Source organism: Natrix helvetica, assembly GCF_964273705.1.
Source record: "Natrix helvetica genome assembly, chromosome: Z".
In the NCBI taxonomy this organism is placed as follows: Eukaryota; Metazoa; Chordata; class Lepidosauria; order Squamata; family Natricidae; genus Natrix; species Natrix helvetica.
Window position 1 is genome coordinate 61,477,114 of NC_138554.1, and position 72,089 is coordinate 61,549,202.

Genomic DNA, 72,089 nt, shown 5'->3' on the forward strand with positions numbered 1-72,089 from the left:
AGCTAGCAAGAATAGCCAACACTCCAGAAGATAGGCTTAAGATACAGAAGAATCTTGACACACTTGAACATTGGGTACTACCTAACAAAATGAAATTCAATGATGAAAAAAGTAAGGTACTACATTTCGGCAAGAAAACCTTGCTCAATAGTGGTGACTGTGAGGGATCTTGGAGTCCTAGTGGACAATCACATAAATATGAGCCAGCAGTGTGTTTCAGCTGCCAAAAAAAGCCAACACATTTTTAGGCTGCATAAACAGAGGGATAGAATCAAGATCAAGTGAAGTGTCTATACCACTTTATAATGTCCTGGTAAGGCTGCATCCAATTTTGGTCACTACAATGTAAAAAAGATGTTGACACTCTAGAAAGAGTGCAAAGGGCAACCAAGATGATTAGGGGACTTGAGAATAAAACACATAAAGAATGGTTGCTAAACTGGACATGTTTATGAAAAAAAAGGACAGGGGTGACATGATAGCAGTTTTCTGATATCTCAGGTGTTGCCACAAAGAAGAGGAAATCAAACTATTCTCCAAAGCACCTGAGGATAGAAAAAGAATCAATGGGTGGAAACTAACCAAGTAGAGAAGCAACTTAAAACTAAGAAGAAATTTCCTGTCAGAATAATTAATCAGTGGAACAATTTGCCTCCATAAGTTGTAAATGCTCCAACACTGTAAGTTTTTAAGAAGAGATTAGAGAACCATTTGTCTGAAGTGGTGTAAGGTTTCCTGCCCAAGCAGGAGAGTTGGACATTGCAAGGTACCTTCCAACATTCTATCTGCAAGAATTAGACAGAATGGCATGAACCCAGGCTATATCATCTGAGTACATCCCTCCATAGTGCTCCTTATGGTACCGTACTTGGGCCAGAAAGTGGACCAGGTTGTCTGGACACCCATAAAAATGGACCCCCGAGGTGCCACCAGCACCACCACAGGAACTCCAGTCACTGCTTGAGCCATTGGGACTGCTCAACGTATCTCCATGTGTGGGATAGTGGGTCCAGCTGCCATTGCCCCTTGTGCCTAGGTCCCATATGCACTGGTCTGGCTGGGCACCATCGGCTGCAGAAGAGGGGGAAATGGGTTAATTGATGTCGCTATTGATGTCACTCCCCCACTTTGGTTAATGCCGCCATGGTCCCAGGAAATGTGGCCACCTGGGTCTTCAAGCCAAACCTTTCTCTCAGCTGCTCCATTAATGGGCTGTGGGTGACGAGTGGGAGCTTCCACTCAACAGGCTCCTCCGACTCAACTGGTCATCTCATCTTCCACCTGCTCGCTTAAATCATATTGACTCCCAAGGAGACTAATGGGTCTTTACCTTCTGCTGCCTTGCCTGTGTTCGTTGCTCAGTAGGTCTTGGGTCCCTGGTATGGGGTGTCCATTTCCTGCTCTCTGGTACTCATCAGCTGCTGCTCAAGTTTCTCAGCCTTCTGTTTGGGGCATGCACCGATTGGCTCCGCCCCTGCACCGGCTTGCAGCATCACCGGCATCTCTTGGGCCAGGATATTTCCCATCCAGAGGTAGAATTCAGCAGGTTCTGACCAGTTCTGGAGAAACAGTAGTGGAAGTTTTGAGTAGTTTGGAGAATCGGTAAATACCACCCCTGACTGATCCCGCTCCCATCTATTCTCTGCCTCCCAAGTTCTAGCTGATAAGGAGGAAATGGGGATTTCCAGTAACCTTCCCCTGGAGTGAGAGAATGGAGATTTTATACTATCCTTCCCTGTCACACCCACCAAGCCACACCCACAGAACCAGTAGTAAAAAAATTTGAATCCCACCGCTGTTCCCAGCTTCTTATTCTCCCCTTCTTTGTCAATTGCTGACATCTTGTGGTTGTCTCCTGGTGGGATCCAGGCAGGCTACTATTGGAGAGGTAGCTTAGTGTCAAATCTCCTGTTGGCTTATGCTTCAAAAGTAACTCCTGAAACATTATTTTACCAAGAGTATAAGTTTACTGATAGATGCATACAGGCACATGTGAAGCTTGTTCCAAAGTTGTCCTGCAAAATCCAGCAATTTAATTTCTTCTTTTCCCCATTTAGGTCATCCATTGTCCATTATCCACCAATTCAGCATGTTCTTTTTGTTTGGGGAAAACAGTCTGAACTTTCAGAAGGTTCCCATCACAGGGCTTTGACATGTCAGGATTTTCTCAAGCTGCAAATGACTTAAATAAAGTCCTCATCTCCTCCCCAGCTCCCAATATATTCCAAGCATTCCCCTCCCCCCTTCCCTAATTTCTGCTGTCAAGTTGCAAGTAATGATATAAGTCAACCTTGACATTGACAAACAAAAGGAGACCTTGGAAACATTTTGTGTCAACACCCAAGGTCTAATAAAGAATGTGAACTACCATAAATACCTCAGCATTCTCAAAATACTTAGGTGGATTCTTATTGACTCAAGACGGACTGGTCATTGGGGGAGGACTAGGATGTGGGGAAACTTTCTGTATCTTTTGAGTGCAGGAAATTTAGTTCTCGCCTGACTCTACTGCAACAAACATCTTTTAGTAAAAGAACCTATCACTTCAGACAAATGGAAGGATCCTTCTTTCCTAAGAGACTGAGGATCCTTCTTTCCTAAGAGACTGAACTGGGGCAGGTCTGACCTAGGTGCTAAGTTTGGCATGGTTTTTTAAATGGAATCCCTACGTAAACTGGAGGAGGAGACTGTTAAACATTTGGCAAAAAGTGCCATGGTACAACCCAGTAGTGGGTTTCAAAAAAAATTACTACTTATTTTGTGGGTGTGGCCTATTTTTGGGCATGGCTTGGCAGTCATGTGACCAAGTGGGAGTGGCTTGGCAGTCATGTGACCAGGCGGGAGTGGCTGTCGATGTCATTGAATTCTTTGCCTCAATGAATGACCTACAAAAAGAAGATATAAAAAAGTAAATTTATTATTTTCGTATTTATTATTTAAATAAGAACAAAAAAAGCAATTGCATGCACTACATTAAGGATGTCTTCAATATCACTGAACACCTGCACAAAGAAGAGACACAGAAAGGAACTCTTCAATTGCATGCACTGCATTAGGATGGAACAAGCCCACAAAACAATAAAACAGCTACTTATAAAAGGAAGATGACTGTCCTTCCTGTCTTCAACATCACTGACCACCTTGCTCCAATGAATGACCTGCACAAAGAAGAGACACAGAAAGGAACTTTCAATCGCATGCACTACATTAAGGATGAAACAAGCACACAAAACAATAAAACAGCTACTTACAGAAGGAAGATGACTGTCCTTGCCTGTCTTCAACATCACTGCCATCTTGCTCCAATGACCTGCACAAAGAAGAGACACAAAAAGGAACTCTTCAATCACATGCACTACATTAAGGATGAAACCAGTATACAAAACAATAAAACAGCTACTTACAGGGGAAATATGAATGGCCTACACAAAGGAGACACAGAAAGGAAAACTTTAATTGCATGTATTGCATAAGGATGAAACAAGCATACAAAACAATAAAATAGCTACTTACAGAAGGAAGATGACTGTCCTTGCCTGTCTTCAACATCACTGAGCACCTTGCTCCAATTACCTGCACAAAGCAGACACACAGAAATGAACTCTTCAGTTGTATGCACTGCATTAGGATGAAACCAGCACACAAAACAATAAAACAGCTATTTACAGAGGAAAGATGATTATCCTGCCGGTCTTCAATACCACTATCTGACCACTTTGTTCCAATGACCTGCACAAAGAAGAGATACAGAAAGGAAGACTTTAATTGCATGCATTTACACCTTACACAAGAATAACACAATGAAAGAGATACACTCAAGTACTTACTTGTGTTATTAGTTTTGGGGTTGAAGACATTTCCAGATTGTTCTTAGGCTTCCAGACTTCTTAATTACCCTTTGCTTACTTTTCACTTGTGGATCATCAGCTGTGTGATGATGTGCTCTGAGCCACTTTTTGACTGTAGGAATTGGGTCCCATCTCTTAACAGACATGCCAACAACAATTATTATCATTAGATTGCTAATGTTTGGAACAGTTAGCGTGTTCTTTGTTCTGAACATATGAGGTTCATTTTTGAGAACCCCCTTTCTGCCTCTGCTGAACTATCAGCAATTGTTCTGACAATATCTCTAGCTTTTTTGATACTGTTAGGAATTTTGTAGTTCTTTGAGTACATTTTCCAAAAAATCTCTGTAGTCGTTCAAATCAATTTCATAATTAAACAATTTGCCAAATTCAATCAATCCTTCCACTGCTTCTGCCCATGGAATGACTACATCTTCAATGTTCCAGTAATCTGGCTCCAAATATGTGAGAAATTGTAATTTGTTTGCATCTGGAAATTGGCTACCTGTTTTTAGATGTTCTCAATCTATCAGCCTTTTCTTCAAATTGGTGATGATGCTTTCCAAAAAAAATTTCATGAGGAAGGGCAACAAATAATTGATTTTGAACTAATTTTATGTTTTTGAAGGCTTCTGAAGCTATCATTCCATCAACCTTTTTTTCATATGGGCTCTTTCCCTGTCTAAGCATTTCAAATACTTTAATTGATCACAATATCAATTTTTTGACCTTGATGATATCTGTGTTTCTCCCCTGCAGGGCATTTGACAGAAGAGAAATCTCATTTAGAATATCAATCATGAGGGTCAAATCATTCAAAAAATTTAAAATTTCAAAACGGGCAGCCATTCCTGGGAATTTTTCATTGCCCAGAAAAAACTGATGTAGAACACAGCTGTGGTTGACCTTAAACTACAGGCAGCCCATCTTGGTCCCAAAACTCTGCCAATCTTCATGATTTCAATGCCCAGTTGTTCAGAGATTTTGAAAAGTTTCATCTCGCTCTTGCAGGATTTGTGGAAAGTGGTGTGTATCTTGTGAAGGAATATCTTGAAGAGATTAATTTGTTTGATTAACAAGTTGGTTGACAAGTTGGAGGCGATGGTTCAAGCAGTGCCAGATTGCAATGTTTGGGAAGTCTTTAGCTATTCTGGTGCTGACTCCAGATTTTCTCCCAAGCATAACGCTGGCACCATCAGAGCCGAATGCTATTAAATTCTTCTTCAAATATTCGGTGGTAAACCCAACTTTATGTAAGCTTCCCATTGCTGGAGAACATATGATCTCCGCATCTTGTTTCTCCAATTCCACCAACTCAACAAAAATGGTTGCTGAGCATTCTGAATCCTCAACTTTAACAAAAACTATCAGAACTGCTTTCATTGATAGCATTGAGGCTTCATCGATTTCAGATTCTTTGCAATAATGCTGGCAAACACAGTGGTTTTAATTTTGTTTGCAATGAATTCAACTATTTTCCTTGCGGATCTCTGCGAATGCAAGCCTACTCCCAGATCTACTCCAATTACACTTAGCAAATCTACCTGCCCTTCAATGTCTGAGAATGGTTTGCATCTTTGTGTAAACAGTAAAAAATAGTGTGCTAGTACTGGAAAAATGTTTGCCAGTTGACTTATCTATGGATTTGGTTAAAGCATCCTGCTTCCATTGTTTACTGCTCTCTCTACAAATAACGTGTGATTTTGATTGAATATGTTCCTTCATTTTTTTTTTCTGAGAGATGACTGTTGATTCTCCTTATTTGTCCCTGCTGCCTCAACCTGGAAATATTTCCATTCTCTAGAAACATGAACACCTTTCTCTAATGAGAACCTATGTTTCACACAGTACTCATAACCTAACTTTTTGTCGGATACTGCCAGTCCATCATACTTGTTCTTGAAGTTTCTGTATTGCTGTAAACTCCAGCAGTCAGGAAAGTTTTGGAAAACTTTCAATGGAGGAAATGGACTTGCTGCTTTCTCTGACTTCAAGTAGTGGAAGTGATCATGCTGGTGGTGCTGGTGGTGCTGGTGCTGGCACTGGTGGTGCTGATGTTGGTGGTGCTAGTGTTAGTGGTGTTGGTGACTTTTGTGGATCAGCTGATTGCTCCTGTCTTTTTGTTTTTTGGAGAAGAAAGTGGTCATACTTTGTTGCCTGTTCTTCATCCTGTTTAATAATACTAACTGCAAAAAATAAAATAAAACAATATTGTGCTTTGGACTCGATTGTGGTTGTAAACTGAGGACTACAGGTAACAGAAAGGACCTCTGTTTTCACCCAACAATGTACAGTCTTTTCAGGAAGGATGTCCCCCAACAAACAGAAAAAATATAGTTTTTCATCTAATAAGTTAGATCAAGAAGAATGAATGTCATAGGTAGATTCACAGAGCAATACAGATTTCTTTTTCTGAAATTTATTCCTCAGTTCAAAAAACAGGAATATATGAATTAGGTTAAGTACTTAGGTCGGTCCAAGTAGCTATTCAAGAGTTAGTGGTGTCGAAAGGCGTGGCTGGCATCGCTACAATATGACATGCAATCTTCGGGCTCCAAGATTGCTGTCGATATCTCTGTTGCTGGATGGTCCTTTTGGACCTAAACCGTCCCGAAGAGACGGTGATAGAGAAGGGCAGATAGATCCTGCTGATCTCAGGAGCATCGCAAAGCCCCTGATTGATCCAGGAGAAGTTCTTTCCTCCGGCTACAAGAGAAGCAACCATTGAGGCTGCACAAGGTTGGGACAGACCCCTGAAATGAAAGCAGAGCAGGATAGAGAGTGCGTTGAAATTGGTGAGATAAATTTTACTATTTGAGAAGAGAACACCCAAAAAGATTTAGAGCAAAATTAAAATTGAAGACAGAAGAGAGCAAGCAGCGGATTAAACCTGTATTAAAATTAGAGTGTTCTCTTTTTTCCTTAACTTCATTTTCTTTTTTTTGGGATGGAATTCTTACAAATGCCTCTTACTTTTTAAATTGGACTGGTCTCTTTCTTCCTTCTTATTTTTTCTCACTTTTTGTATTTGTGGAGCAAGAATCTCTTTCTTTTTGGTGGATTTTACCTTTAAAAAAAATTCTCTGAAGCTTGGAACAAAAAAAGGGTTAAAAGCAGGAGAAAAAGAAGTAACACTGCCACCTAGAGGTTGGAGGCTTGGAAACACTAATTCCTATGAACATTTGATTTATATTTTATATCTTGAAATCCTTGACTTGGTTTACTGAAAGGAACAGTGGGAAGAGCACGATTTGTTTATACAGGTGCTCTTTTGGAGTATTATCAGTAGCTGGACTGGAGTAAAGAGAAAGCCTGGTCTTGAAAGATTATAGTGAATTTGTTTGAAATTTAACAATAAGCCTTGGATGGTTTAGTGGCAGAGTTTACAACCTGGAAAAATGGCACAACATGAAGAAGAAAAGGAATTAACATTGCAAATAATTATGTTAGAAATTCAAAAAGTTCTAACAAGCACAAATAATTGATAAGAAATTTGAGATTATAGAACAAAAAATAGAAAGAATGGAGGGAAGAGTTGAGAATATTTACAAAACTATGATGAAATTTGAGGACAGAGTTCAAAAAACTGCAGAGAAATATGAACAAAGTGATAAGGAAATTGTTAATATTGACAGCAAACTGAGAGTGGAGGGAAATGATAGGTGTGAATTACTGAAAGGAGAGATCGACAAACTCAAACTCTATCCCAGACTTCAAAATATAGATGAAGAAAGGGGAGAAAATTTGGCAGAAACAATAAGAGCAATTTTGGCAGATGTACCAGTGATAACCAAAGGCAAGATGATGGAAGGAACAGATGGAGGGTTTAAACTCTATAAGATATGGAATGAACAACCAGTTGCTAAGATAAGTGCACGTAAGACTTATCAAGAAAATACTTAGAATACAGATTCTACAAATGGCAAGAGATATTGGACTGCACTACTACTGGAAGGATATAGGATGATGAAATGAAATGTTACAATAAAATCAAGTTAAATTTAGTTAAACTGTGAGTATTATGTATAAGATAAAGCAATAATAGTTATAGTCAAATAAATGATTAAGAATGATAATAATGCATTTGTATATACTAGATTGATAATATGAAATTTTATGTAAAATTGCAAGTGGGACTATGGAAATGAGGTTGAAAAGCTTTTTATAAAAGATAAACAATTTTATATAGAATAGAATATAATGTAATATCATTGGATGATTTTAGGACGATGTAATGAAATGCCATAATATAAATTTACTTAAAACTTAGTTATGCTTCACATAAAAAGAATATAATAATAGCTATACTCAATGAATGTTTAATAATTATAATAATTGTATACATATATATTAGATTGATGATAATAATGGAAGAAAAACATGGAATTGGAAATTATTAGAGAATGTTACAAATACTAAAATAATAGAATGACAAAATAAGATATAAAATACTTTATTATTGTATATAGAAGAGGATATAATAACTATTATAATATAAATGAATTTATATTTAGAATACCTTATTTAAGAAACAATAGTGATAATCAAACAAATGAAGTACTATAATAATAAAGTATACAAATATATTTGATTGATGACATGTGACTTTAGATAAAGTTTAAGCTGATGACTATGGAAAGGACGCACAAAAACCTTGCAACCAATCGACACACTGTACATAATTGAAGATGTTTTTATGTTATATGTCTTGTTTGTTTATGTTTGTTTAAAAATAAAAAAAATTAAAAAGGAAAGAGTTAGTGGTGTCATGATTAGAATAAATGGTAAAGCAAGATATGGATTTAAAATCAGAAATATTTTGTTGGGTGTTTCAAAGGGAATATAATACATATTTAATTTTACACATTTTAACAGCTGCTGGAATTGTGTTAGCACAACAGTGGAAAAACTAAGATGAAAATAAAGAAAGAAAATATTAGAATGTGTTGGAATGAATAAATTGACAATTAAAATCAAGGAGAAGGCTTCAAATACTTTTTCACGTGGGATTTGTTTTATCAATGGCTAACTAACAGAAACAGAAGTTAGAAATCTAAATGTATGAAAGAAAACACCAATTATGTAAGAAAAGGTCACTAAAATGTATAAGCAAATATTATTAGTACTTGATCATTATTAATGTGTAGATTATTGCAGGATATTACACACACACACACACACACACACACGCACACACACACCATGACAGCACCAGGAAAACACCAAAACAATAACAGTTTCCCCCCAAAAGACTGCAGATGAAACCAGTTTTTTCCCTAATGTTAAGGACAGGAAAGACAAAGCCGCTGGAATAAAAACCATCAAGGCATTGTAGGAAGTATAAAGGACAGTGCCAGAAAGCTCACAGAACCAGAAACTACAGAAAACAGTGGTTTCCCCCTTTAAGAAAACACCAGACAAAAACACCAGCTGAAAGGAAGAGGTAAATTCTTAAGTACACCTATTAAGACAAAGGCTAAAAATAGCTTGCCTGGAACTCCCCTTTCCCTGTTTCCTGGCAGAACTAACCCCCAGGATAGGAAAGACAAAAGTCCTGGGACCAAGATTATCCCAGGAAACAGGAAAACAAAAGCAGGGCAATCTGAAACCATCAAAACCCATCAAGCTGCAGGAGCTCACAAAGCAGCACACAGCTCAACATATGAAAGCATCCATGGAGTCACATAAAAGGTGATTGCTGCAAGAAGCAATCACCTCACAATTACCTCAAAAATCAGGTATCACACAGAAACACACAAAATCTCACAAAGCTGCCTTGCATCAACCTGCCCATATAAAGGCAGCCACTATATGTGCCTCAAAGTGGCTGCTTCTATATGGGCAGGTTGGTGTAAGGCAGCTTTGCGAGATTTTGTGAATTCACTATAGAAACACACAAAATCTTGCAAACCATGCACCAACCTGCACACTTAAAAGCAACATATTGTATCACAAATAAACATTTCCAAAAAGCAATAATATTTCTTGTAATAAATATTTCTTGAAAACAATAAATAAAAAAACATTGCCTATAAACAATAAAAAAACATTGCCTAAAAACAATAAAAAAACATTTCTTGAAAACAAAAAATAAAAAAACATTTCCTAAAAACAACTAAAAAACATATCCTGAAAACAATCAATAAAATATATTCCCTAAAAACAATTAAAAAACATTTCCTGAAAAAAATTAACAATAAAATATTTTTAAAAAACATAAAAAGCATAAAGAAAAAAATCCCAGTCACTTACCAGCAGGCAGAATCAGCTGCTCTTTGATGTGATGGATGCAGACAGCAGGCAGGTGACTAGACAGGTAAGCTGGACTGGAGGAACACAAGGACAACCCAGTCAGCTAGGCCTGCCTGGCATGGAGCCAAGGCAGCTTAGCCAACCAGGTGAGGCTGGTGACTGGGGGTGGTGGTGGCAAGAGAGGCCTTAGCTGAGCGCCGTCCAGCTCCACAGTCTAAGTGAGCCCGGGAAGCTGCTGCAAGGAAGACCTCAGCAACTCTCTGCTTTTGCATAGACTGCGAAGCTGGACAGCATTCCCAGTAGATTCCCACCCACCCCAGCGCACCCTGTGAAATTAACATTGAGCACCATCTGGTTCCGTGGTCTATGTGAGCCCGGGGAGCAGCTGCAAGCAAGGCTTCATGACTCCCTGGCCTCGCATAGACTGGGAAACCAGATGGCACTCCCAATAGCATCCCGCCCCCCCTGCACCCCATGGAGTCACCCACCAGGCACCAGCTGTCTTCAGAGTCTACGTGAGCCCAGGGAGCAGCTGCAAGGAAGGCCTCAGCAAATCCTTGGCCTCACAGAGACTGGGGAGCCGGACAGCGCTCCCAGTAGCTCCCTCTCCCCCGTGTTGCACAAAGTCACCCATCAAGCACCCACCAGCTCCGCGGTCTACATGAGCCTAGGGAGCAGCTGCAAGGAAGGCCTCAACTACTTCCTAGCCTTGCTTAGACTGGAAAGCTAGTTGGGGTTCCCGGTAGCTTCCCTCACATGTGCACTCCACAAAGTCACAGCCATAGGCTTACTTACCTGAGAAGGCAGCAGTAACACAGCAGGGCAGGCAAGCCAGAAGAGCGAGGATCGAGTCAGTGAGGGACGACACAAGAGCCAGGCCAGGAAAAGAAGTAAGTGGGCCATCCATGGTATATATAGGGCTCTCAGAGGTGGGGCAACTGACTAGCCAGTGAGTCAGTGAGTAGTGGGGAGGTGGGGCAGGCAGGGCAAGCATGGTGCAGATGGGTGGGGTGGGAGAGAGAGAGAGCGGTGACCGGACGGGAGGAGAGAGAAAGAGAGAGGCAACCAGGCGGGCGGGGAGATTGTGCAGGGGCAGGGCAGGCAAGGGACCGTACCGGTACAGGGGCCTCCTGCTCCACTGGTACAGAAATGGACGCCTGATTTCCACTACTGGTAAAGGCATACCGGTTCGGACCAGTAGGAACCCCCCACTGGCACCACTGGGTGACAAAACAAAGAGGGAAATTGGGGTGGCAATGTAGAAATGTCCCCAAACTAACCCCTGAATACCTAAGGAGTACAGGATACAGGACGTTTTTAGGGAGAAGGACTTGGATGCACTTACCCTTCACACCCCATAGATTATTCAATAGAAATATTACCGGGGGAACCAAACTACCCAAGTCCAAGCAGTCCTCCATGATCCTGAGGGAGCTCAAGGAGCTCTGGACATTCAAAGACAAAAATCTGAAATGGGTTCATACATCAGCTAGACCCTGGGTTGCCCCAGTGCTTTTCAGGGAGGAAAAATATATTACCATAGGCTTACTGTAGTCTGCATTGAAAAATGTTTACCGATTACCTCTTATGAGAAGTGAACTACTGGATTAGAATCTAGTGGCCTTTGAGAAACTTAAGTGCCTGTTGGTGAATGAACCAGTGTTAAAGCACCCCGATTCAAACATCCATTTTATTCTTCAGGTGGATGCTAGTGATGTAGCTATGAGAGTCATATACAGTAGTTACAGGCAAATGAACAGGTGCTCTGCCCTAAAAACCTCTAAAACCTCTAAAAAACTCACTGAGACTGGGAGCAGGTGAGCAGAGTGGGAGAAAGTGGCATATGCAATGTTCTGGGTAGTCTTGACCTGGTGGCACTTACTAGAAAGGAATAAAGCCCCATTCAAAGGGTCAACAGATAGACCACAAAAATCTGGAGGCCCTAAAAACCCCAGGAAATTGTCCCGTAAACAAGTTAACTGGGCTCAGTACTTAACCAGATCTACTGCAGTATAATAGCTCCAAGCCTGAAATCATCAGGCCAGTCATCCCATCTCAGTCGCTGGCAACCCCAGTTATCACTAGGGCTCGGAGGAAACTCAAATGGCAGATTGCAGATGACTTACTCAGCATGCTAAAAGCAGCATCAGATCCACCAGATCAAGTGCATGTTATGTGACGGCTTAATGTGAGTAGGAGCCAAACTATATGTTCCAGAGAGTCAGCGAACTATGGACTTTCGAAAAAGCTTCCAAAGAAAACAGACTATTCTGGCTTTGTAAAAACTCTACATTTTGTAAAACACCAATTCTAGAGAATGTTGAATATGTTATAAGGAAGATTAAAATGTTTGGAAAAATAGAGGGTTTAAGAATAAATCAATCAAAGACAACACACTGACTAAGGACATAAATGTAGAACATCAGAAGAAATTGGAATTTAAAACTGGTTTTAAAGTTGTGCTAGGTACTATACTGAGAAACTTACTAAGGAAAATTCTAAACTTTACAAAAATAATTACAGTAAAATATGGAAGGAGATAAAATTGTATTGAAATAGATTGCAAAAAATAGATTTGTCATTAATGGGAAGAATTTCAGTAATTAAAATGAATATACTACCTAGAATGTTATTTTTATTTCAGACTATATCAATATTGATTATAGATTCCATTTTCAAACAATGGCAAAAAGATATATCTAAATATAATTGGCAAAATAAAAAAACAAGAATTAAATATAAGCTGCTATAAGATTCTAAAGATAGAGGAGGTCTGGATTTGCTGGATCTTATGCTAATTTTCTGGTATGGTTAAAAAATTAGATAACTTTTAAAAAATCAAGGCTGCTAAAGCTCAAAGTTTTTGATTTGAGATTTGGGTGACATGCCTATCTATGACATGACAAAGTTAAAGTTAATACTGGTTTTAAGATTCATGCTATTAGATCGATTATATGTGTATGATGGAAGCATAAAAGAAGATTAGCTGATAAAGTCCCACTTTGCCTAGTGTAATGTATAGCTTAACCTGTTGTGTGTTTTTTCTTATATATCTATATCTATATCTATATCTATATCTATATCTATATCTATATCTATATCTATATCTATATCTATATCATCTATATCTATATCTATATCTATATCTATATATCAGGGATAGCGAGCCACTTAGACCAGTTCCACCGGTGGAACCACTCCCGCCCCCTCACTCTCTCACCCCCACCTGGCCACACTATGCTAGCCCCACCGGCCGCTCACTGATTGGCTGGAGTCGCGCTGCCTGCCTCTAACAGCCTGTTCAAAAGTGCGGCGCAATAGCCCACTTACCTCTTTTCAAAAGGATGCCGCTCTGGAAGTATGCTCTATGGTTGTGGGCTGCACAGCATACAACCATAGAGCGTATTTCCAGAGCGGCATCCGTCCTCCGTTGCGGCTTCCAAAGCACGGAGGTAGGATACCACTCTGGGAGTACCCTCTACGTTTGTATGCTACCATAGAGCGTACTTCCAGAGTGGTATCCATCCTCTGTGCTTTGAAAGCCGCAAAAAAATCCCCAAGCGGCGGGCGGTGCCAGCAGCGGAGATGCCCTGGCTCTGCAGGTACAGTAAAGTTGCCAAAGGCATCGTGAGCCTGTGAGTCGTACGAGCAGGGAGCGGAAAAGCCGCTCATGCAACCCCCCTCTCCAGCCATGCAGAGCCCCATTCACTCACCTAGGGGCATTCCGAACGTGCCGAGCCATGGGAGGTGGCGGGCGGCAAACAGGCGCTCACGTTGCTTGGTGTCTTCCAGGTACCACTAGGTAAGTCAGCGGCACTGTGCCCGGCTGGAAAGGGGGGTTGCCGGGCGGCTGCTTGTGAGCGTGGTCACCTCATGGCTGCTGTGTTGCTGCTGCGACAGCACAATACAGCCATTCGACCCTGAGGCTGTGCCCGGCTCTTCGGGAGCCCGGTCGCAAGGGAGCAGCCGCCCAGCAACCCCAAAACAATAAGCCCTCCCTTTTAATAAGCCCAAGACCATATTTCATGGGTCAAAAAAATATAAGACCCTGTCGTATTTTGGGGGAAACACTGTAGCTCTTTTATTGTTTTGTGAACTTATTTTAATCTTATTTAAATAGTAAGTGCACAAAATAATAAATTTCCTTTTTTATATCTTTTTGTAGTTAATCCATTGGGGCAAAGAATTCAGTGACATTGTCTTGGTCACTCCCACCTGGTCACATGACTGCCAAGCCATTCCTATCTGGTCCCATGGTCACCAAGCCACTCCCATCCAGTCACATGACTGCAAAGCCACTCCCACCCAGTCACATGGCCGGCAAGCCACTCCCACAAAGCAGGCCACACGTACAGAAGAGGTTCCAAAATTTTTTGAAACCCACCTTTGATACACACACACATACAATATGAAAGGGGAACAGAATTTACTGTTTTTTTCTTTCAACACCCAACTAGGATGGATCCTACTTGTTAAATGTTAAATGTAATTGATCACTTTTCCTCTTTTTTGTACCATTTTTTTGTTTTTTGTTGTTAAAATTGAATGTATGCTTTTGTTTTGTTTCTCTGTTTTCTGTTTTGTACTTTATTTTTTACGATAAAACAATAAATAATATTAAAAAAAGAAAAATAATTAACTCAATAATAGTCCAATTGAATTGCCAAAAATTCTTGGGTGCATCCATCTGGTATTCTACTGTAGCTTGCTAAAATCAGCAAACAGCTTTCCCCTACCCCGGCGACAGAACCACCACCAATCCCATTCTGATTGAGGGAGAACAACACTTAGAAGTCAAAAGACATTTTAGAGTCACTAACATGTGAGAAAAATCAAATATCTAGTGTCGTGGAAAGTATTTCCCTGATCAGAAACAGAGTGGATAAACACCTAACATATAAGTGCATCAAGACAAAAAATTCCATGATAGATACACCCCATTGAACATAAACTTACATTAAAAGGGGTGGAACTTAGATGACTTGGTCATACCTACCAAATTGAAGTCAGTGGCAGTGACTGCATACTCCTTTGTATGTTTTTTTTAATAGAAAATACAGTGCATTCAGAAAGTATTTGGACCACCTTCACTTTTGTCAATTTTGTTATGCTGAAGCCTGATTCTACAGTTGTTGAAATTCATTTTTTTCTCATTAATCTACACTCTGTATCCCATAATGACAAAGTGAAAATAGAATTTTAGAAATGTCTGTAAATTTATTAAAAAGAAAAAAAAATGAAATATCACATTGGCATAAATTTTCAGATCCTTTGCAATAATATTTGAAATTTAACTCAGGTGCCTCCCATTTCTCTTGATCGTTGCTGACATGTTCCAGGATTTTCGCAGGTATTGATGGCAGGCTAACTGATGTGCAGTTTCCTGGATCTGGTTTTTTTTCTTTCTATTTTGAAGATGGGAACTACATCAGTTCTTTTCCAGATCTCTGGTAGTTCAGGATCTGGTTCAATAGTTCAGATATACTTCATTCTTTGGAAGAGGGGTGGGGGCTAACTTTCTACACTGGTTTGAGTTATTTGTAAAAATGAAGGCGAAATGCAAATAAAAATAATAATAAAATAATAAAAATACATTTTTAAAGCTATCATGTTACTCATGCGAAAAATTTCAGGTGATAATATTTAAATTTATTAGCTTAATTTCAAATTGCAAAATAGCCTGAAAGTTTTCGTTTTCAAGGAGAATTCCTCAAGTATGATGGTTTAAAGAAGGGGACTCCAAAATTGGCAACTTTTAAGATTTGTGGACTTCAATTCCCAGAATTCCTCAGCTGACTGAGCTGACTGAGGAATTCTGAGAGTTGAAGTCCCCAACTCTTAAAATCAACAAGTTTGGAGACCTCTGGTTTAAAAGAGACATAAAAAAAGAGGGAAAAGGGAAGAAATGTTGCTATTGCGTAAGTAGTTATAGGTGAAAACCTATCGTATTTCCGATTTTTCCACAGCTACCAAAAATAGATTTGCCTCTCCAAAAAGGACACATAAAAAAGGCAACAGAGTAACCACTACGGAAGCTCGTTTGCAAGGGAAGCATGCGCATTTGCCGCATTTATTCAAAAATGCGTCGGTTTTCCACGCCGCTGTGTCAGTGGTTTATTTTCTTTATTTTTTTGCTCGCTTTCAAGTCCACCCGGTCTTCTTGATTGGTTCTGCGGGCGACGAAGTTTTCTCAAGTCCGGGTCTTTCCTCTCTTTTTTTTGTACTTCCATTGGCTGCCTCTACTCTGCCTCCTGGCTCCTCCTTTCAGCTATCCACCTCCCGGCGCCATGTATCGCTCGCTACTTCGTCTCCGCCGTTTTTGTTGTGTGGCCCTCGCTGGCGAGTCTCAGTTCCGCAGCGTTCGTCTGCAGAGGTGTTTCTACAGTCAGCTCCAGCAACGCGGAATGGTGAGCGCGTAATTCCTTGTGTCGGGGAAGAGGGACGGAATAAATGCTGGAAGGTGACCTTGGACAGTCTCTGGGTGTCCTGGCTGCTAGCGTTAGGGGGGAAAACAGAGGAAAGACAGCGGTAGAATGTGACTTGGACTCCTGCTTGACGAGGTTGATACTGCAGAGAAGGATGAGGAAATGACGCCATCAAAAGTTGAACGCCTCCAAAGTACACGTGGAAAGCCCTCGTTGAAGTGGTTTCTAAAATACAAATGTGTGCTAGTTGATACTAATCAAGAAAATTCAGAAGGAATAACAGCATCGTTGTGCCATATACAAATAAGAATGTGCCGGTTGCACGTTACTCTGTTACGAACGAGAACGGAATGCTAAGGCACTCGATGCAAAATCAAAATCGTGTCCTTATAAAGTTCATGCCATTCTTATCAATACACTAATGATAAAAAAAATACTTGTGAGGTATGCTATTGCTCATTTAATCAAAGAAAATGTATATGATGTCTTTCAGAATCAAACTTCCGACCTTTCAAAGAGGTATGACTTATTTATACGTGCTGTTTAGATGACCTCCCATCTCAAACTAATGATTTGGAGATAAATTCTGCCAAAGTCTTCCAGGAAATTTGTTTTCTTCATAGCTTTATCTTCCAAAGAGTGAGAAACCTACTATTAACCAGTAGGGAGCTCTTTGAATAAAATGGAAGTCACAGGAACAAGGGCATTATGTTTGTGTAAAGCTGATATTTTAAAGGAAATCAAATCTTTAAGAATTCTTGGTGTTAGTTTTGCCAAGACAAAAGGAGTGAATAGGTTGAAACCAGGCTAGTCTACCACCTATGGGACAAGACAATAATGATGTTTAAAAAAAGTAACCACTCCATTGCATGGATGGGATGATTTGATTTCTGTATAGTATAATAACTTTTATTTGATATATAGAAATTATTGAAGTTCTATCATACATAATTATTTTGAGTAATTTGCAATAAATTTAGCTATCAGAGACCTGCATCCTTATTTATTTAAAATATTTATGTAGGTTCTGCTCATTGGTGTATTGGCTGTTTGTGCCAGTTCTAGTTTTTGCTGAGAGAAACTTTGACCCTTGGAGAGTTGGTAAAAGACCAAATAACTTGCAAAAGAGTAGTGTTCTTGTTCTGAAAAAAGGGAGAGAAGGGAAGCTGCAAATACTAAATTTGGAAGGATTTTAGAACAAGTCAAAAATATATTGATTTCTAAGATAAGATTATGTAGATATATTTTGACAAAACTTTTAACGGATTACCCCATAACATATTGATTAGCAAACTAGTGTAATGAATATATAACTGACTAAAAAATAATTCTGACTGTTTATTAATGGTTTCAACAAATTGAAGAGAAATATCAATTAGGAAGCTGCAGTATTTGTGGTTGTAATGTTTTCATTAATTATTTAGATGCAGTGTTTATTGTAAATGACTTAAAATTGGGTGGAATATTTATATATTTGAAAAATATATAACATTAAAAATCTTGACATATTTGTAAAATAGATTGTAAATAAGAAAATTAAATTTAAAAAGATTCATGCAAAATTCTTCAACTGCAAAACTGAAATTTTCATTGGAAAACCAGATGCAATGCAAACTGTTGATTACCATCTATAAAACTACATGATTTAGGACTTGGATATCTTTGAGACTTTCTTTCTCTTACTATTTCTGTCTAATCAGTAAGATACAGAACGATTGGACACATCACATCCCAGCTATTGTCAGTTTTTGCAATCTAGAAAAAAATTTTTTTTTGTAGCTGTGGTACTCTGTGGAAAAGTATTTTCTTAAAGTTCTAATAGCCTAAACCCCATCTGGGCTTTCATAAAGTTGTGGAATCAACCCTTTTTGCAAGGCCTTTATTTTTTCTCTGATAATCTATTCTGATGGTTTAATTCTTTTTAGTATCCTTAACATATGATTATGTAATATTATGTTTTGTTATTGGTATTTTTAATGATGTTTTAAATTATATCTATTATGAACATACATGTTCACAGTGATTAAAATAGCATTCACCTGAGGAGGGAGGGGATAATTGCCAATTGCACTGTACTTGTGTAAAAGATCTTGAAATATTAATTTATTTATATAGTAGCTTATACACAAATGCAGATTTTTGGTACTTCAGTAAAGGTATTTTACTTTTCCAAATCATGGGCAGCAGTTCTATATTTATTGCTCTGATGTGCAGATGTGAAATATGGATTTAAGTTCTACAGAGTCAGATTCTAACAGAAGTAGAATCATTAACTGAGGATAGGAGGAAGAACAGGAGTTCCCTTTCGCTTCCTGTGTTCCAGAAAAGGTTTTATTAAATAGTCAGAAAAGATCGCCATTTTTCTGAAAACGTTTTCCCTTCCAATTCTGTGATTTCAAGTCAGTCCTTTTCCTGATGCTTTTTCTGATGTTAATTATTCTCACTGTCAGGAAATTTCTTCTTAGTTCTAGGCTCTAGGTTCCTGTTTTTCCTTGATTAGGTTTCATCCATTGCTTCTTGTCTTGCTTTCAAATGCTTTGAAGAATAGGTTGACACTGTCTTCTTTGTGGCACCCCCTCAAATATTGGAAGACTGTTATCATGTCCACCTAGTCCTCCTTTTCAATACACTACATCAGTGATCCCCAACCTTTGCGGCTTGGTGGCCTAGTGGAGAAGGGAGAAAGGGAAATGTGTCTTACAAATTTATATTAACCCATATGCATTCAAGGAGGCTTTTCTTGGTTTTATGCATTCCTGTAGAGCTTGTTGTTGCAATGTGTTTGTGCTCTTCTAATAGTGTTCTTACATAGCTTCTCTTGTGGGAAGTTGGATTGTTACTTAGTGTGAGCACTTAGTGTGAACAGTTTTACAATAGATGTGTATTTCTAATTTGCCATCATCGCCTCTGCTGATGGGAATATACAGGAAGGGTAACTTGTTATTTACTTCTTCCCTTGTTAATTTTATTCCTTCAAATATGTTGTTTATCTTTTGTGTGTATTCTCTAGTTGGTCCTCTAGATAGAAATTGATTTTGTTTTGTTTTATGAAGCAATAAGAAGTGCAGTAATTAGAATCTGATAATTTCTACTTTACAGTCATAGACTCTTGTCAAATTAGCTTTTAAGAAGCCAGATGAATCTCTTTGCCCTTTTTTCATGCAGAATTGGATATTCAAAGTCTGTATGGTATAATAATCCAAACAAACATGCACTTTAATCTCCATCCATGCTAACATGCATGTCACAAAAGAGGATATAGTTTTTAATGCTGTTTATAATAACAAAGCAACAAAGAAAGGAGTGTCTTAAAACTAGGTAATATTTATTTTGGCTTAATTACTTTCTATATTCTATCACTTTTACCCCTAAAATTAATCTGCATGTTATAACTGAGCAAAATAAAATCATGCTTGGTTTTGTAATATACTTCTGTATTGCAATTTATTATCTTGACACATAAATAATATACTTGATTTATATGTGTTTAATTAATTGCATCATTATATAATTATAAAACAATGTAATAGTAAAACAATATAATTTATAATTAGTTGTTTTACAAAACAATTAAAAAAGGAATAGTGTTTATTCTTAACCTTCTGTCCTCCTTTGATAATATGGTGCAATCCTGTATGGTGGCCAGTTGATTATTTAAAAGTAAATGTATAACTGGTTGAGAAAAAATGCTTAAACGCTGACCTGTGATTTGGAAATAAATCATCAAGAAAGCGTATGCATTGGGAAAGTTTTGTACACTATTTTGTAACCTTGAATTATTTTAAAGTTTCTCTTTATCTTATCAGGATTCTGGAATTTTCTTTAGGGTTAATTTGCAATTAGAGTGGTACCTTGGTACTCATCTTTAATTAGTTGCAGGAAGCATGATGAATACTAAAAAATGATGAGTACCAACAAATCACATGACTTACCACATGGCCCTTTGTTTCAGGTAGGACTTCTGTATATCTGTTTTCCTATGTCAGCGACTTTCTAGCATTGCCAACTTCTTATCCATTCTCCGCAGCCGTCCCCCTTTTCCTATTACAGCATGTTGACTACCAAACAAATGATGAGTACCAGGACAACATTTCCTCATCAAAATATGTCAGCTACCAAATGCAACGAGTTTTGAAGCAGTTGAGTACTGAGGTACCACAATAGTCCCCACTTAAAACCATTTGTTTAGGGACTATTTACAATTACAACTGCACTGAAAAATAATGATGTACAACTAATGGTCCTTGCACTTATCATCCTGACAGCATTCCCATAAGTTACATGATCAAAATTTGGGTGCTTGGCAACAGACATGTATTTTTTACTATTGCAGCATTCTATGGTCACCATTTATGACCTTCCCATCCAGCTGCTAATAAGAAAATTCAGTGGGGGAAGCCAGATTCACAATGACTGCATGATTTATTTAATATCTGCAGAGATTCACTTAACCATGCTAAAATCCATAAAATCAGGCATGACTCACTTAACAACTGTCTTGCTTGTCAACTGGAATTCTGTTGCCCTGGCCAACATTAATTAGCAGTATCATATAATTAGTGATTGTGGTTGTCCAGAATTCTGAATTATCCATGACTTTGAAAACATATGTTTTCATTATTTCTTCTATATACCTGAGGACAATGTTCCCTCTAAGCTGCACAGCTGCGCGGCCACGCACGTGATAAGAAAACGCCACGCAGCAGTTTCCAACTGCCAAGCAGTGATTTTTTTGTTTTAAACATGCTTCCCTTAACAAAACCGCATTCAACGGGATCGAGGCTTTGATGAGGTTCGCCGAACAAGGGGGCTGCTGACAAGCTGATTTCCACAGGCAAAGCGACCTTTAAGGTGGTCTTTGTGCTGCTTGATTCCGAAGCTGATCGGGATCTATTGTGGCGGTGTCAGGCCCCTCAGCTCCCGACAAAATGAGCTCCCCTTTGGAGACCGGCGTGGAGAAATGAACCACTGTCCCCTTCAATTAGCATGCTAAAAAGCAAATTAAACTCACCCCTTCTTCCCCTACTTACACTATTTAAAGAAGGGGCTTCGGGAGAGAAGCTGAAAACGCAGCCAAGATGGGGGGAAAGGTGGTGCCTGGCAGCGAAGGGCTTCAGAAAGGGCAGCAAAGCGGGTTAATGGGGCTGATTAAAATGTTCCCATTTTTGGATTCTGCCCTATCCCCACCTCGCGTTGAAAAGCCTTTATTGGGCATGTCCAGGCTGAAGCCGAGGGGAAAGAAAAAGAGAAAGCGCTCCTTTTCCTATTCCTGCTTTTAAAACCGCCTTTACCTTTGGCTGTCAGAGGGGAAATCAGTTCCAAGCGCTCCAAAAGTAACTTCGGGACCAATATAATCTGTTACTAAATGACTCGCAGCCTGAGCAGGCCAGGTTTGATTCGGATTTTCGCCACCTCTCCTCCACCTTTAAAGGGATTTCTCCCCCCCCCCCCCATTCCTAAATTAACCTGGAGCCTCGCTGAGTTTGGCTAAGTGTTGGTAGGCCTGTCTGTTAATCGGTTTCTAAGGTCCGACAGTAAGAGTCGCTTTTCAGCGGAGAGATCAAACGAAATATGGCAGAAAGTGGAGGACAATTTTTTTTAAAAGTCTGGCTTAGTTGTTATTGTGTTTAAGCTTTGGTGATTAATAGTAAGAACTTGAACCCTGGAATTTCTAAGTACTGTCACCATCATTTTCTTGTGTAAAATGTCCTGAAATGTGCACCACAGAGACATGTGGGGTCTCAGGAATTGAGTACTGGTGTGATAACAAACATAAACACACCTGAAGGCAGACTGAATGGGTAAATATTCTTTTCTCTGCAAGAACAAAACACATTCACTCTATTATGTGTTTTACCCACAATATGTAGATGTGAAGTATTTTAATATTGCAGACCTACAGTATTATAAGTGATACTGATATTGTATAACACTTTTAATTAAGCAGGTACCTTGAATAAACATAACTTTGAGTTTCAAATAACACTGATTTCGTTGTTGGGTGACATCTGTGAAAAGTCAGGTGCTCAGGCATGAAAATGGCCGCCCAAACACTATACTTTTCCGCGCACACTGAAAAAAAATTAGAGGGAACATTGCCTGAGGAATCTCTTTTTTTGCAAGAATCTCTACTTATCCAACCCAGTCAAGAATAGCATATTGCAGATCCCGTCAGCCAAAGAATGTAAACTGGTGGGGACCAGAAGGCAAATTTTGTTTGCAGTGGTCCCTGCTATATGGAATATCCTCCCTTCAGAGATTAGAATGGCCTCAACTCTTTTAGCCTTTTGCAAGGTATTAAAATTTCGTTATATTCCCCTGCATGTGGTGCTCACTGAATGTTCCTTTGATGTTAATAGTAGATCTTAAAAAGGCAGGACTGTCCATCATTTCAGTATATATTGTCAAAAGCTGGTTACTGTATACGTATATTGTCATTATTTTTGTTTTTTTAATTTTAGTGCCTTCCCCCCCCCCCCCCACTGTGTGTATTAAATAAATGAAACTTCAGCCCAGGCCAATAAATGTTTGAAAATGCCTCAAGCTCCCTTTTCCCAATTTTCATGACAATAAGATATGTGGAAGAAAGATAGCACATTTTGTTTCTGTAGTTGTTCTAATGAAGTAGCTTTAAGTATGCACAGTAGCTATATCTTAGTTTGATCTACTTGATACTGGGCTCTCTAACTTTTACTACCAGAGCTTGCAGTTTACTTGTATATTCAGTTTTCATAGCATCGTCAGTGTAGCATACATACTATATAATCTAAAATATGTCTGTCTGTTTCTCTGTTTATCTACCATCAGCATAGCACTGGTTATTGATACAGTCCTATCAGGTTTTCCACCTTCAGCTGCTTTGCTTGTATTCTGCCATAAACCAAAAGGTGGGAGGGAAGGAATTTGGGGAAGCTTGGCCTAGAGAGAAGAAGGCTTATGAAAGGGGGACATAAACAAGCTGGCAGGAACCAGAAGTGTCAAACCGGAATAAACCAGCTGCCAAAGACAAGTGGCCTGGGAACAGAATGTGAAACTTCTTCAAGAAGCACCCAGCATCAAAGCAGTCCCCAAAGCATCAAACTGGGAATATTCAAACTTAGCCTTACTTTTGCTGCAACAAGTTAACTTTACTTTAAAAAAAAACTATCACTCCAACCAAATGGTGTTGTCCTTCTTTCCTAAGGATCTAAGTTGGGGTAGAACTGACAAATCCTTTTAAAGACCTATTTTTACCCGATACGGTCAATACCATATTGTGGAAAGTGGTTGGCTTCTTTCATTTGGATGTGCTTGGGGCCAGCCTTTTTTTTCATTCTGTTTCTTCTTATTGATTCACAGTTTTTGAATTATTGTATCTTTAGTATTCTTTTTGAATTTAGAGGCTTCTTCCTTCATTGGATTTGCCTTTCCCCCCCTTTTTAGGCTAGTCAACCATCGTTTAGAATTGAATATGATACTTTTGGTGAACTCAATGTTCCAAATGACAAGTATTACGGTGCACAGACTGTGAGATCTACAATGAATTTTAAGATTGGTGGTGCAATGGAACGGATGCCAGTAAGTTATTCAAATCTGAATTTATTCTCTGAATGTAAACTTAAAGCTAGTATAGATACACGTTTAGTCAGAGCTAAGGGTTAAAAAAGTAGGTTTTCAAATTATGTCTGCTTCTCATAAACAAGCAAGTAAGAGAAAAAGAAAGTAGACCAGTGTGCTGTTGCCATTCCTAAACCTTAAATATTAATTAGTTAATACATATACAGACCAATGCTACCTTGTGAGATATTTGTTATCTTTGTATTTTAGAATGCTCCACAATATATTTTATACCTAATAGCTGAAAAATAGTTAACAAGCAATTTCCAAAAGTGATTAGAAAAGGAAATATGCAAACTTAGTGCTCTTTTAAAAACATCAACAGTGGTTTCAGCAAGATCACTATACTATTGTTTCCGGATCAATTTTGGGTGATCTGAAATGCTCTTCTTATACAGAAAGGAATTATGAAGAGCTGAGTTACTCACTAGTTCTTTATTCCACCATTGTTGATGACTAATCTTCAGTTTGCCCTTTCTACCAGGAAGTCACTAATTATTTTGATTTGTATGAAAAAATTCTATTCATTGATAATTTATGTTGACCTAGCTATTAGATAGTGTTGTCATATAAACATGTTGTAAATAAAATAGAAAATACTTTTAGCAAAACAAGAGTGTTGGCTTTATATAGAAAATAGCATCTAAATAGATAGTTCCAATAAGATAGTTTTGTATGTATTATTTTATATGTGAAATTTTACACTTTTCTTGAAAATCTTAGGTTCAAGTAATAAGAGCTTTTGGTATCTTAAAACGTGCAGCTGCTGAAGTAAATCAGGAGTACGGCCTTGACGTTAAGATTGCTAATGCCATTATAAATGCAGCAAATGAGGTAAGATATAACATGCATATATGACATCCTGAAATATTGTATTTAATTTTGATATATAAATGATTTTTTTGCATAAAGTGAGGTATTTGAAAAGTAATTTCAATTTAGTTAGGTGTTAAAGTTTCTAATTCCCTTAACCTGTTTAAAGATGCTAAAGATAATAAACGGTATAAGATTAAAACTGAACAAGTCAGTAAAGTGTTTTCTTAGCAAATTCATCGTGGTGATTTGATAGACTAATTGAGGATCTGCTCTTCTGAAATATTTGATTGCATTTTTAAAAGTTTAGTTGGGTGAGTAAACTTTGTGTGGGAGGGCCTTCAAAGTGCTAATCAATCCCAAAGTTACATGTTTCTCTGTGAGTTCCAAGTGAGTTTTCACAACTAGGTCTTCAACATTTTCCAAACACTGGGAGAGTGGAGATCCATCTCACCTCTGAGGGCAGAGAATTCCAAATTCTTCATACTGTCCAATTTAAATCTACTTCTTTTAAAGTAGAGTTTTCTGTGCCTTGTTGATTTCTTTCTTGCAGGCTAGATGTATGCAGTGTACCTAATGCCTGTTTCTTATACATATAGTCCTTAGCTACGTGCATTCAGCAATTGTTCAAAATTATGGTGGAACTGAAAAGATGTAGTGTTGATTAGTCCTCAACGTTGTGGCCCTCATACATGATTACTATTTAATTGCCTGGCTTGCAATTATGATATAAATAAACCATTTGCAATCTTCCGTGCTGGCTTCCCACAAGCAAAGTCAATGTGGATAAGCCAGCTGAGAATGTTACAAATTGTCCCAGTAAGTTACTCCCACTCCTTTTTCTCCCAAGGAGTCCAGTCCACTATGGAGTTCCAGATCCCAGGGATCTCATATTCTGCAGCACTTCTACCTACTTGCATTCTGTAGTATTAATGCCCACCTGCAGGAACCTTTCACAGTCTCCAACTGTCTTTTTGAGGCTGCAGCAAACCCACCTGAGGTCGCTGCGAGTCCTCCCATGGCTCATATCAACCCATCCATGCTTCCTTATGCTCCATGGTACACATACACACTTCGTTGCTTTGCTGGGACTCCCCCTTCTTCCTGCTCAATATCCTATGGTTACAATGGCAACTAGAACTGCTGGGATTGCTGTTGCTAAGTAATGATAGTCATGTGCTTTATGACTATCACTTACCAATGGTGATTATGGTACCAATTGCTATTGTAACTCAAGGACTCTATGTAAATTTTAAATTTCAGGCCTCCTATTCTGCATTTTTCCCCCTTAGGTTTGTTTTTATTACATTGAACTTATTTGTTGATGGTTGAGCCTGTTTCTTGTTGATTTCTATCTGTTTACTATTTCAAACATACAAAACAATGTGTTTTTCCTTGATGTACATTATATAGGAACACAAATAATAAAGTGTATGTTTTATAGGTATCAGAAGGTAAATTAAATGATCACTTTCCTTTGGTGGTGTGGCAAACTGGATCTGGAACTCAGACTAACATGAATGTTAATGAAGTCATCAGCAACAGAGCTATTGAGATGCTAGGTGGTAAACTGGGGAGCAAGGACCCAGTACATCCCAATGATCATGTTAATAAAAGCCAGGTCAATATATTCTTCCTTTTATTTTTCCTTTTTCTGTATTAGTAAGTTTCTGTAAGTTGATCACAATATTTATTAAATAGATGTTGCTTAGCTGGGCATACAATATTCTCAACATGTGTATGCATGTGTGTAAACTTCATTGTATGACGCTGCATTTCTTCAATAAGTTATGTTTATTGTTGCATAAAAAGATTTAACTGTCTGATTTCATTGACTGAGAACTAATTTCATGGCCCAAAATATATAACTTTTATGTCTGTGGAGATTCTCAGTCATCCAGGTCATGGTTGTCCCAAAGGTGCTTTTTCAAGAGGCAACTGGGTTTTCTTTGCGGACATTTTGCTTCTTATCTAAGAAGGTTTTTGGATGAGAACTGAAATGTCTACAAAGAAAAAAAGGAAATCCTGTTGCCTCTTGAAAAAGCCTTTGGGATATATAGCTTTTAGTACCTGTCTGGAATTCTATTTCAAGTGCTGCATATTGTGGGTAAGCTTGGCTGAGTTATTATTAGTGGCTTGAATGGCATCTTACATGACAGTACCTGGGAAGGTGGAAGGTTTTCCTAATTTATTTCAACATGTGTTATGAAGGACTCCATTTTTAATTGAACTTAGTGACAGATGATCAATAATATTAAAATCAATAATATTAAAATCAGCAATATAGTTTTGTAGAATAGCTTTACTATTGCATCATTATCCTGCCACCATGTCTCTCCACAACCCTCAAATGCTTAGCCTTTTTTTGAACCCTATTTCTTAATTTAGCTGAAGCTCATGAAAGAAATGTTCCAATAGTAATTTGCTGTTTTTTGAATGTTAAAAGAGCTCAAATGATACCTTTCCGACTGCAATGCATATTGCCGCAGCATTGGAAGTGCATGAAGTGTTGTTACCAGGGCTACAGAAGCTTCAAGATGCCCTTGATACCAAGTCAAAGGAATTTTCTGAAATTATTAAAATTGGACGAACTCATACACAGGATGCAGTTCCTCTTACCCTTGGCCAGGTACGAATCATTTTACAGTTTCATGCAATAAAAAAAATACTAATTTCTTGGGAGGAAATTCTTCTCACACAATATGTATTTGCTAATTTTAAAATAATGGGTGGGTCACTTTAAACATATATCACATGAAAAATATGCTATGAAATTTGCAATATTTATTTTTATTTTTGTCAAGGAATTCAGCGCTTATGTGCAACAAGTTAAATATAGTATCACAAGAATCAAATCAGTCATGCCAAGAGTCTATGAACTGGCAGCTGGTGGTACTGCAGTTGGCACAGGACTGAATACAAGAATTGGTTTTGCTGAAAAGGTTGCATCTAAAATAGCTGCACTTACAAGTAAGAAAAGACATTAAAGGTGATCTTGATGTAACCTTTAACTTGCTAGAATAAAAATGAGGGGAAATGGAAAATAAGAAAAAAATGGATCTGGTATATTTTTGTTCTCATTCACTAAACTTTTAAATTGGGATATTGTAGAAGTAGCAAATATTATCAATGTTTATAGCAACTTAATAGCTAGAAATATGTTAGAGTCCATTCTCACTCAAATTCAGGAAGCCAGTTGGAGAAAACGCCACCCTGTGTGAAAAGGAAGTTTTTTTCTGCAGGAAGCAGAAGGTACAAATCATCATCATCATTTTAGCCATTGTCTATCCACTGCAGGATGAAGGCCTCTTCTGCATGTTTCCAACCAATACAGTCTTTAGCTTTCTTTTGTCAATTGGGCCCGCAATACTTGCTGATGTCGTCGATCCATCTTGTTCTAGGTCTCTTTTTATCAAGTGGGATCCATTCTATGACTGCCTTGGTGCACCTGTCATGAGTTCTTCTTGCTATGTTACCAGCCCATTTCCATTTCTATGCTTTTATTCTCTTGGTGATATCTATACTTTTGTTCATTCTCTAATCCATATGCAGGTCTTTTTCTCTTGTCTTATAATGCCAAGCATATATCTTTCCACAACTCTTTGCGCCACTCATAGCTTTTGTATCGATTCGCCTGTCTTCCTAGTTTCTTGTAGACTCAACATTTTTTCCCATGGAGGCCATATTATTTGTTCAACTATAGAACTGAAGAAAGAGATTGTAGTTAGTAAATTTGATTAATTGCTCAGCCTCTACATCATGTCATGAATCTGTATACCTGGACGACAACATACTTTCTTTGATCATTATGTCTTGTCTGTAGATCATTGACCATTCCTGTGAGCAGCAAGTCACTCATCATCACAACATGTATTTCTTCTGTGGGGTAATTATTGTTTTATTTCCTTGTCACAGTGTCAGTCTAACCTTCTTTCCTTCCTTTTCTTGGAATTCTGGATAAAAATCTATCTATAGAAGTCTATGAATCTTCTTCCAGGTGGCATGCCTAAACATGACCACTGATACTGTATCTTCTGATTCTCTTCGTTCTACCAGTCAGACTTCCTCCTTCAATACTCCTGTTTTCTATGCAAACTCTATTGTTTTTTAAAATATCCTTCTGCCTAGCTTAGAAGATAGTCTTCATCTTTCTTATTATAAATCTCAGTCTGTCAAGCTGAGCCTCCACTTCCGCCACTTCTCCTCCAACAACATAATGAATTTGCACTTGGTTCATGTGTAATTGGAGTCCCCACCTGCCAGGAAAATAAATGGTGCATACCTTGCCTATCTGGCCATGATTCTGTTTCTAAGAATCAGTCAGATTCAAACTATTTCTTTCTTTGTGCACATCTAATAAGCCCTTTCATAACCAGTAGATCCCTCATTTGTGGGTTAAGAAACTGAGTCAACTACCCTTTGTTATCAAGTGTACCCCCAAAATTCTGCTCTTCAATTTTATTTTGCTTGTGGCCATCATGTCAAGAAACTCTGAAGTTAATTAACTTTGTTCTGATTTTCAAGGAGGGCCAATAAATCTCAAAAATAAATATGGCCTTTGATTTACTATAGCAATTTTGTCATTCAGCCCTATTTTATTCTTCCAAAGAACAAAAAAAACCATATTCTAGATGCTTGCAGAGTCATCATCTCGACATCTACTTTTGTGTTGCTTCATATGTACATTATATGCCACATCTGCTTATTTGCTTTATCCAGATCCCTGTGGGACAGAGATGCAGTGTTCATCTTGATCTGCTTGGAGAAGAAATAATTGCTTACTCCTTCAGAAGCCTGCCAGATGAGAAAGAAATCTCAGTGAACACAGTTTAAAAAATGGCTCTATCAGCCGCATTTTGCAAAAAAAGAGCATATTTTGGAATAGCTGAGGGGTGAGGGGGGAGTCATTGAGTTTGGTGTTTACCTTCTCTGAGTATTAAAAAATTGTTCACATCTGTAGAAACTCGCTGGGAATCAGTTGGGTTAAATATGATGCATTGTTCTTTCAAGACCCTAAGATGAAAACCAGAAATTCTACATTTATCCATGAACTGCTCTGTTTAAAGAAAGGAATTAGCTAGCTCTGCTCGGAGCCAGTAACATCCTGGCTTCCTGTCAAGTTTTACTTTTGTTATTTAAGGAATTTTCAATCTCCTCCAATTCAGTTCATTGTCAATAAACAGTCTCTCAATAATACTACCAGCCTTATGTCTTCTAGAAGAATTGAAAATTATTTTCCTAATCTCCATAGGTTCTTCAAGCTGTCTTCACTCATTTTGTTAAAATGAGAACTCATGTAAAAATATATAATTTCTATTTCTAAATGCTAGCGCTCCTACTAGGACACACTTAGTAAATACTGTGCTAATACTCTGGCAATCTATTTTCCCAATTTTATTTTTTCCATGAGATATTAGTCTGGGAATCCTTAAAAATGGTCATTGTCAAATTTTATTTATTAACATTCACTCAGACCAAAATAAAATAGACTACATGTATTGATCATATAGTGTTTGAACTATGCATAAGAATAGATAGAATGTTAATAATATCTTCATTATGTTCCTTAGGTTTGCCCTTTGTTACAGCTTCAAACAAATTTGAAGCCCTTGCAGCTCATGATGCCTTAGTTGAACTGAGTGGTGCAATGAATACTGTGGCTTGTAGCCTAATGAAGATAGCTAATGATATTCGTTTTCTTGGATCTGGTCCACGATGTGGTTTAGGAGAACTTATTTTGCCTGAAAATGAACCTGGAAGTAGTATCATGCCAGGTAACCTTGCCAATATTTGATTGTTAACTTTGGGTTGATAGATAGTGAAAGACTGGTGGTATAATGTATTTATTAATTACAACCTGGCAAATTCTTTTATATATGATGTCAGTCATATTTTTTCAGTACATAGTAAACAGGAATAGATTGAAGTGGAATAAAATGTGCTATTACATTTATTAATAAATTTATTTTAATGGTTACATGTAAAAATAATTTATTATTTATAACATTTTCCTCCCTACTCAGTCAACTCTTGTTTCTATTTATTTTTAATTAATCTTGTGCTAATTGATTAAGAATAAGGAATTATATTAATTAGATTTAATAATTCTAAAAGATACAAACTTAAATTTATAGAACTGTAGTAGTAGACATAAATTATTATAAAATGACATCAAATTATTCAAAGAAAACATAATAGCTACCATAGATAACATAGACCTTTTGTGAAGTCTTGGATACCGAATGGTATAGCCTCAAATTATTACTACCTTAGTTCTATACTTTGTTTTAATTAATAATGTTTAAATTCAGGCATGAATGAAGTGAGAAAAAGTGCTTTGCTTGCTTTGTTTCTTTAAGAAAAATGCTTAACAGCATAGGAAAAACTAGTAAACAAGGGAAGGAGCAAGATAAGTATAAATAACTGAAGAGCATTTGACATATTTATTCTAGTTAGAAAATAAACAATGTGTTTAAAAGAAGCTCTAGGTCTACTGAAATATTCAGCTATTGTAAATATGACAAACATCATTGAGTCATTAAAGGAAATTGTATTGAATCTGAAATCCTGGAATTTGCAAGCAGCTAGCATTAATCAAATTGTTCAGCCATGCTTCAATGAAGCAGAGGGTTGCTGAGTTAGAAAAGTCTGAGTTGTTCCTATTTTAAAGAAATAGTTCATCTGTCTTACTTACAAGTGAGTATAGATTAGTTAAATACAGCAAGGGAGGGGATATTTTCTTACCCCAGGTTTTTTGAGTCTTTGTAAAATGCCTCATTTGACCCTCCTTCTCCTTCTCTCTTTTTCTCTTCTGCTTCTTTCTAACTGCCATGCAGAAAAAGATAACCCATTCCCTCGGTCAGAATTTCTTCCACATTTGAAAAGAAGGGAGGAATAGTTCCAGAATGCTACTTGTTAAAGTCCTTGTCTGATATTCAAAAATCTCATGTCTTGAGTATAAAATTTGTAGAGAGTCACAGAAAATAATAAAAAACATCAGAACTACTAAAGAGCATTTCATCAAGGCTGCCATCAGCGGTGCCATCCTTATGTGATTTTTGAATTAATTACAAGAATCCTACCTATGTGAAAATACTTTTAAATAAAAGTACCGTATTTAAAGAAAATACTTTATCTTTAAAAAAATATTTGACGGAACCTGAATGGACACTAGAGGAAACTAGTAGGAACTAATAATTACATTTAAAGAATAAGAACACTTATTGAACAATGGACCCAAAAGTTAATTTTAAGAGTGTCTGCTTCTGTAAACAGACTGTGTTAAAAGATGTTATGGAAGAGGAACAAGTTTTGCCAGATAAGACTAATCTGAAAAGTGGATTTAAAACTAGCAGGCTCAATAATGTATGGAAAAAGATGTTAAAATGAATAAAGTGGCTTAATAATTAAAAGGGATATACAAATAACAAACCAAGAGACAAATCTGGATAATTTTCCTATAATGGATTTGCGAAAGTTTTGAAAAATTTTGTGGGAAGGAACAAAATAAAAATGAAACAAAATGACATTTTGGAACATTATTTAAATGCATTAAAGATCAATATTATTAAAAGCAAAATAAAGAAATATAAAGTTGATTAAAATAGATATGTTGTTATTTCTGGTAATCCTTGTGGATGATTGCTGATCAGGACTGAAATGACAAGGTTTAAAATTTTGTTTATATTGTAGATTAAAACATGAGATATGGGAAAAAGAGATAAATAGTTATATTTTAGGAGGTTATAAGTTCACACTTGTGATGAGGGGAAAATAATTTATATATTTCTTTACTCCATTTTTTCCTATTTTTCTTTTCTGCACTTTTTTCTTTTTTTTTAGTTTGTATTAATTTTTTATCATTGCAATTGTAATTTTTAATAAAATTGCTACCAAAAAAAATCCCAAAATAGGTTCAGCTATTTTATTTCCAGTACCCATGTTCTGTTTCTCAAGGCATTCATCAGGGTTTTGAAATTATTGTTTGGGATTCATAATAGATTTGGATTGATTTCATCAACCCAATATTTTTGTAACATCATCATCATCTTCTAGATTTACAGTATATCTTGACTTTCATCCAAGAACTTAAGGCAGTTTTCTATTCCTACAGCATATGTTGTGAAAATGACTGGGCTAAAATCATTCAGTGAGTTCCAAGAATGAGCTTGAAACTGGGTATCTTTGTTCTAGTCCAACACCTTAACTACAAGACTGCACTTTTCAGGAACATTTGATTCATTATTTGGTTGTCAAAGTTCCATTTGAGAAAGAACAGCAAAATAAATATTGCAATGTGTAATAAAATAATTTCACGAATTTTTGTTTGTCCCCTCACAGGAAAAGTGAATCCTACTCAGTGTGAGGCCATAACTATGGTAGCAGCACAGGTGATGGGAAATCATACTGCTGTTACAATAGGAGGCAGCAACGGTCATTTTGAATTGAATGTCTTTAAGCCTATGATTGTAAGTTTGGTAAAATTATAATATAACTGAATTCATAATTTCACTATGCAATGCTAGAAAGATGCATTGGTGGGAGTCACCTTTTGTACATAAGTTCATTTCAATTTTTGGTCCTGAATTTGATTTCATGTGTTACACTACATACATACAAGTACCACAATTGAGCCCAAAATTTCTGTTGTTAAGTGAGATAGTTGTTAATGAATTTTGCTCCATTTTACAATCTTTCATGCTACAGTTAAATAACTTGCAGTTGTTAAGTTAGTAACAACTTGGGTTGTTAAGTGAATCTGGCTTCCCCATTGACTTTGGTTGTCAGAAGGTCTCAAAAAGTGATCACATGACTGCAGACATTGCACATGTCATAAATATGAGTCAGTCAGAATTTTAATCATATGACCACAGGGATGCTGCAGTTGTGGTAAGTGTGAAAAACAGTCATAAGACTTTTTTTTCAGTGCTGTTGTAACTTTGAATTATTATTTATTTTATTTATTTATTTCTTAGATTTTTAGACCGCCCCTCTCCCAAAAAGGGACTCGGGGCGGTGTACAGTCAATACAATAAAACCAGTCATAATAATTAAATACATTTAAGCTACATTTAAAATACATTTGGAGGGGGAGATAGGCTGTACTAAGAAATAAATACCTAAAAACATCACAATTAAAACCCCAAACCCTAAAATAAAATAAATCCCTGGGAGGTAAAACTAAGAAAGTGCCAGGCCAGCTGATTGAAATAGGTGAGTCTTTAACTTTTGCCGGAAGGAACGGAGGTCGGTGGTAGTTCGAATGTCTGGGGGGAGGTCATTCCAGAGGGTTGGGCCCATCACAGAGAAGGATCTACTCCTAGGTGTCGCCCGCTGGCATTGCCTAGCAGACGGCACCAGGAGGAGCCCCTCCCTGTGTGAGCGGATAGGTCGCAGGGACGTATGTGGTAGGATGCGATCCTGCAGATAACTATTAAATGAACTGTTGTAAGTCAAGAACTAGCCGAATACACACAAACAAGTTCACCACAATATTACTGAGTGCAAGAAAAGCTCCAATGATTTGGATGCTGTTCAGGATGTTTACCAAGTAGAGAAGAATATTACCTCCTCTTTTACTCTTGTGCTCTTTACAGAATTTTGGCTTCTTAATTTAATTTAATTTAATTTAATGCTTCTAGACCGCCCCCTCTCCCGAAAGGGACTCGGGGCGGTGTACAGTTCATACAAAATATATCAGATACAATAAAACTAAGTATGTACAATTGACAGTTGACATGGAGGAGGTAAGAATGACATTAAAAGAACTGTACAAAGCAGTTCTAAAAACAAATACAGTAAATTTAAAAACCCCTAAAATAACCAGATATAGTGCGTTTGCCAGGAGGGACAGTTGAATTATGCCAGGCCTGCTAATCGGAACAGGTGGGTCTTCAGTTTTTGCCGGAAGGAGCGGAGGTCAGAAGTGGTTCTAATGTCGGGGGGGAGGTCATTCCAGAGGGTTGGGCCCATCACAGAGAAGGCCCTACTCCTCGGTGTCGCCCGCCGGCATTGTCCAGTGGATGGCACCAGGAGAAGTCCCTCCCTGTGTGAGCGTATTGGCCGCAGGGATGTATGTGGGAGGATGCGATCCCGCAAGTAACTAGGTCCCGTGCCATGGAGCGCTTTAAAGATGGTAATCAGCACCTTGAAACGCACCCGGAAAACCACAGGTAGCCAATGCAGCTCGCGCAGGAGAGGTGTTACGTGGGAGTACCTCGTACTCCCCATCACAGCCCGCGCGGCTGCATTCTGAACTAACTGCAGTCTCCGGGCGCGTCCCAAGGGCAGCCCCATGTAGAGAGCGTTGCAGTAATCCAGGCGGGACGTCACCAGCGCATGAGTGACCGTGCGTAGGGCATCCCGGTCCAGTAGGGGGCGCAATTGGCGCACCAGGCGAACCTGGTGGAACGCCCCCCTTGCCACGGCCGCCACATGGTCATCCATTGACAGCCGGGCATCAAGGAGGACGCCCAAATTGCGCGCCCGTTCCACAGGGGGCAACTGCTCGCCCCCTATGGCCAGCGATGGAATCAGCTGGCTGAATCGAGGTGCCGGTAGCCACAGCCACTCAGTCTTGGAGGGGTTGAGTTTAAGTCTGTTGTCCTCCATCCAGACCCCGACGGCCTCCAAACACCGGGACATTACTTCGACAGCCTCGTTGGGGTGGTTTGGAGTTGAAATATACAGCTGAGTATCATCAGCGTAGAGGTGATACTCAACCCCAAAACCACGGATGATCTCACCCAGCGGCTTTACATATGTGTTGAACAGGAGAGGCGAGAGGACCGACCCCTGTGGCACCCCACAAGTGAGTGGCCTCGGGGTCGACCTCTGTCCCCCTGTCAACACACATTGCCTCCGGTCGGAGAGGTAGGAGCCGAACCACCGCAAAACGGTACCTCCGACTCCCATCCCCTCCAACCGGCGCAATAGGATACCATGGTCGATGGTATCAAAAGCCGCCGAGAGGTCTAATAGGACCAGGATAGAGGAGCAACCTCTATCTCTGGCCCTCCAGAGATCATCAACCAACGCGACCAAGGCTGTCTCTGTGCTGTGCCCAGGTCGGAAGCCGGACTGGCGTGAGTCTAGATACTCGGATTCGTCAAGGTGTCGTGGAAACTGCTGGGCCACCACATTCTCAACAACCTTCGCTAGAAACGGAAGGTTGGAGACTGGACGATAGTTAGCTAGCTCCATTGGGTCGAGTGAGGGCCTCTTAAGTAAGGGCCTCACCACCGCCTCTTTCAAGGCGGTTGGTAAGGATCCCTCACCCAATGAGGCATTCACCAGGCCCAGAAGCCAGCCTCGTGTCACCTCCCAAGATGCCAGTACCAACCAGGAGGGACACGGGTCCATTAAACATGTGGTGGGTCGCAGCCGTCCACGCAACCTATCTAAATCCTCGGGGGCAACAGAATCAAACTCCTCCCAGGATGGTCTCACAAGACTCGCTGTTGGCGGCTCGTCTGGTCCACTGAGTGGGGCCCATCCGCTCCGGATCTGAGCGACTTTGTCCTGCAGATATTCCCCAAATTCCTCTGCTCTGCCCTGTAAAGGTGCCCCCTGCGTCCCCTGTGACAAGAGGGAGCGGGTCACCCTAAACAGGGCAGCAGGGCGGTTATCCGCGGACGCAATAAGGGTGGCACAATATCTACGTTTGGCCGCCCTTAATGCCACCAGGTAGGTCCGCAAGTAGGATCTTACCTGTGTTCGATCAGATTCGGAGCGTGAGGACCTCCACCTGCTCTCTAGACGTCTCCTGTGACGCTTCATCACCCCCAGCTCCTCGGTATACCAAGGAGCCCGGGTGAGTCGCTGCCGCAGGAGAGGTCGCAAAGGCGCAATCCGGTCCAAGGCCCCAGCCGCCGCCCTATTCCAGGCGGCCGCTAGGTCCTCCGACCGAGCGCGGGTCAGGGCTACAGGTAATGGCCCAAGCTCCGTCTGGAACCTATCCGGCTCCATCAGGCGCTTGGGGCGGTACCAGCGTGGACCGTCTGGTCCCGCCTCCTCGCGGTGGGGGGTAGCGCCAGGGAAGTTAAGCCGGAGACATGAGTGATCTGACCATGACAGGGGTGTAACAGTAAAATCCCCTCTACCCAGATCACTCGTCCACTGCTCAGATACAAAGACAAGGTCCAATGTGTGGCCTCCTTCGTGTGTGGGGCCCTGAATTAACTGGGTCAGGCCCATGGCTGTCATGGAAGCCATGAACTCCCGAGCTACCTCAGATGCTGCTCCCGTCGACGGCAGGTTGAAATCTCCCATGACCATAAGCCTGGGGATCTCAACCGCCGTCTCCGAGATCAGCTCGAGGAGCTCGGGCAGGGCTGCTGATGTATAGCGAGGAGCCAAGTATACAATCAGCAAACCCAACTGCCTCCGTGGGCCCCATTTCACACCAAGGGACTCACACCCGGATATCTGAGGAACAGTGAACTCCCTCGGCTCTAGACCTTCCCGTATAACTACCGCCACCCCACCACCCTTACCCAGGGCCCGAGGCTGATGGAATGCACGGAAACCTGGTGGGCACATTTCCACGAGGGGTAAACCACCCTCGTGGCCCAACCAGGTTTCCGTTATCCCTGCAAGGTCTAGCTCCCCCTCAGAGATCAACTCATTAATGAGGGGGGCCTTGTTGGTTACGGACCTTGCATTGCAAAGCATCAGCCGTAGGCCCGGGCTCTGTAGTTCCTGGCCACCTAGGTTGCGGGGGTTGGTACAGACGACCGGGCATAGCCAACAACCACGGTCTCCCAACCGACCTTGAGATCTTCTCTTGTCCTCGCATCCCCCCCTCCCCGCGACCGTTGTAATCAAACAACCCTCTATTGGAATCTCTTGTTCCCTCTCCCCCCCCGCTCCGCTCACTTCCTTCCCGGACTCACCTGTCCGTCCAGCACTGGCACTGGCGCCTCTCCCGGCCTGGTTATCACACCCCCCCTCCCTGGAACCCCTTAATAACAATAAAAAACTTTTGGATAAAAAGCCCCTCAGCCTCCGTTTCTTCCACCTCTCGGGGTTCACAAACCCGTCATCAAGGCAGGCCCTTGAGAGAGCCAAGGGCCATACCTGCGAGAGCGGGGCCTCCCGCAGGCGGAGCAGGTCTAGCCTTGAGTAAATTAATGAAGTATTAAAACCCAATTGGGTAAGGGTGCAGATGGTAAAAATTAATAGTTAATAGCCGGAGGCTGAGATGTTACTGGGGAGCTGGAGGGGAAAATGTTCCAAATATTTCCGGGACGTGAAGGTGAAGCAGGTGGAGATATCATAAAATGAGGTGACAGTCCAAGGTGGATTGAAAATAAATGTAGTACAGATGTGGGTTCCTTAGTAAATGAGGGGTGGCCTTCTAAGCCCAGCTGTTTTTGGTCTTAGTCTGGGCAGTCAGTTGGGCTCATCCATGGCCCTAACACGGGTCTTCAGTGACCTCTAAGGTTCCAGGTCATCCCCAACCATTATTTAGGTCTTCTTCTTTCTACTGGTTCCCCAACATCCTCACCTTGACCCCCCCATCCGGCGTCTCAGTTCTCAGTTCTCTTAACATTTGCAGCAATTTGGGAAAAGCTTCCAAAATTATCAGGATTCTCAAGACACCAGAGCAAGTTCCTAGGAGCATGGGGGCAGCCAGGATATGGCCAGCTGTTATGGGGGAGTCCCTGGGAGTCCCTGGCTGCGGTTCTTTCCACACACCCAATACCGCAGCCATCTCCCAGTGCCGCTCCCTGTTGCCTCCCCATTCTGCTCACCACTCGATGTCCTCTGGTGTTTTTTAGCGTTGTAGGGCGGCTCCAGAGGTTCCATTGTCTCCCCATCCTCTCTGGTGCCGCTGGCTTGCCTTTCCTGGTGCTGTCTTGCCTTTTCCCCTTTCCACTTTCAAATTTCGCGCCGCGCTTCCGCCGTCGCCGCCGCGCTGCCGCCGCCGCCGCCATTGCCTCACAGCTTCCTTTCTCGGCTGCTCAGCTCCGCTCCGCTCCGCTCCGCTCTTGTTTGCCTCCAAGCTTCTCCGACCACCCCTGGTGGACTAAAATAAGCCCCAAACATGCCAGGGTGGTCGGGCTATCCAAGTCTCAGCTCCCCGTTGCCATGGGGGCTGGCGGCAACCTCCTACCCCTATCGGGCGCTCCACGGTGAACTAGGAGCTCAAACAGGCGACCGCCATCGCCGGAAGCTCCTCCTCCTTATCATCTCCTTTATTACTCCTTTAGCAGTAAGAAATCTATAATCTTTAGTTAAGATAGGAGAAACCTCATTGCCTTTCTTTCCTTCTTAGCAATCCAGATTCAATTTGATGGCTTTCTGTTACTGGCTTATATTTGCTCAATGTCTTATACAGGTAGTTTTTGACTTACAACCATTTGTCTAGTGACCATATACCGTATTTTTCGCCCTATAAGACGCACTTTTTTACTCCAAAAAAGAGGGTGAAAATCTGAGTGCGTCTTATAAGCCAAATGTAGCCACCTGGGTCCACTGTTCCCTCTAAGGTGCGCGGCAACAAAACACCATGCAGCAGTTTCCAACTGCCGCGCGGTGTTTTGTACTGTCACAGGCGCCGGAGGCTGGGGAGGTCTTTGCAGACGGCTAGAACTGGCCACCCGCAAAGGACCTCCCCGGACTTGTTTTGGTGAGCGCGGGGTGACTGACTCTAGTTCAGCAAAGCAAGCCCGGGGAGGTCCTTTGTGGGCGGCCAATCCTAGCTGCTTGCGCCCGGCGCTGCGGCTAAAATAAACCCTCAAAGCCCCTGCCGCTACTGGAATATCTGCTGCCGCCTCCTCCTCCTCTAACAGCACCACATTTGCTGCCCGACGCTGCGGCAGATTTCCTGACAGTGAGAAGTGAAGCCGCCAAAGCTCCCGCCAAAGCTCCTGCCTATGGCAGCGGTGGCACATTTGGAGTGTAGCCGCCAAAGCTCCCGCTGGCGCCCCCGCCCATGGCAGCGTCGGCGCGTCCCCCTCCACTCGGAGCATCTGAGCTGGGCAGCGCGTTACCCTGCTGTCCCCTCCTCCTCTGCCGTGCTGCCCCCTCCTCCTCCGCCGTGCTTTTGAGAAGCCATGAGGCTTTTTTTCCCCCTGCTGCCCTCCGCCGCCTTCCTACTGGCTCCCGCCCGTGGCAGCGGTGGCGGCGCCTCCCCCTCTGTTCGGAGCATCTGAGCTGAGCCCCGTTACCCCTGCCCCCTCCTCTGCTGTGCTTTTGAGGTGCCATGAGCCGCGGGAGCCAGTCGGAAGGCGGCGGAGGGCAGCAGGGGAAAAAAAAGCCTCATGGCTTCTCAAAAGCACGGCGGAGGAGGAGGGGGCAGCAGGGTAACGCGCTGCCCAGCTCAGATGCTCCGAGCAGAGGGGGACGCGCGAGAAGTGAGAAGTGAAGCCGCCAAAGCTCCTGCCCAAGCTCCTGCCCATGGCAGCGGCGGCACATTTGGAGTGAAGCCGCCAAAGTTCCCGCTGGCGCCCCTGCCCATTGCAGCAGTGGCGGCGCGTCACCCTCCACTCGGAGCATCTGAGCTGGGCAGCGCATTACCCTGCTGCCCCCTCCTCCTCCGCCATGCTTTTGAGAAGCCATGAGGCTTTTTTCCCCCTGCTGCACTCCACCGCCTTCCTACTGGCTCCCGCCCATGGCAGCAGCGGCGGCGCATCCCCCTCCACTCGGAGCATCTGAGCTGGGCAGCGCGTTACCCTGCTGCCCCCTCCTCCTCCGCCGTGCTTTTGAGAAGCCATGAGGCTTTTTTTTCCCCTGCTGCCCTCCGCCGCCTTCCGACTGGCTCCCGCGGCTCATGGCACCTCAAAAGCACAGCAGAGGAGGAGGGGGCAGGGGTAACGGGGCTCAGCTCAGATGCTCCGAACAGAGGGGGAGGCGCCGCCACCGCTGCCACGGGCGGGAGCCAGTAGGAAGGCGGCGGAGGGCAGCAGGGGGAAAAAAAGCCTCATGGCTTCTCAAAAGCACGGCGGAGGAGGAGGGGGCAGCACGGCGGAGGAGGAGGGGGCAGCACGGCGGAGGAGGAGGGGGCAGCAGGGTAACGCGCTGCCCAGCTCAGATGCTCCGAGTGGAGGGGGACGCGCCGACGCTGCCATGGGCGGGGGCGCCAGCGGGAGCTTTGGCGGCTACACTTCAAATGTGCCGCCGCTGCCATAGGCAGGAGCTTTGGCGGGAGCTTTGGCGGCTTCACTTCTCACTGTCAGGAAATCTGCCGCAGCGTCGGGCAGCAAATGTGGTGCTGTTAGAGGAGGAGGAGGCGGCAGCAGATATTCCAGTAGCGGCAGGGGCTTTGAGGGTTTATTTTAGCCGCAGCAGAGGAGGAGGGGGCAGGGGTAACGGGGCTCAGCTCAGATGCTCTGAACAGAGGGGGAGGCGCTGCCGCCGCTGCCACGGGCGGGAGCCAGTAGGAAGGCGGAGGAGGGAAGCAGGGGGAAAAAAGCCTCATGGGGGACGCGCCGCCGCTGCTGCCATGGGTGGGGGCACCAGCGGGAGCTTTGGCGGCTTCACTCCAAGTGTGGTGGTGCTGTTGGAGGAGGAAGAGGAGGCAGCTGTTATTCTGGTGGCAGCAAGGGCTCGTCGTCGGCATCTTCAGCAGCAGCCCTGCCCCCTGTGAAAAAAACCGAAGATGGAGCAGATCCACGCAGATGACGTCGCCGCAACATGACTGGAGGAGGAATTCTGGGAGTTGAAGTCCACAAGTCTTCAAGCTGTCAGGTTTGAAGACCCTGGGTTTTTTTAAGGGTGCAAGGGTCTTGCAACTTGACAGCTTTAAGACTTGCATGCTTCAATGCCAGAGTTCCTGAGCCAACATGACTGGAGGAGGAATTCTGGGAGTTGAAGTCCACAAGTCTTCAAGCCGTCAGGTTTGAAGACCCCTTGGGGTTTTTTTTTCCTAAAGGGTTAGGGATGCAAGGATCTTGTAACTTGACAGCTTTAAGACTTGCATGCTTCAATGCCAGAGTTCCTGACCCAACATTTTGGTTACTAAGCAGGAGCGTTGTTAAGTGATACTATATAACACTTTTAATTAAGCGGGTACCTTGAATAAACATAACTTTGAGTTTCAAATAATACTGATTTTGTTGTTGTCTTAGGTGACACCTGTGGAAAAAATTCAGGTGCTGCTCAGGCATAAAAATGTGCCGCTCAAATACTATACTTTTCTGCTCACACTGAAAAAAAATTAGAGGGAACATTGCCTGGGTCATCTAAAAATGGGGGACATAAAATTGTTCTTAAACTGCTGTTAACTTTATACAGTTGATATAAAATATTTTACTACAGTATTTGGTTCAGAATCTTTTTTTTCTAGATTTTCCTCCTTTAAAATTGGGTGCGTCTTATATTCCGGAGCGTCTTATAGGGCGAAAAATACGGTATATGCTATTAGTTTTTTAAAATATATGAACACTTCCTCCTCCCCCAAAGCAAATCTGAAAACATCGAATTATAAGATCAGAAGGGTTTTAATTCAGCCTTCTACCCAATGCAGGAGTCCCCAAACCATCTTGGACAAATGTTTGTCCAAACCTTTCTTGAAAACATCCAGCAATAAAGCATCCACAACACTAGGAAGTAAGCTGTCTCATTGCTTAATAGTTTTTAATGTCAAGAATTTTTTCCTTACTTACTTCTTGGTTGGATTTTCCTCTGATGAGCCTCCAGCCATTGTTCTTGTCCTAACCTCAGGTGCTTTGGAGAATAAATTGAGATCCTCTTCCCTGTGACAGTTGTTTTATAGGAAAACTGCTAATATGTCTCTTCTTAATCTTATTTTATTGTCCAAATTTTATTGATTTTAGACGTTTTACAGGGAAAAAGGGTTAAAAGGTTATAGAACATTTTGACAGCTACATCGTGCGGGGGGGGGGAGAAGCCCCCCCCAGGTCTCACAACTTTTACAAACAAAAATAGAAAAATATCAACATTTACATAGGTATTAGCAGTTTTGAGTTTAACACAAAATCATCAGTATGTTTCAATCATTTTGTTTTGTATCACTTCCATAAAGGTACATTGTAACAACAATTGCAATAATGTTTCAAATCACTTTTGTGATCTGAGTCTTCTAGTTGTCGCATCCTCCCCCCCCCCCCCCCGTCCACTGGCAGAGCCTCAGCCTCTCCCTCCTTTGTTTCTTGTGTAATATCCCCCATTTCACCTAAGAGAGCACTGTGTTTTTTAGTGAAAGCCTCTGCTTCCACAACTGTGTTGATTCTAATTCTACTGCCCTCCCAGAAAATCAACATGCCTTCTGGTAACAGCCACCTAAACCAGACCCCATTATTGTATAATTTTTTTGCTAAGAAGGAATATTTCCTTCTCTTATCTCTTACTTTCTTTAGGATCTTTTTAAGAATGGTTATTTCTTTATCCTTATATTTTAATGGTCCTCCCCTTTGAGCTCCTAGAACCTCATCTCTTGTGGTTTTTCTAAGAAATTTAACATGAACTTCCCTTGGAACATTGTGTGTTCTTGCATAGGCTGAATTAATCCTATAGATCAGGTCAATATCCCACCAAAGCTGTTGTTTATCTCTATTAATATATTCTGCTAGTATTGTGGTCATAATCTCCTTAAGATCTTCATTCTCAAATTCTGGCAAGTTTTGGAACCTAAGGAAAAAAGACATCCTTTCAAATTCCATTTTTATCATATGATTTTCAAATTCTACATTCCCCCTTTGGATTGTCTTCACCTCTTCTCTCATCCCAACCGCACCCTCCTCCAGTACACCTATCCTCTGTTCATTCCGTATGGTTTGTTGTTTCATCTCTCTGAGCTGTTCATTTAAGTCCTGCAGTTGTTTTTTTCATTTCGTCCTGTCCCTTTAAGATGGATTGAAGCATCTGATGAATAGACAAATCCTTTGCACTCTCTTCAGGGGCTTTAGGTTGTAAAAAAGATCCCAGTTGTGACTGGTGAGCAATCGGGCTGGACGTGGAAGATGTCGGGGCCGATGAGGCCTTACCAGGCGGTAACTTCTTTGGACCCATCATGAGGCTCAGAGATAGTTATTGTTCTATACAAAGAAATGGTGTCTGTGGGAAAGCACAGCCGGTAGGGATCACCAGGCAAGCAAGTCCAAGGGAGAATAAATCGTCTGATACAAAACTAGAGCAAATAGGTGGGTCAAAATATTCTAAATCCAGGGGGAAAACGTATTTGAAGAGGCTCCTGGAGGTCTCTGGGGTGGAAATTAGTTCAAAGCCATAAAGTTTTCCAAGGGAGGAGTCTCATTCATAAAGACAAAGAAGAAGGAGGAAGTTGGCCATATTGGCTCAGCCAGTACAAGTGGTCAGGAAACAACAAGATCAAAGTTCCCATGCATAGTTTAGAGAAGAATCAGTTCAGCCATCCTTTCTCTCGCAGTTGTGATCAAAAAAGAAAAAAAATTCCCCATTATTTAAGGGAAGTGAAAGTAGATTTTAAACTTTCTCTCTCCCCCATAAAAGGGAGAGATTTTCCAAGTGCCGCTTTTCCAAGGGGGGTAGAAATTTCCCCCCCACTCCCATCTTAACTCCTCCAAAGGTTGAAACAGAATCCCCCCAAAAAACTGCAAAACAGTCAATAAAGACAGTAAAAGACCTGGGGAGACCCCTCACCTCACCGCGCTTCAGCTGTTTCATTCAAATTGATCATTTCCTTCCAGGCTGCGTTCGGCAAAGCGCCCTGTGGTATTCCACGCGCTCCCTACACTTTCCGGCTCCTGCGGCAAAGCTGGAGACCCCCCCCTGCGGCCGCCGCTGTTCCAGGGGATCCCAGCAAGCCGCCCCTACGGCAGGGCGCCCCTCCAAGGCACCCTGTGCTCCCCCTAGACTTCAGGGGAGCCCACCGAAACAGCGAGAAGGCGGACGCACGCAACCGTCACCTTCTGCTGCCGGAAGTCGTCCCTTAATCTTATTTTATGAGCTAAACATACCTAGTTACTTTAGCCATTTTTCATAGGATTTAGCCTCCAGACCAAAGATCATCTGTGTTGCTCTTGTCTATACACTTTCCAGGACCTAGGATCTTTTTTCATAGCGGTGACCGGAACTGGATGTATATTCCAAATGTGGCCTCACCAATACAGCACATAGCAATTCTGTCATTATCTTGAACTTGACACTATCCCTCTGCTGATGCAGCCCATGATTGCTTTAACTTTTTATTATATTTTAATCCTGTATCTGTGCATCTGTTTTTTTCCTGCTTAAGTATGGGATCTTGCTTTTCTTTCCACTAAACTGCATCTCGTTGGATAGGGCCCAATGCACAAGCGTACCAAGATCTTTCTGAATTTTGAGTCTGTTTTTCAAAGTGCTTCCTGAAATATGTGTCATCTGCAAATTTGGTGAGGGCTCTTTCAATTCGCTTATCTAGGTTATTTATGAAGATGTTGAAGAGCAGTGGGCCCAAGACAGAACCTAGGGGAATCCACTGCATACAACTCCATGTAAATGGAATTCTACCTATGACCACAATCTGAGTGCAGTTGGTTTTATCAAGAAGTAGGAAAGATGTTGTCTACAATATCAAATGCCTTCTTTTGGGCCTGTTATTTTATCATGTAAATATTTACCTTTGATTTTCTGTTGTAATTATGGTAAAGCTCTTGTTAATCAATCAGTGAACAATTTTTTGTTAAAATTATTAATTATTTTTAATTTATTTAGATTAGAAATGTGCTACATTCTGCACGGCTCTTAGGAGATGCCTGTGTCTCTTTCACTGAAAATTGTGTAACTGGAATAGAAGCGAATACAGAGAGGATAAATAAGTTAATGAATGAGTCATTGATGTTGGTCACTGCCCTTAATCCTCACATTGGTAAGTATCTAATAAATATGAAAAATGTCATGAAACATGATCACAATGTGACATGATGAATTTCTCACCCATGTCCTAGACCAGTGGTGGGCAACCTTTTTTTTCAACTGAGCCAAATCTCGCCAAAACCACGATTGAAATTTACTTTGAGAGCCACATTTTTAAAACCGAAAATACATAGGATGGTACACTGTTTTTAGTTTCAATAAGTTTTTATTGAGAATATTCTGCATGCAAGTATCCACATAGGTCGGAAGGATACAAATAACACAACTAATAAAACAAAAACTTTAGAACGATATTATTTATCGATAATGTTACATTCCGTAAAATTTGCCTTACAATGTAGAGAAAATTACTTCCTGACATTGACTGACAAAGTCACAACCACTAATGTGAACATTGGCCTTGCATTTCCTTGGATAGTTTGAGTAAGTCAGGTTTGTATGTTGTTGTTTTTAATTTCATCTCTCTCTCCCACTTTCTTTCTTTTTTTATTTTTCTTTCTCTCTCTCTCTCTCCCTCTGTCTCTCTCCCCTCCCTTCCTCTCTCTCTGTCACTCTGTGTATGTGGGTGTGTCTGTCTCTCACTCATTCACTTAATCACTCACTCTGTGTGTCTCTCTGTCTGTCTATCTTTCTCTCCCTCCCTCCCCCTCTCTGTCTCTGTGTGTGTGTGTGTGTGTGTGTGTCTGTCTGTCTGTCAGTCTCTCTCTGATTCCCTCCCTCACTCCCTCTCTCTGTTCCTCTCTCTGTCTGTCTTTCTCACTCACACACACACACACACACACACACACTGTGGTCACCTTGTTGAGTGTTCCAATCACATTTGAAACACTCAACAACTGGCCTGCATTTATGGTATTTTGCAGCATTCTGCAGTCATAGGACCAAAATTGGTTGTCACTCGCCCGGGCTTTTGCAGAAGCTTCCCTCCGAAGCCCGAGAGGAGGGAGGGGAGCGGGCACCCGGCACACAGAAGAGCCGCATTAAAGGGTATAAAGAGCCGCATGTGGCTCCCGAGCCGCGGGTTGCCCACCACTGTCCTAGACTATTGATAAGTAATGTAAACCTATGTAATCAAAAATAAAATTACCATAAAAGAAAATTATTCAAAATTATTAAAGCAAATATGAAAGGACTTGGAAAATTGGGCTAAATTACAATTATCACTGATTGGAAGAATTGCGACCATAAAAATGAATATCTTATCAAAAATTTTAATTATATTCCAAACTGTACCAGTAAAATTAGGCATTTTTTTTCATGGAACTAAAAATAATTTTAGAATTTATTTGGCTGGGGGAAAAAGCTAGGATAAAATTAAAATTACTACAGAACTCTAGAATTAAAGGGGGATTTGGCCTCCCAGATTGGGAGCTTTACTACCAGGCAGCAGTGGTAACATGGCTCAAAGAATGGATAGTACTCCAAAATAAAAGAATATTGACGATAGAGGACCATGATTTACAGCTGGGCTGGCATGTTTTTATCTGGGAGGGAAAGAGTAAAGCCCATAAATATTTCCAGAGTCATCAGGTAAGAGGGGCCTTACTAGAAATATGGATGAAAATCAAAAGAAACTTCTACACAAAAATTCCTAGATGGATATCAACCATAGAAGCAATTATCTACCCCAATGTAATAGATTTGAGTAGGATGTTGACATATAAGGAGTTATTGGATGGGCAAGGAAAACTTAAAACAAATCAGGAGTTAAAATTACAGGGAATTGAATTAGGCTGGTGGCCATACCTTCAAATTCAACAAGATATAAAAAGGACTTAGAACAGTACGGAAAAAAATGATTACAAAAACATACAATTGTCTCTTAAAATTCAAAATGGAGGATGAAACAATGATAATTTGGGCTAAAAACTTTGGGTATAATATTGAATTGGAGCAGTGGGAAAAAGTATGGGGAAAAAATTATAAATTGACAAATCTTGGCATCTTATAAGGAAAAAATTTACAAAATGTTTTATAGGTAGGCATTTACCCCCAGCGAGATTGGCCAAAATGTTCCCAAATAAATCTCCAAATTGTTGTAAATGTAACCACCAACAGGGGACCTTCTATCATACGTGGTGGACGTGTCCAAAAGTCAAAGAATTCTGGACCAAAATTCAAAAATGGTTAGATGAAATAATTGAACAAAAAAATGACATGAACCCTGACTTGTTTCTTTTAGGAATAATAAAAAAAATATTAGTAAGGATATCCAATACTTAATGCTTCATATAATCACTCCTGCCAGAATTTCATATGCCCAAAGTTGGAAACTAAAAACAATTCCATCAAATGCAGAAACCATAAAAATGCCATTGGAATGCTCAGAAATGGACAAACTGATGATGGAACTAAGAGATAAAGAGGAAACAGAGTACTACAAGATATGGAACGGGTGGTATAACTGGCTTGAAAAGAGATGTAAAATCAATGCATAAGGAACACATAGCGCAAACAATAGAGATGGCATATATTTAGAAAGCAATAGAGATGGAAATATTGTATATAGATGTATATATTGTAAAAATGAGAAAGTAAACAAAGAAGAATATGTATAAAATAATAGAATGGAAAATGGAAAATCCAAAATCAGAAAAAAGAAATACCGGTAACAGAAAGCTGTAAAAGTGCAATTGTGATTTTTATGTTTGGAAAATTAGCTATGACCTTGACAGCAACCAATAGAATACATGCTCTTACCACAGGAACAGGAAGCTCAAGTTCAAAACCCAGAGGGTATAAATAACCCTCTCTCTCCACTCCATATGTTCAGCTGCACCAGGAGCGTGTGTTTGATGGTTCTGCTTCATTAAACTATCTTTCCAATCAGTCTCCACATTTCCAGTATCTTTCTCCCCACTTGGAACTGAACCAGATGGATATTTCTTCCAACACTTCCTTCCACTGTAATGCTTTAACTAACAGCAGATTTTATTTCTTGTACTATATACAATCATGATGTGTGTGTGAGCGCAGGGGCATGCATGTGTGGACACAGGTGCTTGCAAATGTGTCTTGAAAACTACTACTCTTGTAAGAAATAGGCAAAATTCTTGTTTTTTTTAAACAAATAACAGTCAAATTTATTTTCTTTCTAATGAAGTTGAAATGTCCCTTGATAAGTGGGAAACAAAAGAGTCAGCTCAATATTTTCATCAGGGAAACATGACCTTAGGATAATGCAATTATCATAAATACATGCTAATTGCAGTGTCCAAATTTTGATCATGTGAATGGTAAAACAATTGTAAGTGTGAAAAATTGTCATAAACCACTTTTTTCAGTGCCATTATAACATCAGTCTTTAAATGAATGATTCAAGGACTACTGCTTCAGTGTGACCACCAATATGCCATTTAAAGCTGATACAAGCTGTGATTCAGGAAAAACAATTTAGCAGTGATCTAAAATGATTAACATTACATTTATTTTACCCTGGAACTAGCCCACTTAAATTATTGGCCTTCAGTATGCAGCTGCAACTTTCACTATCCTGGTTCAGTTTATAGGTTGCTACTTGCATAAGTACTATACATTTGTGGGAACTGAACCCTTTTGATAGTACAATTTCTAGTTGGTTGCCTTGGGTGACTTGTCACTGAAGATGTTTCTTGATGGTCCAAAATATAGAATCAACCTTACATATTTTTCCTTTTTGTTAGGTTATGACAAAGCAGCCAAGATTGCCAAAACTGCACATAAAGAAGGGATGACATTAAAAGAAACTGCTATCAAACTTGGATTTCTTACAGCAGAACAATTTGATCAATGGGTAAAGCCAGAAAATATGCTGGGTCCTAAGTGATGCTACTGTGTGTGATAAAACAGAAAAAATAAATAAACTATATAAGTCAAATGTTTTGTTGTCCAAAACTTATTCACAGTTGCGTTTGTATTCCTAAAATTTAACGACACAAAAAATAATATGGTACTGAAAAAAAATGCAAGTATTACTATCAGATGAAACAATTCAGGAAAAATCTACTTAATTTTCTACATTGTCAGATAGATTGGAATCAAGATATGCAAGAAGAAGAATATTGTATTCAAATCAGATTGTTTCACTATGACAAGGCAATGGGTTTATTAAGGAATTGATATTTCTTATCTAAAGTAAAGGTTTTATGCTTGTTTGTAATTGCAGGTAGATTTTACTATATTTTGTAAATATTTTAGTTTTTTCTTTCCAGATAAAACAGTGAAAAATGTTCAATAAATTAAAGAATTATTCTCTTACGCAAAAGCAATCCATTTGTTTTGATATGATTTATATTAGTTATTATGATCAGCTAAGCTAAATTAATTCACATAATTATTTCAAGACATATGAAATAGCAATTTTCTTTAAAATATTTATGTATTAATATGACTTACATGCTGCTTTCATTTAATCAGTTTACACAATTTAATTCAGCTTAGTACAAGACAATGCAAACTTAAATAACAAATATCAATCGAATATGTAAACATCTAAATAACCCAATACTTACCAGAGAGGTTTCCATTCCCTTACTAACAAAAACATCATTGTAATTTAAACCCTGTTCCTCCAGTTGCCAAAGGCTTACCAAAATCAATTGGTAAACCAAGTGGGAAGCTTCTCTCGCCTATGACTTCCATCTGCTTTTCTAGCAGAACCCATGAATTTAAGATCCCCATAATAAAATATTGTGCAACCATTGACAGTCATAGCTTGAAGTACAGTGAAGTTTACAAAACATAGCAATTTTTAATGGATATAGAATTTTTAAAATTGCCTAATAGGTAACAAAGTAAGCAAGCCAAAATACTTTCCACATTTAAAGATGAGCATGGAGCTCTACTGCAAATAAAAGTCTTTGTACAACTGGCAATATAACAAATTGATTGTGGTTTCTATTATACAGCCCCTTAGAATGCCTGGCAGCAAGCTCCGATTACCTTCATTCCATTCTTTTTATTCCATTCCATCCTATCTCACTGCTTCAATAAAAAGCCGTATCTTCCAAATCACCAAACATGGCAGTCACGAGATCCCACTAGGTGGAAGGATTTCAGGGAAGAGATCTGGAGTATGATTATAGTAGGATAGGCAGATTTTTAGGAAGAGGTGTGCCAGCAAATAACCCAGTCCTATGCCATGTAGGGCTTTAAAGCACTTTGAATTGCACCACTTTCTATAGAGGGATGATCGAGAGCATCCTGTCATTACATTAGTCTGATTTGGAAGCGTTACTGCTTTGGACAGGAAGGCAGTGCAATTATAAAGAATGCAGAGATTATTGGCAGGTCACTTCTGTCTATTCAGGATATAGCATTTAAGTGATGTTTGATCAGAGTTCTTAGTATTGTCTGGGACACTACACATTCTCTTCAGAACCCGTTTCCTTGTTACCTTCTGGGAGAAGGCTTCATGGTATCTGAAGCAGAATAGATTCAGTCACAATTTTGTTCCCTCAACCTTGTGAACTCTCAAGCTTCCTCTTTCTGATATGCATTCAACATGGACAGAGAGTTGTGTGTGTATGTATGTATGTAGCTCTGTGTGTGTGTGTGTGTGCGTGCGTGTGTAATCTCTCCATGTTGAGTGTTTGTATATGAAAGAGATGAGAGAAATAACCTTTATTGTCATTTTTTTTATTTGGGGCATTGAAATCAGATCCATTTCCTTTAGGTATGGGTGAACTTAATTCTGTCAGAACTTAACACCGGTCATTTTGCCATCAATGTTATGTACAAATCCAGTGTCATCTAACCCTAACCAAAATTAATTATAATCCCTCAGATCAGTAATATTTTTTTTGCTTTCAATTTATTTTTCCAAATTCAGGTCTTCTACATTCAGCCCTTAAACGTAATAATCTGGAAATATCAAATCCCAAGCTCCAAAAATAATATTTACAATTGAATATCATCAGAATATTGTACAGTAATTTCAAAGCTGCAAATGATCTTTCCATTGATTTCACATTGATATTAAATAACATGGAAGGCAGGAATAAATTAGAATCAGTATCTTTATTGTACTCAATGACTAATCAAGCAAGTTGAAATATTACTAAATGCAGAATAATTTCCAAGAGGTCAAGCAGAAATTATTACTACATACTTGTAACACAAAGAAAATGGATCAGAATGTAAGTCCAACTCGCCACCCCATGAGTGAATAGCACTGCCTTGTGTGTCTCACAGTATAATATTTCTTTTAGTTCTTTTATCTATCTATCTGCCATATTCTGTTCTAAATCTAGACAGAAAAGGATGAAGACAAATGATGTTACAGTCACTCAAACTGCAGTCCCCAGCTTGGTTAAATTCAGAACATTGGACCCTGGCTAATAGTTGATAGCACCATCTTCTTTAGGTCAGCAGGAGATTCTGTTTTGAAGAATCTGTAGGACAAAATACTTAGAGGCACTTACAAGACAATCAGGATAAGGATCCAATATAAAAACAATGATGTTAATAAATCCAATAATCTTACCTACTACCATCAAGAAATTTGCAAAGAGAAGATTCAGAGACATATTAGAAGACACTGCAGTGGATAACTTTGGTATGGCATCACTCAAAGTAGCAATAAGCCTAGTAAATTCTGGGTCTAGTTTTGACTAGTATTACTAAAAAATGCAGGCAATATCCAGATATCACATAGATCCACTGACGGTGGAGTAATCTATTTGACAGAAAGCTCCCTTTGATGTTTTTTGTGGATGCAACTATGAGAAAATTTATTGTCTTTTTCCTCTTTGAATATTGTATTCCAGATCTTAAGATGATAAATTTGCCTCTAGTCCAGTACCATAGTTCCTTAATCCATTTGTGCTCACATTTCATCACTCAAATTCTCATAACTAATCCACATACAATACAATGCTACAGGCTCGAGCATGAGAAGAGAACCCTAGAAGTACATTACTGATTGACTAGGAAATGGTTATTCAATGTTTCAACCAGGCCAGTGATAATAAAAATGTTGACCAGATTTGAGAAAACCACCTCCAGTGTGCTAAGACCATTAATCTTCAGATGGTGAGTTGACTTAAATTTGATCTCTGGCCACTGCTCTTGTGCAGAGAGGCATGCTGCAACAATCTGAACTTCACTAAGTAGAATTGCATCCATGGCAATTTTAAGATCCTAGGTTTACATCAACCACTGTTTTTGGAAATTTGGATGTTCAACTATGGTAATCTTAGGTAAAACTTTCTATTACAACCCAAAACATTTTGTTTCAAGTTTATACCACAGCATAAGCACAAAGTTGGTTAAAATCTAGAACTACTTACTGTCATCTCCTGTCTTCTCAAAGTGACTCTCCTATCAAATAAGCTACTAATCAGGGTTATGTTCTTCAATGCAAACCATATTTATAAATAATTTATGTTGAAAAAAATATAGGCTTATGATACATACCAGCTAGAAACACTTCTGATGAATTTTTTAACATGTTGGAATTTATAATAACTGAGTCAAACACCTTTAAAAAATATCACACAATTAAATCAAGTTGCTCTTTGTAATAATCAGTGTATGTCCAAATGGATTATACAGTGCAATCACCTACAATTAAATGGGGTAGCAAATTCAAAAACAGAAGCACAATATAACAAATAAGCTATAAATATTTTTATGTACTACTTTTACACAAACAACAAAACCAAATTTTAGAACTCTGAATATATGATACAGAAAGAAAAGTAATGTTAATTTCTTGGCATTAATTAAAAAATTCTATAGTGCTGTATTTTCTAAAAACATTATCATTCATTCTTTATTTCATAACATAGTGTTATTTACTTGATATTGCAAAAGTATAGATTCAACCCCCACATTGTTTTTGCTCAGAAATGTATATGAAAAAACATTCCTTTTGAACTTCATAATTATGTTGCAGGAATCTGTGGGAGTCCAAATTCATCCACCAGTACCCCATCCTGTGAGATTGAAAATACATTATTTATTATTAACTGTTGCTTTGTCCATAAACTATGAAAACACATTTTAAATTCTGAATAATCTGCCCCAGCAAACAGGAAAATATTATGTCCACATATGTTAAGTACTGATCTTATAAAATTAAATATTTAACTGTGATATTGCTGTGTGTTGCTTACTCACTATTTTATATTTTATATATATTTAGTGTACATATTATGCTTTGCTTTGTTCTTTATTAGATGTAATACCTTATACTATGTCATACATGAATTCATTTGTTATATTTAAAATCATGATTTATAGGTTAGAATTATGTGAACTTCATTTCGTCACTTTGCCTTAGTCAACATACTATGGTTATACCAATTGTTGTATTTAATATAAATTTAAGAAAACAACCCTATTAAAGTGTTAGTAACCCCTTAAACTACTATGCATAACTTCTCAAATTATCACAGCAATAAAAGATCAACAATAAAATGAAAATAAAAGCAAATACTTTCAATATGCCTATTGTTTGTTGCTTAAAAGATTGGCAATTAAAAAAAAACACCTAACTTTTGATGAATATTACTCTCTAAATGTCTATTGATTTCTATGTGCTATGTGATAGTGGGAGTGAGGAGGTGAAGGGTGACTCACTTTGTTTTTCACTTCAGTTGGCATGCCCTCTGGAATTGATGGAACACTTGCAGCATCATCAAGATAGGAGCTGTCTTCATCAGCTAGAAGTTCATCACCCAGTGCTTCTAATTCTAAAATTATGATGAGGACAGAAAATGTCTAATCAAATGACTGACATTTGGAGTGAAGTTGTTATATCTGACTTAAATTCAATAGTACCGCAATTAAAAACACTAAAATCTCTGGAAAAGATTAAAAGCCATTTATATATGGCTTTTACAAAAGTACTTCCTTTTTACAGACAAGCATTTTAATGAAGCAATATACTATTCTGTAGCCTGATTACCTAGCTTCAAGATGCAGCAGAAGATCCACAAAGAATGCAATATACAATAATACTTGTTTGGTTTTTTCATTTCTTTTTATTTGTTTGCTGGCAAATGGCTATAATAAATTGAAACTGAAGGGAATACAGAAATTTTTATATTCACTACATTATTGACTCCCACATAAAATATGTTTACACTTTCTGCTGTTTGCTTATAAAGACAATACAGTACAAATAGTAATTAAATTACCTATATACTGAACTCACCAAATCGTGGCTATACAACCACACCAATATTTACTGGTAACTCACCTGCCTCCAAGTCATCTTCATCTATCTCTGGGGTTCCATAACTACGACCCAATGCTTCTTGAATTTCACCAGCATCTTCCATCATATCTTCCAACTGGTCTTGCAGGTCCTGGATTATAAAATGTACATTTATCACAGTAGGAGGGACCTGTGGCTGCTCTGTCTTTCACCATGACAGAAATAACTTATTTGCCTGAAATTAACAAAGCCTTCCTCTATTCTCTTTTAGTTCATGTAATTGGTGAATATTCCATATTTTTAATGACATAAGAAACATTTCTGTTCAGGGGTGGGATCCTACCAGTTTAACAATTGGTTCGCTGAGTGCGCGCTTTGCCTGAACCGATCCAAACCGGTAAAATCCCACCCCTGCTTCTGTTGGATTTGAGCTATACTATACCATGAGTTGTTTAACCATTGTTTACTGAATATGAGAACCAATCGATAGACTAGACTTTTTGAAATCAGTGAAAGTAAACTACAATTTCTACTAATTTAATACTTTAAGTCTAGATTCATCTGTTCTCATTCTTTTCATGTTTTAAAAATATAGCACACTGAAAATGTTGTTTAACTGAAACTGGCAACTCATGAAAATTATTCACTCTCATCTCAACTTACTTGAGAGGGTTGTTGTGGAAAAACTAGGGGATGGAGTGCTATGCATAGCACCTTGAAGTGCTAACGATAAGATGGAATATAAATAGAATAAAGACAATTTAACATAATTGCCACATCCACTATCCAGATTTTTTTTATTTTTCTTGTAGACACTTGTTAAGTATGTGACAGCTGTTTGAATTCTAGAGTTCCAGAGCATTTTAGCTTCTTTATTTTCTACTGCTTTCTTTATTTTATGGACCTGCTTGTTTTTGCTTGCAGGCATTATTATTATTCCAGGCCAGAAAAGAGGACTATAGGGTTTTTAAAAAAGCAACATTAAAACTCACATCAATTTGATCAATTTTTACTTCCTTGTAAGCTTTTTTCATTTCCTTCACTCCTAGCTTCATAGCATCAACCTAGAAAAGTTATCAGATAAAATAATTAGACTCATTATTACTTATTGAATAAATAAATACAAATGTAATGAAAGGCAGTTTTACCGTTGTTTTTGTATCTTTTAGGGACTGGATTGTATAGTTGGCTTGCTCCATATTGAAGGATTGCTGGGCAAGATTATCCCGTTGGTTTTCGTACCTATGTTAATAATATATACGCTTAAAAGCATGGTACAATTGCAGTATTAGTTATCTTTCAAAATACTACAAATCAAACAGTGTAAATTTAAGTCCCAGTCCCCAAATTTAGAACTTGAAACAAAAATGAGCATGTCAGTTCCTATAATAAATCAAATCAAATCTTTATTATGGTCAAAGAGCAGCATAAATTCTTGTAGTAATTGTAACTGCTGTATGATTCAAAAACAAAATATCCTGATTACTACACGTGTTTTCTTGCGAATAATATATTACTAATATATTAATAATATATTACACCTATTCCAAGCAGCTGGCCTGGCTTAACTTTGATTTAACCATATCGCTCCTGACGGGTTTTTATTGGGTATTTTAATTATATTTAATTATCTAGGGGTTTTTAAATACTGTATTTTAATTGTTTTATTTGTCAGCCGACCTCCTCCTTGTGTATGTCTCGGTATATGTCTCTGTTATATGTTTGTTTTGTCCACATATTTATTTCATATGTTTCGTTGTACGCCGCCCCGAGTCCTTCGGGAGAGGGTGCGGCTAAGAAATAAATATTTATTATTATTATTATTATTATTATTACTGTTTTGCCAGTGCCATCTTTGAGGATTTTCTTTATTTGCCAGTTCAATCTATAATCTAAAGTTCTCTAGTAGATTTACTTTTAAGTATCAACCAGGTGCAACCTAGCTTTTTGGGATCTGTGATAGTTAGCAAGGTGCTGCCAAATTTTAATTCTGCATCTATTTAATCTGAAGATTAAGTAAAAGTTAGCTTTCAATTTAAACAGATACTATTGAGTTACAAAGTTACTAGTTTTCAAAATACGGAAATAAAAATAAAAATGAAAATAATGGGGGGAAAGGGGGAGGAAAAGATAAAGAGGAAAAAGTGTACAATAAAAGAGAAAAGAAAAAGAAAAAAATATTGACTTCTGATTCTTTTGAATAAGGTAGAATAAGGTAATAACATACAACCTCATTATTCTATTTTTACATAATAATATATACTAGCCATTTCTATAATAACAAACTCATCATGATAACCCAAAATCAATGTTTCATTTTTTCCACTTCAAGGAATGTCCAGAAGCAGTTTCTCAACAGAATCCAAATTAACTGTGTTTTTTCTTTAATCAAAGTGGTCAATTTAACCATTTCTGCTAATTCGTATCAATTTTTGCACCATTCATTCATTGTGGGACAAAGTGTCCTATTTTTGTGCATAGAGTGTTCTTGCTGCTGTCAATATTTATCATATCAAAGTTCCATTTTTTTAAAGTTCTCTGTTCCTTAAGCTAAAAAAAAATCTCTGGTTTTATCTTTATATTCACTTTAGGAAATATCTGTATTAAGATTTAAATCTTGCTCCAATATTTCTTTCCTTTATCACTAGACTACTATAAATGGTAAAATGTTCCTTGTTTACATTTGCATTTTAACATGTTTGAAATACCTTTATACATTTTTGACAATTTCTTTGGTGTTCGATACTAAGAGTTCCAAAATTCTTTGGCCATTGTATCATACAATGTTTCACATATTTATTATCCAAGTTCAATTTCAATAACATTTTATAAACCTTAGCAATATTTACCACACAGAATTTCTTTTTTTTTTCAAAGTTAAGTCCCTAAGATTTTTTATCTAATCCTTTTTTCAATTGTAACTATTAAAAAAATAGTACCTACATCCTTCTAATTCTAACTCCTCTTTAGATTTGAAGAAAGGGTAACCATAATTAAAAATATTATTTGACCATAAGTCCATCAGTCTGGCCTTGCCACCATTTTTTTTTCTAAAAAAAGTTTTCTGGGCTGACATCTAAAGAGGCATCTTTGTAGAGAACCTTACGTTATATTTATTCCAAACCGGCAAGTCTAATAAAATAGTTGTTGAAAACAACATTTACTTAACCTTATCATACCATAAATAGGTGTGCCATCCAAATCTTAATTCATGACCCTCCACCTTGAATAACCTCTTGTTTTGGAGAGTTACTTACTTTTTAAGCCAGACTAAACAACAGGCATCAAAATACAATTTCAAATCTAGTAAACCCAAACCTCCTCTTTCCTTAGCATCCTGCAATAATTTATATCTTTATTTTCCCCCCTTGTCATATAAACTTGAGATTTACATCTTCCATTGTTTAAATGGAATATCACTTATAAGTATTGGTGAAGCCTGAAACAGAAAAAGCATCTTTAGTAAAACATTCATTTTAATTACAGAGATTCTATCCAATAATTATAGTAGCAATTTATCTACATTAATAAGGTCCTTTTTGATATCATTCCAAAGAGGCACTTTACAATTTATATTTGTCAATGTAACCCAGGTATTTCACCTTTTTCTCCACCAACTTTTTGTCAATTTCATAGTCCTGGGAGATCATATTCTTAGAAAGCATTGTTTTCTGTTTATTTATATTAAATCCTACTAAAGCGCCAAACTCATTTAGTTCTATGACCATCAAATGTTCTATGATGGTTTTTGAGTTTTTTTTAAATATAGCTAAATAAGCAACAATGGGGTTGCTTAACCAATCAACGGGAACGTGGTGGCTCAGTGGCTAAGACTCTAAGTTTGTTGATTACAAAGGTCGGCAATTCAGCAGTTCGAATCTCTAGCTCCGTGTAACGGAGTGAGATCCCATTACTTGTCCCAGTTTCTGCCAACCTAGCAGTTTGAAAGAATGTAAAAATGTAAGTAGAAAAATAGGAACCACTTTTGGTGGGAAGGTAACAGCGTTCCGTGCGCCTTCGGCATTTAGTCATGCAGGCCACATGACCACGGAGATGTCTTCGGACAGCTCTGGCTCTTCAGATTTGAAACAGAGATGAGCACCACTCCCTAGAGTCGGGAACAACTAGAACATATATGCGAGGGGAACCTTTACCTTTTTTAACCAGCAAATTCTCTAATATCCTTATTCAAAATTTCAGGACCAATATATACAACAGGAAATAAAAGGCATCCATATCTTGTATGCTTTTCGATTTTACATGATTTAGTTAAATTTCCATTAATAATGATCTTTACTTGCTGTGGTATAAATCACATTGATACCTTGGATAAATTTCTCTCCAAGTTCCTATCTTCCAGAACTTATAACATGAAAACTAAAATTGTTGAAGGCCTTCGCGTCACCCAAAAATATTAAAGCTACCTGTTTCTTACTATGATATTGTAGATATTCAATAATATTCAAAACATTGTCTCTTAACTATCTTTTTGACAAAAAGCCAGATCTTTATGAATATATGACTGTAAAATCTTCAATCTTTCTACCAAAATTGCATCTCATTGTTGGCGTCTTTTTTAATGGCTGAAGGAGTTGGTCATCAAAAATGATAATATTGATTTGTGAGACGATCTGGACCTTGAGCTTTACATGCTTTCATTTTTAATAGTTTTTGATATTTCAAAGGTCGTTACTGGATTAGTCCCGGGGTGCTCTGTGGACTTTACAAAGATGTTGCATCTTAGCCAGTGAAATAAAAATCAACCTGGCTGAATTCCATGAGCAAACCGCACTCTGGCGAAATGAAGCATCCAAAAGGGGGAAAGGGAGGTGCTTCCCCCAAGCTGGCCAAACCCTGTTGGGGCTCCATTGTGTGCTTCTGCTGCAATAAAGAGGGACACCAAGTAGTAGAGTGCCATTGCAAACCGGTCCCAAGGCCTGCCGAAGGGAGACAAAAGGTCTGTCCAAGCTGAAAGAGATGAGCTAAAAAGGAATGGAGATTGAAGAGTTCACTCTACCTAGCAGTCTGGGGGAGAGAACTCCAACCTGAAAGCCTCCAGCCATTTACAAGAGCGAGGGATAAGATGATCTGATGGTAAGTGGCACCATTATTTCCACGACCACTTGAATAGAACTAATGGTGGCTTCCTCAGGGTGCAAGAGACTCCTGACTGCCCTGCTAGATCCTGGGTGTATCAGATGCCTGATTAGCCCTGGTGTTGTGGGAAAACTGGGCATTCGGTTCAGGGAACTGAAAAATCCAAAATGTTCTCCCATCTGAATGAAACAATGGCAGAGGGGGGGGGGGGATCTTACCAGTGGTGGGATTCAGACACTTCGCACTGGTTCAACCAGTGCGAAGTTAACTTTTTTGTGCAGTTCAATAAACGAGCTAATCCCACCAATGGCTGGTCCCGCCCATCGGCTCCCAGTCACTTCTCGCCTGACCTGAGAAGGTAAGAGTGTCAGCAGGAGAAAGAGACTCACTCTGGGTGGGGCTGGAAATCTCCGCTGTACTGGTGCAATTAGTAGCACAGTCCTTGCCAGTCAGAGTGAGGTAATGGTGTTGTTTTAGCAATATGAGGCGGCACAGACGGGCTGAGGCGGCAGTAGCAATGGCCGGAGCCTTAGTGCCCCAAACCTACCTTTGTGCAGCAACAGCATTCTGCCTTCATTGCGCTCAAGGCTGCTCTCGCCTTTCACTGCTTCAGGCTTGGAGCTGTAAGCTACGTCTGGGAAACACTGTGGCAGAGAAAAGCAGCCGGGTCTGATTTTCCAGCATCTCATCTCTTGCTGGGTCTCACTGCCTGACAGTCAAATTTTTAAGAAGATTTTTGCAGCAGGAAAGAGTGGGTGGCTACTTCCAGCCTTTGTTGGTGCAGATTGGCATGGCTTGGTTGCTTGAGGAGATATGCAACCTGCTATCCATCCCTAGACAATGGCCTGCCGTGTTTGCTGCCATGGCTGCCTCATAGCCTGTCTGCTGACCTGACTGCCCCCGCCTCATAGCCTGCCTGCTGACACGCAACCGGCTATCCATCTTGAGACAATGGCCTGCTGTGTTTGCTGCCATGGCTGCCTCATGGCCTGCCCACTGACCCAACCCATGCTACCATCGCTGTTGCCACCTCATGGCTGAAGTGGCCTACCCGCTGCACTCGTAGCGCCTTGCACAGTACAGTGAAATTTAGTGAGCTTCACAATGGGGGAGATGGGGTCCCCACCTCCTCCTGGAGTCCATTACAATGCAGAGCCACAATGCCCCATTCGCCCCTGACAACAGCAGTGGTGTCAACCATGGCCGGGTCATTGGGCAGGCCATGAGGTGGCAGCAGTGAACATGGCAGGCCAGTGTCTCAAGGTGGAGAGCAGGTCACGGGTCTCTCCAAATGACCAAGGCATGCCCAGCTGCACCAACAAAAGCCAGAAGTAACCACCCATCATTTCTTGCTGCAAAAATCTTTTTTTAAAAACTGATTGTCGGGCAGCAAGACCCAGCAAAAGATGAGGTACCAGAGAATCAGATCTGGCCACTGAGATGGTCAGCCAGTTCCAGGCCATGATGCAGTCCCACTAGAACAAGGCCCTCTGGCTCTTAGCCACCAGCAGCACTTCCCTCCAGCCTTCGCCCAAAGCCCCACACCAGGCGGCTGAAGCAACTGTAAGTTAGAATTTCTCTCCCACTCCAACCCACACAAAAAGACCCTGAAGCGGTAGACTCTCTGCAGCAACGCAAACATTCATTGCACATCCGGCTCAAGGGCTGTAGTTTGAGGACCCCTGATTTAGTGTAATATAAAAAATGCAATTTTTTTTCTGGGGACCACCAAAATTTTATCACAAACCATCAGTGGTCAATGGACCACCAGTTGTTGACCACTTGTTTAGAGGAGCCATAAAAACCTGGTCCTTCATCTAGGTCTTTGGTAGGAAGAACGGGAATTATCACTTCATTATGCTTGCTATCCTTTTTTTCTTTACTTTTATCTTGACACATTATCCTGATATAGGGGAATGACGAGACCAGTGGAAATTGTTTTTGAGAGAGCAAAATCAGAAGAATCATGCTTCCTATTCGGTCTCTCTGGCACTAAATCATCAATCAAGGATGACTTTGGCCTAAACCAGTCTTGAAGCAGAAAAGTAAACAGATTTCTATAGAGTGGGGAAAAAAAGCAAGAGTAAAATTTAAATTTTTGCAAGATTGAAAAATGGATGAATTTGCACTTCCTAACCTTAAATTATGTTACTGTGCTGCTGTCTTATCATGTACAATAGAATGGATAAAATCCCCAAATAGTAACATAATAGTCATGACTTCAAAGGTATTTATAATATTAAAAAAAAGAAAACTGTATGGCAAGCTGGATGTAAAAACTTCAAATAATAAATAAATTAAATAATCATAATATATCAATAGGATGAGGTATGGAAAACATTAACACAATTTACTTCAAGTTACAATTTAAGAGAAAATTGGTATAAAATGTATTAAGTGATGATATATAACTCTGTCAATAAATACCAAAAGAAACAAATCATATAATAATATATGCTGTAAATGTCAGGAACGTGTTGTCATGTGTTGGTTATAAAGAAAAATCCCACAAAAGCATTGAAAAGAAATACATAAAAATATTCAAAACCTAATAGCGTTAAATTCCAGAAAATAAATGAAAAATATCATAATTTCTTAAGAGACATTCTAACAGCTGTAAGGACGAATTTGGCATGAAAGTGGAGAAGAGGAACTTTGCCAAGGAATATTACACTATAGGGCATAGTTAGACATTTGGCTTTTAAGATGATAAAATAGCTTTCATAAGAAAGAAATCACAAGACTTCTGTTTTCTAGGCCAGCACCTTTACCAGTACACCAAATAGCTACTAAATCTCACATGAATGCCTCCAGACAGATTATCAGACTAAATATTCATGCCTTGTTACTATTGTGCATTCTGCAAGGATGCATGTTTTATAACTCACAATTTGATGACGTACCTAGACAATTCTGGCTTACTTTATGTATAGCTAGTCCTATGAAACTAATACAATTCAGTTCCTTGAGCCTGCCTATAAAACTTGTCGTGGTTTCAGTGATGTAGTTACAATTTTATGTTTGTGTTTATTTCATTTATTTACTGTTAAGCTGCAAAAAGAATTCTTTTCATTGAATGTAATAAAGAATCAAGAATCTGTTAGCACCTTTTCCTACAAACAATAAAAAGTGCTACTAGGTTCTTGATTTTTTTTTTTGCTAACATAGGCTCTTCCAATGTAATAAAGACTATACTGTCCTATTCCTTCCAATTTATTCTAGAAAATAAGTTCCTTCTCTTTCCATCCTAAGAATTTCTCTGCCATAAAACAATGAAATGGACTGCAATCGGGAAATTAGGTTAGAAGCACCTAAATGCAATATTCAATGCAAAATGAACGACAAGACCCATCTTATTCCCAAGCACAGTTCAAAAGAATGGCTGGATAGCAGCCTATTTAAAAATATAACTTTAGATTGATGATGTTTAGAGAGTAAGACACTTACATTCGCTTCTGTTTTAACACTCTCAGGGCTTTCTGCTTTACCATATTCTAAAATATATATAAAAAAGCAGATGTTAAATTCAATAAGGATTAATATCTGAATAGAAAGTTAATTAAACATATAATTAATTGTACTTTAAAATTTATATACAAGTTTTTGCTATAATGCCTAGAATCAATAAATACCAATAAGATATTCTTTGATAAGATTAGCAATAATCAACCAATTAAGCATATGTTTAAAAAATTTCAAAATTGCTTAATTAGTTTTTCTTAAAAGAATTCAAATCACATCATTTTCTTTGCTGTTACCTCTTTATCTTGATAACGACACTAGATGAAATGTATTTATTATTTCATATGGTGTAACAGAATACAGCATTAAGTACATAAAAATTAACAAAAATGGCATATAAAATGTGAATCAAAATATAAAATATCAGTACAGTGAATTTTAAAAAAGTACAATGCAAATGAAGAACAAAATTATGAAAAAAAATAACATTATACATAATGGCTAAGCCTATAGCCGGATATATAAATCATACAGCCATTGGACAACAGTGCCCTGGAGATAATGTAGTTTTGCAGACATACAGCAAAGTTTCTGAGGGGCATATTGTTGCATTATGATATAAAGTTTGCAGGACGTTCACATAGTCACAGTTAGTGTTATTAAAAAGTCCCCATTTTATTTCCAAAGTTGGCATTTGCATTGTAGGTTCAGATCTGGTTGAGTATCATCCAGTTTTCTTTGGAGGATCAAAGCTAGAGAGGCATTGCACTGGATCAGACACTAAATTAAACAGCTCTGAGTTAATAGTTGTGCATTCCTGGCGCTATGCTGTCTTAGTATCTAAGTTTTTTTCTGATTAATTGCTGTCCAGATTTTCTACTGTTGGTTCTGAGATTTGAGTCTGACTATTTGATCATGATAGACCTCATATATAGGTAATAATTGGTTTGCTTTGCACTTCTTCCACTTTATTTTTAAGGCTGATTGTCTTCTAAAATGTGGAGTTGATATATTAGATCAGTGGCCCCCAAGCTTTTGGCCACCAGGGACCGGTTCCATGGAGAAGGGTTTTTCCGTGGACTGGAGGGGTGTGTGGTTTTGCATGTTGCCTGCATTCCGTGGATGGGCTTCGCTTGTTTGTGGAGACTGGTTTCACACTGTATCATAGGCTGATGGAACACAGCACCATATTTTTTTTCTCCACTGAAATGCATTTTCTATATGGGATATTAATGATGATATCCGATACCTTTTTAGCTAAATCCAGCCTATCTATAGGTATATATGTTCCTCGGTGAGGGGTTTAATTCTGTTTAAGATAAATCTTTCCAGTAAATTATAAGATGCTTAAGAGCACTATAGGTCTAAAATCTTCCACAATTTTCTCCTCTTTACCAGGTTTCAGGATGGCCACAATTTGGGTTTTTTTGAGTATTTTTGTAAGTCTCCCTGTTCGTTGGATATTGTTATAAAACTGGGTGAGTGGGTGATGGATTCAGAGATCAGTCATAACAGGGTTCATCCAAAATGTCTGTCTGCCTTCACAGAGTTTATTCTTTTATACAGTTTTTACAAGCAAAGCAAAGAGCATATAGCAACAGCATAATAATTGGGGCATTCTCCTTGTCAATCTTTTAAGAACATCCCAGCCAGGGTAGAGCCTCACATATCTAGATGGTTCCCAGTACTGCCTGGTGCTGTTAATTAGGTGAGCTCATAGGCATCTGAGGTAAACAGCTACTAAGGTCATGGCAGTATGCTGTGCATTCCTCTACGTAACCTTTCCTCTATCCCTACAAGTTGGAGTATATTATATAGCCCACAATGCTTCAGAAACTCAGGATATACTCCATCTAGCTCAGTCATTTATCCTGATTTTATTGTTAGTGTTTTATTGTTAGTACTTTAGCAATTTCTAATGTAGAAAATTCTTCTGAGAATTTGCTTTCTGGTGTTAAATCATTGACTCTGGGCTTTTTTCTCCCTTTTGATTTCACTAGTTCTCTATTTATTCCTTATATTTTTCTTATAAGGATCATTGTCAATATTTCAGATATCTTTCATGAAGCTACCTCCCAGTTTTTTAAGCACAGACCAATTCTTTTTGCTGGCATGTTGAAAACTCATTAGTGCCATAAGAATGTACCACGTCATGATTCTCCACATTTTTTGTAACTCTGTGCATTCTTGGCTCCAGGCTGGGATATATGTTTTTCTATAGCCCCTTGAGATATGCTTCTTAACTATGGAAAGTAGCAATCCCACAAACTAATTGTAATTTTCTACCTTAGGGGATCCATTGGATGTTTAATAAATTCAATCAAGGCTTAGGGCTCTATCCTACAAATATTGAGAATCCAACATTTAATAGCACAGATCTGTGCTAACTTCCAAGGGGTATCTGGAGTACCCTTTTGTTACAATGTAATGGTCTATTGTGCATATACCTGGAGAAAAAATGTAAATCAGGCAGTGACGTGCGGTGACGTTTATGACTGGTGAGGCTGGTGACGTCATCAAACCACGTGGTTGCTCCGATCGCAGGGGCGCAGCCCAAACGGAGAAATTTCTTCAGCTCCAGCCTCAATCAGCGCAGCCGCGGTCCCCTTCATCTTGCCTCAGGAAGGAGGGGAATGGGACCACGTGTGCAGGGGAAGGGGATTGCGGCTCTGCTAATCTGAGGCTGTGCGCTGAGGAGCCGCCTGCACACGTGGTCCCATTCCCCTTGCAAGGATCCCGGGCTCGCCCAATGCAAAAAATGCCTGGGTACCGTGTTTCCCCGAAAATACAACCTGTCCTGCGCTCACTGACCTAGCATTATCCCGAAAGCACCAAGTTACAGGAGCCGGGGGTGGGGGGAGCGCTCACGTTGCTTGCCGCCTTCGGTATACCGCTAGGTTGGGGAGTGGCGTTCTGTCCGGCCAGAGGGGAGAGTTGCCGGGAAACTCTCCAGCCGGGAAAAGCGCCATTCACTGACCTGAGCAGCCGCCCCGCAAATCCCCTCTCCAGCCGGGAAAAGCGCCATTCACCAAGCCCTTGCGCAGCTATCCCAGGCGACCGCTGCTGGCTGCTGCTGCCCGCCGCCGCCCCGCTCCGCTCCGTGCATAACTTCCAAACTCCAAAACTTCCAGCATCGGCCACTCTAGGAGTGCTCTCTATGGTGGGCCGGCTGCTGGACAGAGAGTTTTCCGGACAGTCTTCCAGCAGCCGGCCCACCATAGAGAGCACTCCTAGAGCGGGCGATGCTGGAAGTTTTGGAGTTTGGAAGTTATGCACGGAGCGGAGCGGCGGGGCGGCGGGCGGCGGCGGGCAGCAGCAGCCAGCGGCGGTCGCCTGGGAGAGCTGCGCAAGGGCTTGGTGAATGGCGCTTTTCCCGGCTGGAGAGGGGATTTGCCGGGCGGCTGCTCAGGTCAGTGAATGGCGCTTTTCCCGGCTAGAGAGGGGATTTTCCGGGCGGCTGCTCGTGAGCATAGTTACCTCATGGCTACTTCGCCCCTGAGGCTGTGCCCGGCTCTTCGGGAGCCAGTTCACAAGAGAGCAGCCGCCCGGCAACTCTCCCCTCTGGCCGGACAGAACGCCACTCCCCAACCTAGCAGTATATTGAAGGCGGCAAGCAACGTGAGCGCTCCCTCCACCCCCGGCTCCTGTAACTTGGTGCTTTCGGGATAACGCTAGGTCAGTGAGCGCAGGACAGGTTGTATTTTCGGGGAAACACGGTACCTAGGCATTTTTTGCATTGGGCGAGCCTGTGATCCTTGCAAGGGAAATGGGACCACATGTGCAGGAGGCTCCTCAGCACACAGCCTCAGATTAGCAGAGCCGCGATCCCCTTCCCCTGCACACGTGGTCCCATTCCCCTCCTTCCTGAGGCAAGATGAAGGGGACCGCGGCTGCGCTGATTGAGGCTGGAGCTGAGGAGCCTCCTGCACACGTGGTCCCATTCCCCTTGCAAGGATCACAGGCTCGCCCGATGTAAAAAATGGCGAGATCGGCACACTTGGGGCTGCTGCTGAGATGTCCAGGGAGGCTAAACCAAGCCGCGCGCCTCTCCCAGCCACTTTCACGGCTTCCTGGAGTAATTCTTTTTTATTTTCATGACGAGAGTGGTGAGGCTCCGCCTCCCCTGCCTCCCCTGACTGCACGTCACTGAAATCAGGGTTATAGTCCTTACTCTATCTGGCCAAGTGAAACATACCCTTATCCTTTGCATCAAGGACCAAGAAGGGTTTTTCAGTTCCCACTCACTACACTATCATTTTACCATCTTAATTAGTGTCTCTGTGTCCCCATAACATATTTCAGCTATTAAAACTCCCCATAATTGCTGTGGAATACTGCATATTAGACACATGCTATTATTCCATAGCTGTGTGAGTATTTTATACAAATTGACAAATACATTCACTTCAGTATGACATCTCATATCTTGTACTTGGTCTATGTTGTTTTTTGCGTAGTTAGCTTAATAGTTGCAGCCACAGAATATTCTAGAAGATTGCATCTATTTTTAAAATGGATTTCATCCACACAATGAATTTCTTGTAGTAGGACAATATCCACTGAGTAATTAATCATAAGCCTAAGTAAATATTAGCTTTAGCTCTGCTCGTATCTTCCACCTTAAATTGCAAAAATTTTCAGAATAGCTCCTATATCTGTGATGGCAAACGTATGGCACGCGGAACCATATTTACCTTCACGGCAGCCCTCGGCAGCCCTCACCTCCAGCATGCAGGACAGCTGATTTTTGGGCTTCCAGAGGGCTGGGGGAGGCCGTTTTTGCCCTCCAGAGCCTCCAGAGCCTGGGGAGAGCAAAAAAAAGGCCAACGGGCAACCGGAAGTTTGTTTCTGAACTTCTGGTTGGGCTGTTTTTCGCCCTTCTCAGGCTTCAGGAAAGCCTCTGGAGCCTAGAGATGGTGAAAAACAGGCCCAAAGGGTCAACCGAAAGTTCGTTTCCTAACTTGGGGTTGACCCGTTGGACCTGTTTTTTGCCCTCCCCAGGTTCTGGAGGATTTTCTGAAGCCTAGGGAGGGTGAAAATGGCCTCCCGCATGAGGGTTGCTCACACATGCTCGGTGAGGGTCGCTCATGCATGCGCAGTTGGGCGGGTTGCTCGCGCATGCACACACATAGTTTTGGCACACCTTTAGAAAAAGGTTATTCATTTGTTTCTTCTGAACCTTGGTACATTAAAAATTATCCTAAAAAACAGGAGATACAAGTCATCATATGACCATGAATCACTTCACCATAAAACTATTTACATCTTACCTTTGCAGGCCCTTCTCTCATTTTCTTCATTTGATCTTTATATTTCACCAGCTCTGCATCAAGTCTAGAAATTTTCTTATCAATCGAGTCTGCTCTGCTATCCACCTTTAGTCGGGAATAATGAATAAAGGAGCTATTAAGTGGCAGCAAAGACATTAGTCAAAATAAAAAGTAAAAATATTCTACAGTATTTATTCAACTATTAAACATGCAGTCTAGCAAATTGTTACATTTGTTTATCAATAATAACTATTCACAAAAGGAATCATGAAGAAAAAATAAAAAACTAGGAGCTGCTTGATTTTTTTAAACTAACTTGACAGAGCTCTAAGCCTATATAAAGAGAACATACTAAAAATGACTATGTTAAAAGCATTTATTTGTAGACATTAAGATTGTAGGGGATAAAGGGTTTCTATTATTGTCAAAAAAAGAATTGCTATATCACGGTATGCAAATGTGAATAAACTTGTTTGAAATATGTTTGAATATTAGTAGCTCGGGTTGGTAGTTAGGCTGTTGTTTTGAGCTCTGGGCTTGGCAATTTGGCTGCAAATATTTTGTCACCATTTGAGGAGACATCATTAGTGCATTTTGAATTGAATAATTATTAATCTAATTAATTGATTTGATTAGAATTTGAGTTATAAATTAAAGTTTGGCTATTGTTTTGAGCTCCAAGCTTGGCAATTTGGTTGCAAACGTTTTGTCACCATTTGAGGATATTGTCAGTGCATTTTGAATTAAACAATTGAAAAATTTAAAACACACTGATGTTTCCTCAAATGGTGACAAAATGTTTGAAACCAAATTGCCAAGCTTGGAGCTCAAAACAATAGCCAAACTTTAATTTATAACTCAAATTCTAATTAAAACAATTAATCTCCACTTACACTGCTTAAAGAGCCTTAGTTACATATAAGAGAAAAGTAACAATTGGGTCTGACATTTTTATTGTTCCTCTTTGTGCCCCTATCATCACTTCTAAATACTAAAAATGTAGTTGTTGTCTTGAGATTTTCCACCAAAATATATATCCTAAATTATGTTGGCTGGAATCCAAGAACTCATCAAAATATGTTCATGCACAGTATTATTTCTCTTCCTATTCCCCAATTTCCCTAGTTTTGAACTAGCTTGCCAGGTAGAATGAAACTTATTTAGAAAGCACACAAACAGGCAGAACTAACCACATTATTCTTTGGAGGGATAAAGGAAAGGGATAAAAGTGATTAGTAGGCATAATATGGATTCCTTGGTTTTACATAAATTATAACCACATCAAGCAAAATACGTTCTCAGAATCCAGCCAACAATTTATTCAACAAACTATGGTTAAGCAAATCATGGCTCAGCATAAGATATGAATTAAAGTACTGACTACATCAAAACAATTCAAGTCAGAGCCAAGGAGCCATGAGACTGTTTAAAATATCATGGAAACATGAGGACAACAGTGTAATTTTAAAGGTATGAACAAAAGGAACATATACACAATTCAGTGCTCAAACTACATTAAAAACACTTTATTTGACGTGTTAGCGACCAGTAAATATTGCTCCCGAGAAAGCATCTGCTGTTCTGCTACCGTAGCGACTATCCTTCCTAGACGTAGAGCAGTGTTTCTCAACCTTGGTTCCTTTTAGATATATAGACTTCAGCTCCCAGAATTCCTTAACCAGCAAGTCTGGCTGAGGAATTCTGGGTGTTGAAGTCTACACATCTTAAAAGGCCCAAGGTTGAGAAACATTGCCCTAGAATTATCAAAAGCAACATAGCAAATCTGCTAATAGATATCTATACTAAAATGTTCTGAAAAATGGGATTCAGCCTTCAGATCGGGCGTGATGATGATTTTCTTCTCTAGAGAAGCCGGCAGTAACAGAGCTCAGCCAGCACCCTCGCTCTCTGTGGTACCCACCGTGCCAATACAGTCCGTCAAATTCGGAGGTGGCGCCTTGGGCTTCGATTTTCCGAACAAACGATTCATCTCAGCAACTAACCAGAGAAATACAGCCCAAATAGAAAACAAAGAGCGACTTCAAAAGTTTCACAACCCCGTCAGACCCGGAAACTATCCATTGCGCCTGCTCGGTGATCCCACCTTCTGACACAACGACCAATCAGCGGACGAGAAAAACTGCGAGTAATATTTGGCTTAAAGACCGGAAGATGTTGAGAAAGAATGATTATAGGAAAATTAAAGTCTTCCGGGTTCCTTTGGAAAACACCGTTGAGGAGTAGAGCTTGTTAGTAGAGCAAGGGCGTATTTGCTTCGAACAAGGAAAGGATGGAAATAAAATATGGAGTAACGGGGACAAAGTAAAGCATTAGAGATAATTGTTATCTTTATTTTACTTTTGCAAAATAGTAGGCAAAATACTATGATAAATTGGACTAAAGGAAGGCTACAAGATCTGGACTCCAAACAACAACGGATAATGCGAAAAGATATCACTTTGCTTTTATCCAGGGGGCCTTTTGGCTTACTTTATTTTTAACAAATAATATAAAGCCTTTTCTGTGAATGTGTTCAGACTCTTTGTACATCTATTTCTTGCTTTCCATAGAATGCTGCAAAGACTAATGAAAGTGTACTCCAGTATGTGTGAACAAAATCTATAAAGTGAATGGTTCTTTGTACCGCTGAAGCTTAGAAGATTAAATATTCCAAAATATTCATATGTGGGTGCCTCATGCAAATACAGCCAATAGGAAGGACTTTGATTAGATTCATATAATATATTAAGACATGAATTTATAAACCACAATGACCATGTTCAAACATCTCACTGGATTATAATTTTGAATTACATGTGATCCTGGTCTGATGTTAAGTACTAATAAAACCTTTGAAGTTGAATTTTATTTCATGCACATAGGAATCAAAAATATAGGTCCAATACAAACACTTTAGATGGTCAAAATAGATCATAAAGAAGCCCATTTATTATGTTGAGCCAGCATGATTGGAGCCAATACTCCATTTTCCCCCCCACAATAATATACGAGCTGTTTTCAGGAAAAGGTCAACTACAAATCTTGGGCTGCAAAAGTGTATTTAATGCTATTTTTTCTCCAGCATAGACAATTCTTTTATCAATGCTATTTTACTAGGTTAAAAGAATGAGATCTCAGAATCAGAGTTCAATATTGCACTGAATCATGTTTTACAGAATCAAGATTTTCTGAATAAACTATTAGCTGTGATGGGCTGGCTGCTAAAACAGGTTCATGGCATACATTTGAAAGTAAATCAGGAAGACTGTAATTGGGGTTGTGGGTCTGTCTGTCTCACAAGAACAAAGAATGCTTATCAACAAGAAATATGCATGCGTAAAGCTTGTAGCAATTATGGGTAGTTAGAAAGTTGATAAAAGTAACA

The 72,089-nt window shown here is 39.7% G+C and overlaps 2 protein-coding genes across 2 annotated transcripts; one reads left to right on the top strand and one right to left on the bottom strand.

The window, feature by feature from the left end:
• Positions 1 to 16,205: 16,205 nt before the first annotated feature.
• Positions 16,206 to 49,589, top strand: FH (fumarate hydratase). The gene is made up of 10 exons (XM_081933447.1): positions 16,206 to 16,507; positions 23,948 to 24,082; positions 24,845 to 24,955; positions 26,379 to 26,555; positions 27,381 to 27,563; positions 27,739 to 27,904; positions 30,505 to 30,708; positions 33,275 to 33,402; positions 45,572 to 45,725; positions 49,396 to 49,589. The coding sequence occupies exons 1-10, from the start codon at positions 16,388 to 16,390 to the stop codon at positions 49,536 to 49,538; spliced, it is 1,521 nt and encodes a 506-aa protein (XP_081789573.1). The 5' UTR covers positions 16,206 to 16,387; the 3' UTR covers positions 49,539 to 49,589.
• Positions 49,590 to 51,711: 2,122 nt separating this feature from the next.
• Positions 51,712 to 70,833, bottom strand: CHMP5 (charged multivesicular body protein 5). The gene is made up of 8 exons (XM_081933449.1): positions 70,626 to 70,833; positions 68,705 to 68,809; positions 63,420 to 63,466; positions 56,024 to 56,117; positions 55,868 to 55,939; positions 54,918 to 55,026; positions 54,296 to 54,408; positions 51,712 to 53,649 (listed from the first exon to the last, which is right to left on the bottom strand). Exons 1-8 carry the CDS (start codon positions 70,692 to 70,694, stop codon positions 53,599 to 53,601), a joined length of 660 nt encoding a protein of 219 aa, XP_081789575.1. The 5' UTR covers positions 70,695 to 70,833; the 3' UTR covers positions 51,712 to 53,598.
• Positions 70,834 to 72,089: the final 1,256 nt, after the last annotated feature.

Excerpts from the sequence above, each read along its gene's own strand:
- FH (XM_081933447.1), top strand. The coding sequence starts at position 16,388 with ATGTATCGCTCGCTACTTCGTCTCCGCCGTTTTTGTTGTGTGGCCCTC. Across the intron at positions 24,956-26,378 it reads TTATAAATGCAGCAAATGAG|GTATCAGAAGGTAAATTAAA; the intron begins GTAAGATATAAC and ends TATGTTTTATAG. Across the intron at positions 33,403-45,571 it reads ATGTCTTTAAGCCTATGATT|ATTAGAAATGTGCTACATTC; the intron begins GTAAGTTTGGTA and ends TAATTTATTTAG.
- CHMP5 (XM_081933449.1), bottom strand. The coding sequence starts at position 70,694 with ATGAATCGTTTGTTCGGAAAATCGAAGCCCAAGGCGCCACCTCCGAAT. Across the intron at positions 56,118-63,419 it reads GTGTTAAAACAGAAGCGAAT|GTACGAAAACCAACGGGATA; the intron begins GTAAGTGTCTTA and ends TTATTAACATAG. Across the intron at positions 55,027-55,867 it reads TAAAAATTGATCAAATTGAT|GACCTGCAAGACCAGTTGGA; the intron begins GTGAGTTTTAAT and ends TTTATAATCCAG.